This window comes from Gastrolobium bilobum, unplaced genomic scaffold (genome assembly GCF_033153095.1).
Source record: "Gastrolobium bilobum isolate Gb01-03AN ecotype WA unplaced genomic scaffold, APGP_CSIRO_Gbil_v1 utg29501, whole genome shotgun sequence".
Taxonomy (NCBI): Eukaryota; Viridiplantae; Streptophyta; class Magnoliopsida; order Fabales; family Fabaceae; genus Gastrolobium; species Gastrolobium bilobum.
Window position 1 is genome coordinate 1 of NW_026899691.1, and position 72,089 is coordinate 72,089.

The 72,089-nt window shown below is 34.1% G+C and overlaps 2 protein-coding genes, 2 non-coding genes and 2 pseudogenes across 4 annotated transcripts; 3 read left to right on the forward strand and 3 right to left on the reverse strand.

Moving 5' to 3' along the window:
* Nucleotides 1-1,501: 1,501 nt before the first annotated feature.
* On the reverse strand, nucleotides 1,502-4,311 carry LOC133292595 (uncharacterized). Its single transcript, XM_061491023.1, has 4 exons — nucleotides 3,714-4,311; nucleotides 3,487-3,563; nucleotides 2,727-3,435; nucleotides 1,502-1,563 (listed from the first exon to the last, which is right to left on the reverse strand). The coding sequence occupies exons 1-4, from the start codon at nucleotides 4,309-4,311 to the stop codon at nucleotides 1,502-1,504; spliced, it is 1,446 nt and encodes a 481-aa protein (XP_061347007.1).
* A 6-nt stretch (nucleotides 4,312-4,317) lies between these two features.
* On the forward strand, nucleotides 4,318-4,424 carry LOC133292597 (small nucleolar RNA R71). The gene has a single exon (XR_009748943.1). It is a non-coding gene; the product is annotated as a small nucleolar RNA R71 (small nucleolar RNA).
* Nucleotides 4,425-16,936: 12,512 nt separating this feature from the next.
* LOC133292596 (ribulose bisphosphate carboxylase/oxygenase activase 1, chloroplastic-like) lies at nucleotides 16,937-27,222 on the reverse strand (annotated as a pseudogene).
* Nucleotides 23,713-23,819, forward strand: LOC133292598 (small nucleolar RNA R71). The gene has a single exon (XR_009748944.1). It is a non-coding gene; the product is annotated as a small nucleolar RNA R71 (small nucleolar RNA).
* Nucleotides 27,223-51,532: 24,310 nt separating the features above from the next.
* LOC133292594 (cyclin-dependent kinase inhibitor 7-like) lies at nucleotides 51,533-53,181 on the forward strand (annotated as a pseudogene).
* An 8,765-nt stretch (nucleotides 53,182-61,946) lies between these two features.
* LOC133292593 (uncharacterized membrane protein At3g27390) lies at nucleotides 61,947-70,890 on the reverse strand. The gene is made up of 9 exons (XM_061491021.1): nucleotides 70,545-70,890; nucleotides 70,271-70,379; nucleotides 69,995-70,190; nucleotides 69,743-69,876; nucleotides 69,160-69,448; nucleotides 68,970-69,076; nucleotides 68,718-68,889; nucleotides 62,691-63,139; nucleotides 61,947-62,302 (listed from the first exon to the last, which is right to left on the reverse strand). Exons 1-9 carry the CDS (start codon nucleotides 70,633-70,635, stop codon nucleotides 62,059-62,061), a joined length of 1,791 nt encoding a protein of 596 aa, XP_061347005.1. The 5' UTR covers nucleotides 70,636-70,890; the 3' UTR covers nucleotides 61,947-62,058.
* Nucleotides 70,891-72,089: the final 1,199 nt, after the last annotated feature.

Sequence of the window (72,089 nt, forward strand, 5' to 3'; positions counted from 1 at the left end):
CTCTTACTTCACTGAATTAACACTACCATAAGCTTGTTTATATTCTCACTCTCCACAGTCTTACTAGTATACAAAGTCAATCAAGAGGTCTTTGTTAAGGTTGTAACGTGGCTTAGGTAAAAGGAAAGGAATCATCTGGGTAAGTGGCTTAAGATAACTGATCAAAATTCAACTTCAAAGAGGAACTAGTTTAACTGTTCAACATATAGTAAACAGATTTCTCTTATTTTCCTCCTCTTTTCTTCTTCCACTTATTCATATAATATAAGTCTTTTATTTCTTTTCCTTCTTCCTTTTGTTTTTCTTTTTCTGTTTTTGTACAGATAAACAGTTCAACCTTTTTCTTTTCATTTCCTTTTTCCACCACTTTGTGGCAATTTCCCTCTTTTCACCTTTTTCTCCCATACACTTAGAGTTTGATTTTCTCTTTTTGTTTCAATCCTATCCAGTTCCTCATTTAATTTTGAAAATTAATCAGTTCAGGTGAGGATGTGTATGGAATGGCTATTCATAATGTACTGTCAATGAACAAACAGGCCTCGGCTCAAAAGGGCTTAATCTAAGAATAAACCTTCAGGGTGGCTATTTGGCTATCTAGCTTTTAAAAAGAACTGCCTCTATCATTTCAACAATTGTATACTACAGACCATTTCAAAGAGAAACAAAACAAGTTCTAGAGTGATTCAACAGTAAAGTTCACACCACAAAAAAAATTCTGTTTAGGCTCAAAAGCTTACGGCTAAGGATGTGAGACTTATTTTTCCACTCTCTCTTTGATTACTCTAGTTATTCTTCTCTTATTCCAGTGAACTATGAAGCATGCTTGACTGACGCTCATTTATGTACGAAAATAAAATTTATTTACATCATTATACTCTTGATATCAACTATCAACCAATTTCATGTAATTATTCATTATGCATCCATATCAAGCACAATGGAAAATCTCTTAAGATCCACTAATTATTTATTGACTAAGATAGAAGGGGTCTTAAGAATAATTTAAAAAAAAAACTTAAATATTAAACTAACTAATATATATGAAGACCTTAAAATAAACTAATATGTAATCAAAATAATTCTAAAATAAACTAATACTAAATAATATAAAAATAATGAACTATAATATGAAAATAATATTAAGAAACTCCCCTGAAAAACTGCATTTGTAATTTGGATATTTCTGTGTACTCCGTGTAATCATGAGTTTCTCCTTCCGACCATGTGAAGTTTATGGTCTGATAAATTGCGTGGGTACCCATTCCCAGATTTAAATCTTGCTGTCCTCAGCAATAAATTTAAATCTAAAAAGAATCCTAAGCAAGATATCAGAAAAAAATGATACTGTACTCTGCACACATGTCACAGATAAAGAAACTACGTCAGCATGTCATATATCCAAAAAAAAATCAGTCATGTCAGGATCAGTCTCAATATACATCTCATGTCAACATGCACTAAAATCAACAAAAGAAAAAAAATCTAAACATTGAGACAATGGTCAATCCTCATCAATTTCAGTAGTGGGTGCAATATCATTTCTATCAGCATCCTGAGTAGTGTCTGCAACCATATCAGCATTAGTATTCGAGTATCCAGCATGTTTGCAAAGTTAGTGCAATTTCCACATAACAATTCCCAGATTTATATTCAGATGCATCTGAAAATAATAATGAGTATATGGAACTGAAATACTTTAACAGTATGCATAATGTCAAAGATGAGCGCGCTTAAGCGCAGTGATTCGAGCTTAAGCGCGCTGAGGCAGTGAGAAATGGATAAAAATTTATTTAGCGCGCTTAAGCTTCCTCTCTCGCGCTTAAGCGCGGAGAGGCAGTGGGTTATGGTCACTTTTATTGTTTATCGCGCTTAAGCTTCCCCTTGGGGGCTTAAGCGCGCTCTTCGTATGGGTTTTTTCAATCGTGGAGCGCGCTTAAGCGCGATTTGGAGAGCTTAAGCGCGCTAGGGCCGAGAGAAATTTCACTTTTGGGGGCTTAAGCCTCCTTTAAGGGCTTAAGCTCTCAATACTTAAAAAAAATTTTCTCCATATTTTCCTATTCCTTGCATTCATCTCTACTGTGTATTCTTCCACCTCAATAATTCTGCTCAGTATCATACACAAAACATATAAATGAATAAGAGTTGCGTACCTGTGTATGCTTTAATCCCACTTACACCTGAAAGTCCATCTCAACAGAATTTGATCATTAACCTCAATGTTTTTATTTTTTTTGATTTTTATGATATGACTAAAATAAACTATGCTAAGAATAATTAAAATAAGCTAAACTAAAATTAAATTACTAAATACTAAAATGTTGGAAAATAAAAATATAGTTGGGTTGCCTCCCACAAGCGCTTGTTTTACGTCACGAGCCTGACGTACCTCTTTTACGTTCATGGTGGCTCAAAGCATGGGCTTGGTGATGACCAAGCTCCATCATTCAGAAATGGTGTCCTCCCATAGTACTCTTGTGCATATGAGTGAGATGCAGTAGGCTCAATAGCTTTGAATTTGGTGTTTACGTGCTTTCCCTTGCTCCTGAGCTTCTCCATTTTAACCTTTGGCTTACTTTCTTGAGAAGAATTCTCTTTGTGCTCTTCTTCTCCTTTCTTTTCACTAATATAGTAGACTTGATCTTGCGGTTGAATTATAGGTGAAGGGACTTCTTTATCAAAGAACTTGAAAATTGCTTGCTCCCCGTCTACCCGTAAGATCAACTCGCCTTTCGGTACATCAATCAGCGCTCCTAAGGTTGCCAAGAAAGGTCTTCCGAAGATCATAGGAATAGTAGAATTTTCCACTATATCAAGGATGACAAAATCAACAGGAATGATGAATTTGTCAACCTTTACCAGTATGTCCTCAATAATGCCATAAGCTTGCTTTGTAGAGAGGTCAGCCAGTTGCACTATTGTCTTGGTTGGCTTTACTTCAGTGATCCCCAGTTTCTTCAACATAAATAGTGGCATCACGTTGATGCTGGCACTGAGATCACATAGAACATTTTTCACTTCCATATTGCCTATGTTGCATGGAATGCTGAATCTTCCTGGATCTTTAAGCTTTGGAGGCAACTTTTTCTGTATAATGGCACTGCATTCCTCTGTCAGCGTCACCGTCTCACATTCTTGTAGCTTACGCTTTCGTGATAGAAGATCTTTCATGAACTTTGCGTAATTGGGCATGTTCTCCAAGGCTTCAGTAAACGGGATATTGATTTGCAGCTTCTTGAAAATGTCAAGGAACTTGGAATACTGCTGCTTTTTGATTTCCTCTCTGAACCTCTGCGGATATGGAATCTTTGCATAAGGTGAGAGCTCCAATGGCTTTTCTTGCCTTTCTTGAGCTTTCTTTTTCTCCCATTTGAACTCTTTCTTTTCAGGAACAGTTTTCTCTGCAGCAAATTCTTTGGCAACTTCCTTTTCTTTTTCCTTTTCAGTTGCAAGTTCATCATCTTTCTTTTTCTCAACTGAAGGCTTTACCACAGGTTCAATGGCTTTCTCACTCATAGTAGTAATCGCATTGCAGTGTTCCCTACTTGGATTTGGAATAGTGTTACCTGGAAAAGTTCCTTGAACTCTTTCAGTGAACTACTTTGATAGCTGGCCAATCTGAGTTTCAAGATTCCGGATAGAAGCTTCTTGATTCCGGAATGAGGCCCTTGTCTCTTGCATAAAGGTTGAAGTGTCCTCTCTGAAATTATTGAAACTTTGAATGTAGTCTGATGTGGTCTTGGATAGTTGTGCAAAGGCCTTTTCCCATTCTGATTGTTGTGGAGGTTGTTGTTGCACTGGCATAGGAGGATTCAGCTGATGGTTCGAACTGTAACTAAATCCTGGGTGTTGATTTTGATTTTTATTTCTCCACCCTTGATTCTGATTATTGCCGTATTGGTTCCTCCCTGGATTATATGGAGCTTTTTGATCATGCCAAATTCCATTAACATCTGCAGTTTCGGGTGCCTGGAAGTCTTCAGTAGCATGAGTACCTGCACAAATATCACAAATGATAGCAGGAGTATTAACAGAAGAAACTTGAAATTCAGAAAATTGTTTTGCGAGAGCATCTAGCTGTTGTTGCTGTTTCTTATTGGATTGTAAAATCTGCTCATTCTGAGCCAAGATGGCATCACAACCATGAAGCTTCATTATCCCCGCTCTTCTCTGTGGTACTGGAGCATTATCGTACTCTTGAGAGGCTAGAGATTCTAGCAATTCTAAAGCTTCCTCTGGAGTTTTTGTTTTTAAGGACCCTCCTGATGCAGCATTCACCAATGTCCTTGGAAGAAAGTTCTCGCTTGTTCCCATGCTTCAATGCCATGTTGGGGACACTTCCTGAGTAGTCCTTTGAATCTTTCTCATGCTTCATATAGAGATTCACTTCCTTTTTGTTCAAAAGAAGTGATATCCGCCTTGAGCTTTGCCATTTTCGAAGATGAGAAAAATTTGTCCAAAAATTTGGTTGCCAAGTCGTCCCAGTGAGTGATGCTTCCTTGAGGTAACGATTGCAACCATCCTCTTGCTTCATCTTTAAGTGAACATGTGAACAACCTGAGCAAAATAGCATCCCGAGACACCCCATTCATCTTAAAGGTATCACAATATAGCAAGAAGTTTTCCAGATGGATGTAAGGGTCTTCCGTGCTTCCTCCGGCAAATTGGTCTTTCTGAATTAATTGTAAAAGTGCCGGCTTGAGTTCGAAGTTGTTAGCATCCACGTTTGGTCTAACAATACTCGCAGTCTGTGGAACTCGAGCAGGAGTCATGTAACGTTCTCGGAGGTGGTGGAGGTGCATTGTTGTCTCCCATTGCTTCTTCTCTTGGTTCTGTTGAGATTGAAGCTTCTTTCTCTTGCTGTCTTCTTTCTTTAGCAAGTTTTCTGTTTCTTTTTGCTGTTTTCTCTATCTCCGGTTCGAATTGCAAGGAATCGGTGTCAACGGTACCTCGCATAAACCAGAAAAATAGATTATATAAAAATAAGAAAATAAAACTGAATTTAAATAACAGAAAATTAAATAACAGAAAATAAGGTCCAATCTAAAGAATTAATAGCTACTATTAATGTTGAAACAGTAATCCCCGAAAACGGCGCCAAAAACTTGTTGCTACTCACGGCAAGTGCACCGATCGTACAAGTAATATAATGATTAAGTAAGAGATCGTTCCCACGAGGATTACGGTTCAAGCACCAATTCACTATCGCAACTTAAGTTGGACAATCAAAAGTGTATTTGGAAACAGGATTTGGATTGTAAAATTGAAGTTATTAAATATTAAAGCTAACTACTCGCAAGAATTAAAAACAAGAAATTAAGGATTTGAATAAGTTGATAAAATAAAAACGTAGCTAGGGGTTCAATTTCATTTAATCTCCTTATTACGTTTGAATTCCTTCTTAATGTTAATTGTCCTTAGTATCAATCTAATCAATTCTTTCGCATGTTATTAGAGCTCAATCCCTTGTTACTCTAAAACCTTTACAAAATTGGAAGAACCCCAGTTCCCCGGTTATTCCCCAAGCATGCAAGCATTAAATTCAAGAATCTTAAAGATTACGCAAACCCTATGTCTATCCCTAGAATCATAACGTTTACGATGAAGTTATCAGATATGGATCACACACCAACATTCCTATTGTCATGCATTCACCGATGATCATTATATAAGATTCAAGCCTATATAAAGCATTAAAAACAGATAACTTCATTCATGATATAAAGGAAAATTAACACAGCGAATTGTTCAAAACATAATAAATCGACTAAACTCCATCTAACCCTAACTACTTAAAGAACTAGCTGGACATGGCAAAATCAAGAACAAAAGAAAATAGAAAAGCTCCCCCAAACTCTATAAGTGATTGGTGGATCTTCAATATCTCCAGTGAACACTTGACGTTGATCCGTCTCCGCCGCTCACGAACATGAATCTGATGTTCCTCCGCGTTCCTTCAGCCTCCGAGCACCCAAGAGTCGTTTAGCAATGTAAAAGTTATGTATTTATGGTCTCCAATGGTCCTTTTATTGGCCAAGAGTTCGTATCCCAATATAACACATTGAATGGGCCTAAGTTGGATATGACTAGGCGCTTAAGCTTGTTGTAGCGCGCTTAAGCGCCCTAGGACGGTGATTTCTGAATCGCGTTTCGCGCTGAAGCGCTCTGGAGGGCGCTTAAGCGCGCTCCTTGCGACAACATCTTCTTCTTGTGGCGTGCTTAAGCCCTGAGTTGGGGGCTTAAGCGCCCAGAGGCAGTAGCTATTTGCGTTTTTAGGGAGCTTAAGCTTCTGAATGAGGGCTTAAGCTCCCACTTCTAACAACTTGATAAGATCTTCAATCTTATTGTTTTCACCTTGATTCATCTTCTTTTCTGATTTGATCTCTCTTTATCTAAATCTTCATATTTGAATCATTTGTTATCAAATTCCTTTAAAAATAACAAATATATTAATTAGTTCCAACAATCAGATAATGTTCATGATTATCATTTTAAAACCCTGAATTTTGACTTGTTCAACTAGATAATTCATATTATTTTAGTCCATTAAACAAGATAAACTAAAGGTTTATCAGTTGACTTCCCTCGTATTTTCATAAGCTTTGACTCTTTGAGCCAGCTACGAGATTAATCCGAATTGCGACTCGGGAAGTCAAACTGACTTTTTAAAAAATCCATCTTGCGGTTCAAGGTGAAAGTGAATTAAGAATGAATAATATTAAGCACACATTCATAAGCACATCGCATTGTACAATATTTATATAATTTCTTATTTAATTAAATATTTGAGTATTCAATCCACGTTATTTGGATTGGCTTCGGAGTTTGTCTTAAGGAGTGTACCTGCAAAGGATTTGAAAGTACTTTGCCTTTGAAAGTACTTCGATGCTAAAATTAATGAGTCATTCAACGAGGAGGACAATGCCAATAGTGAGAGATAGTCCCCTATTCGAGTACATTTTCGATATATCAGATTTCCTATTCCTTTGTCAAAATGAAAAAACTATGGGATATAAATGAAAATAATTATAAAAGTAAAGATAGAGTAAAAATATTACTTTTTACTATATTTAATAGAGCATCAAAATATTTTTCTCCTGTTCAAAGAAGAAGAGATCCATGAAATTTGTACGTGTGAAACCATCCCAAAGGATGAGACAGGCACAGAGCGGAAAAGAATTAACTAGTTATGAAAACATCGATGTGGTGATTGGTCGGGTGCAGCGAAAGGCCAAATCGAAATGCTTGTGATAGAACATTTTGGTGATAGATTACTTAACTCACTTGCTGGCTGTAAAAAAACTGATTCAGTTGTTTTGTCATTGATCTTGATTTGACCTTAATCTGATTCGTAAATATTTTTTTTTGAACTGGGTTTAAATACGAACCCACTTTTATTTGGGTTAGTTTTATACCTGCCTTGTTTTAATAATGACCCATTGATCCAACTTGACCCACACCCATTATGTGAAAAAAAAAAGAAAATCCCAATTATGTTAAAAAAAAAAAATTCAGTAAAACAATTACGTCAAATTTTTTTACGATTTTTCACAAAATTTTTTGACGAAAATGTTTTTCATCAAAATTTGTGACTAAAAACATTTCTGTAAAAAAAATTGACGGAAATTTTTTTTTGTCACATTTGTTTACGTAATCTAAATTTCGTCAAAATATTTTACAAAAAAACATATTCATCAAAAATTTCGACGAAACATATTTCCATCGAAATTTTTTGATGGAAAAAAATTTCATAATTCAAATTTCGCGAAATTTTTCGACGGAAACATTTTCGTTAAACTTTTTGACAAAAAAATTTTAGTCGAAATTTTTAGCAAAACACATTTCTATCGAAATTTTGTGACTAAATATTTTCCTCAAGTTTTTTGATAAAAAACATTTTCATCAAAATTTTCAACGGAACACATTTTTGTCAAAAATTTTCTTAAAAAGTTTCGACCAAATATTTCGATAAAAAATTTTGACGGAAAAAATATTTTGTCAAAATTCTTTAGAGAATCTAAATTTCGTCGAAGTTTCTAATGAAACATTTTAGTCGAAATTTTCCTCAGAACACATTCCCATCGAAATTTTGAACGAAAAATATTCCATCAAAATTTTTGACGGAATTCTTTTTTCATTTAAAACATTTGATGGTGGAAATCATTTTTGTCAAAACTTTTGAGGGAAACTAAATTTTGTCGAAAATTTATTTTTATAAAAATTTTCATTAGAGAAAAAATTTCGTTGCTTTTCGACAAAAAGTATTCTTACGAAAAAATAATTTTATGACAAAATTTTCGTTGTTTGCAACGTACACTACTAAAAAAAAACAGGTATTAGGGACAGAAAAAATTCGTCCCTACAAGGCATAAATCCGTCCCTAAATATATTAGAGACGGAATTTGAAACGAAAAAATTTTCGTCCCTAAATCGCTCCTCGCTAATGTTTTGGGATGGAACTTTAATTCCGTCTCTATTAGAGACGGAATAAAATCCGTCTCTAATATGTATTTTTCGTCCCTAATATTGTCAATAATTTTGATTTGTAAAAGACTAGATTAACCACCCATAAGATATTTCTCCCCAAATAAATCACATATTGTTGCTTTTTTTTTTATATAGATATATCCAATGTACATATATAATGTAGCAATAACATTTAAATACAATTTTAGTCCCTAAATTTTTCCAATTTGGGACAAATTATTTTTTGTTTTTCTTTTCTATTAGGGACGGAATTTGTTCGGATTTAGGGACAGAACATTTTTCGTCCCTATTAGGGACGAATTTTAGAAATAACATCCTAATTATATCCCGAGTTGGGACGTAATATTGCCTGTCCCTATTAGGAACGAAATTAGAGACGAATTACAGAAATTGAAAATTTTCCGTCCCTAAATCCGTCTCTAATAGGGACAGAATAGTTTTCCTTCTCAAAATCCGTCCCTATTAGAGACAGAATTTATTTCATCACTAATTCCGTCCCAAATAAGAACAAATTGTTTTTCTGTCTCTAAATTCGTCCCAATTAGAGACGAAATATTTTCCGTCTCTAAAATCCGTCTCTAAAATCCGTCCCTAATTCAAACTTTTTTAGTAGTGTTAGAAATTTCATCGAAAATATGATCTTTCTTAGTATTGTGAAAAGTACATAAATTTTTTTTTTAGAAATTTTAAATCTAATTTAATTTGTAAAATATAATAATTATATTAATCTAAAAAAAAGATAGAATGATAAAAATATCTCATTAACCTTCCATTTTTCTCCCTTCAATTTGTAAAAGGATAAGATGGGAAGAGTGTTCTCTCATCCTTTACTCTTCATTAATTTTCACTAATTTTGCTTCATATGTGCAGGGGCTTAAAATTACATTTCTTTATTTATTCAACAAATATCAAATTTATTATAAAATTTATATATTTTAAAACAAATAAATATTTAAATTACATGACATTAAAAAATAAATCAATAACTATAAAAAATCAAATTAAAAACATGTTTTGAAACCAAGTCAAAAACGGGTCAGGTTGGATTTGACTCACTTCAGAAACTAAGTCAGGTCAGATCTGACCCGATTCTGAACTAGTTCAAAAAAATCCAAATCAAGTCAGACCTGACTTGGATCAAATTAAAGCGGATCGAATTAAAATATCTGACCTATATAAAAATCAAGTTGAGTCGAGTCGGCACAAAAATCTGACCCATACACACCCCTACCTAGAACAATAGGTAGTTTCTTATACTGTTTTAAGTTGGTTTGTTTCCAAACTCGAGAGATGAAAGCTAAGGAAGCCTTTCTCGACTCCATTTTAATTCCATATAATTACTATAAAAGTAGGATTAAATAATATTTTTTGTCTAATTTTTATTTATTTACATTTTGATGAAATAATTTCTTTTTTATCATATCATAGACTAATGGTGAAAAAATAAATAAAATCAGAAGAACCAAACTTACAAGGGTTAGAGTTATACGAATCTGCATACCAAAAAAAAAAGTTATACGAATCAAAAATTCTTTTAAAAATAAATACATAATTTTAATTTATTTATTGTCTATATATATCCGATATGTTCGGATCAAACTATTCCGTTCAAGGGAAACAAAGTTACCTCTTCTAGCTAGTGACAGAGCTTCTTAAATTGGGAGAAAACTCCTAAATTTTGGTGCTGAAGTTCTAAACATTGTAATAAGTTGTATTTGGTTCCGTCCTTGAAGTGTTCGCTAGTTCATTTGTATTTATTATGCTTGCTAGATATATATTATTTTTGGTGTTAGAGTTAGAGGGTTTGATGGAGGTTCTAGCCACACAAAAATAATTGTGTTATGTCTCATATTAACCTTCAAACCTGAAACTGACCGATAATTATATAATTTCATATTTAGTCTCACCTTTATTTGTTAGTGCAAGGTTACTCTGTTAGAATTATTAGTGATTATTGTGGGCTGCAATTAATTATAGTTTTCCTTGTTTAAGAAAAGAGCTAAGTCAGGATATATGAGAGTGCACTATAAAACTCGTTTAATTAAGTGACTTTTTATTTGAGCTTGGATTTCTATAACACTGACTAGTATGTATATTAACGAAAACCTGACCTACAAGCCCATGATAGGAAATGAATTATGATTAATAAGTTTAGCCAGGTCCCTTATGTATTTACAGCACAACTCCTCATTTACAATTATGAACAAGAAGTGATGTGAACTATAGAGGAAGATCATAGTCTATATATATCGAAACACGCACGACAATCTTTGAGATATCTACAATCACATCTTCACTAAGTAAAGTTTAAACCTTTTGGTATTCTAATTTCATATAATCCTATTTTTGTGATTTCTTACATATTCACGTAATTTTTATTATAAACAGATCCGTCGTGTCAACCCACATGATAATTAAGTTGTGTTATTGTTGAGAACACATTATCCTTAGATTAGTATGTTATTCGTGCCGCGTAGTATAAACTTGCATAACAAGAGATGGTCAAGTTTTGTATACAAAAAAAAAAGATGGTCAAGTTTGCATTGAAAGTTTTAACACGAATATCTATTTGTATCGTACTTGAATTCAGTGTATTTGTATTCAAACCTGACTCGGCATAAACATGCATGATCCACCACCAATACAAATTACCATCCCTAATCCAAGCCAAAGAACTAATATTGTTTCATTTTCTTGTCAATTAAGAGAGATGACACAATTCACCAAAAAAAGAGAGAGATGACACAACATTCAGTTAACTTGTGTTTAAGATGAAAAATATAATGTTAGGAAATATCACCAATTTTAAGTTAAAAAAATAGTCACTTCATATGTGATAAATGTATAAGGATATAAAATTTTATTAAGCTAAGATGAACAGGTTTCAATCACAAATCCATTGAAAAACAAGTAGGGTAGGATAAATTTTCACGCGTTCATTCAAAATAATAATCCCTCTAAGTCTTTACCAATGAATATGATTAATATCATTAAATTAATATGATATTTATCATAAATTCAATTTATGTATCACATAGTCCTCCACAAGTAATAAATTGATAAGTTACTTTCCTAATCTTAAAAGCAAAGAAACTTACACTCATGTATAGTTATAGAGCAACCAAAGAAATCAAAATACAACACGAGAAAATTCAATAAAGGAAAGATAGAATTAGATTAAACATAGGGTTTTATTTATATCATGTTGTAGGAAATTGATAGTGTCATGTTACTTTCACAAAAAGTGATGGCCCCACCTTGTTTTCTTTTATCTTCTTTCTTTTTGAGTGGGACCCATATCAAATATATTAGAGTAACATGACACTACAAGTTTCCTACAACATGACATATATAAAACCCTTAAACATATTGAGTTCTCTTTATGAGTTGCTCTTAAATTTCCAATGTTGCTCCATCTCTTGTGTTCTTCAATTTTCGCAAGCTAGCCGTCTTCATAATTCCAAATCGTGGGTGTAAATTGAGTTTTATTAAGTATAGGTTTCTACTCCTATTTGTTTAGCTGTATTCTTATATCTTATTGTTTTTCTAGTAATCTTGGTTATCCAATCTTCTACATTATTTTCTGTTGTACTCCTTTAATAAAGAATTCACTCTCAATTTTGTTGCTTCTGTTATTTTCTAATTGGCTCTAACTTGGAAAAAATTATTTCCATGGCATTTTCATTTACATTTGACTCTATTATTTCCAATTCAATTAATCTACACCTAAAATAAAGAAATATATATATATATATATATTAAAGGTGTAGAGAAGGTAAAATATAAAAATCAATAAAATTAACCAAAATAATATTAAAAAAAACCTAAGAAATAATACATAAGATGATTGCAACTTTTGCCTCACATCAATCATATTAATGTATATTTGTAAGTATATAAAATTTTCTCAAAGAGTAGCGACCCCACAGCTGATTTGTGATTTGTCCATGCAATCAAATTGTAGTATGACTTATAAAAAAGAAAGGAGGAAAAGGCCCAAAGCCGCAAAAGTCACACTTTAACAAGTGATAATAGAGAGGGGTCCTTAAGAAACTATAGTACTAACTCTCCTGCCCTTGGAAAGGGACATAGATACTTTTAGAAAATGAGAGGACCATTAGAGCACTATCACAAACACTCGTCTTGGACAAGAAACGAGTCACGATCTCTCTGAAGCCTTAACATTGTAGCTCTTCGTTTAACTCGTGCATGTACTTTAGATTCTTTATCTTGCTTTTCTCCTCCATTTTCCGCCTTCATCTTTTGATCTTTTCCCTCACTCACACACTCTTTCTCTTTCAGCATTTAAATTTTCAACTAACTTGTTACATCTTTCCACCCTCTAGCATAACAAAGAGATGGCAGAACCTAAAGTTCTTTGTTCCTTTTGGATTGCTACCATGTTAAAGTTTATCAATTATGCTTATTTTTTTACAATCTTTTTTGTTTCTTTTGATCCGTGAATTTTCTTTTTCTAGCGCTGGATCCACCACTACCTACCTGCCTGTGGTTGCAGGTTTGACCTAAGATCAAGAGTCATCAACAATTCGTTCGTTGATTTTGGCTTAACTCCTAAAAAGTATAATGCCTCTAATCATATCAAATTATAATTGTTAAAGCAACAAGACACCGAATTCGTAGCTAAGTGATGTAACATGGAACACTCTAATAAATTAGCTATTTTGTTTTACAAATTTTAAAATGTCGTTATGTAATTTGCTTGTATATTTTGCATACAATGATAAAAGTCTATCAATTATGTAAGAACCCGCACCGTTAATTAAGGAAATTAATTAATTAATTATGAGAAACTAGAAAATACTTCCATAATTGACCCTAATAATTATGGAGAAGGCTTAAATAATTATAGAAAGTAATTAATAATGTTGGAAGTCGCTTTTCTGACGAAAAGTGCAGATACCGATTCTGCTACTCGGTATAAATGTGTACCGGTGAAGTATCCCGGAAAATTATGAAAATTGTGTGTATGTCACTAGAATAATATATAGGACTTGTAAAACAAGTTTCAAGTTAAAATAATGAGAACTGGTGCCAGAACTGATATTGGCTATGGAAAAGCGCGTACCGGAAAGATGCTGCGAAAAATAAAATAAAAATATGACAAATCTTAGAAAAATGAGTAGGTTCAGAATCCTAAGTTTGGGATTAAAATGCTAAGCGTAGCTATTAATACTAATACAATGTGTTTAAGGCTTAAGTGGACTATTTAAGGGCATGGCACACACTTCTAGGTCAAATTATTGTGCCTCCTACGTAGAGTTTTTCTGAAGAGCTGCTGCCACCCTTTCTTCCGTGGTCTCCTTGCATGGAAAACCTCCAAGCCACCTCCTTTCTTTGATTTCTTCACCTCTAAACAAGTAAACACTTGGGTGTGAGCAGTGGTGAGGGTGAAAGGTGTCATCTTCTGAGTTGAGGGTGCTGTCTTGTGTGAGGGTGTGGGGCTGAGTTCTTGGGTTGTGTTGTTGGTGCCTTGTCTTGGTTGAGGGAGCTTTAAGTGGTGACCTTTGTGAAGAAAGAATCCACCTTGAAGTGCATTTTCGTGGCTCTTTGGTCGCTGCTCTGTGGAGTGGCATTGGAAGCTTCAAATCACTGCCTTTTTCTGTTTTGAGAGCTTGGTAAACATACTCAACCTTTGATCTTGAGTTTTGAAGGTTAAAAATGGAGTCTTGGCATGTTTAATGAGTTGTTTAAGTAACCAACCTGTATATGAACGTAAAAGAGAGTAAAAATGCATGCTTAGACGTTGGAATGGGTTAAAAACCCAACCTTTGGAATGATATCTCGCGAAATGCAGAAACCGCATTCTGTCGCGAAATATCCGGATATGGGGTTTGTAATATCCGGATATTGATATCCAGATATGGGACTTTGGATATCCGGATACTGATATCCGGATATGTCCTCGACAAATATCCGGATATTCTGGGAATTTCGAGACAGTGTCTGTACTATTCATACAGAACTGTGTATGGGGTTTGTGGACCCTAGATTGATGAAGTGAGACTTCTGTAATAATTAAACTAAGTCAGAATCTAAGTGATTAAGGGCTTGTGGCTTTGTGAGAAGCCTTAATACATGAAACGTAAAGGAAAGACGTTGTCTTTGTATCGCATGCTTGTAGAGTATGAATATTGATGTGATTATTGGTTCAAACAGATTGTGAGTGTTGTGTGTGAACTTTGAGCTTGGTTGGATTCTTGGTTTGGATAGCTAGCTTGAAAGGTAAGTTTTTGTGTCCTCGGTTTAGCCATTGTATGTTCCACCATGTCCCGTGGAGGGATGGTTATATGCATGATGTGTTTTCATGTACTGTTTTATTGAAATGCTATGGAGTTGTTAAGTGCAAAATTCTTATGATATGTATGTGGTGTTTCGCCTAGCCAGGAAGCCATGGGGTGGTCCTAGGGGCGGGTATAGCATAGGCTGGTACTGTGTGGGCAATAGACGTATTTTTGCACTTCTCTGATCAGTAGAATAGTTATAACACACATGACATGATTATCTGCTGCATTGCACTGATTTTGGAACTGATATTGAACTACTGCTTTTAGAACTGATATTGCACATGTAAGTGAACTTGGGGTGGAAGATCCCTTGGACCCCTTGTCTTACTGAGATTTCTGTTTAAAGATCTCACCCTACGTTTGGGGCACCATTTCAGGTTCAGGTAATGCGGGGGTTGAGACCTCTAGCGGCAGGAGGCCGGAGCTGAGTTAGATGTCTGCTGTTATGAGTATATGCTGGATGTTGTTATGTTGTCTTTATGATTATGCTGTTATTGTTGAGACTGTTGTTGAGCCTTGTTGCCTTATTTGGTGAGCATGAGGATTGTCCATGCCACATTTGATTATGTTTGTTGTTTAGATTTGAGTTGTATAAACTATCAGGGCTGTCCGACTTACGTGTTTTGGTGCCGTGACTAGAGACTCAGTTAATGATCTTAATTATGTTATGAGGTTATTCAGTATAGATATCTGTCTTTTGCAATTTACATACAGGCAATGTTTTGGAAATGAATTAAGTAATTCAACTTGGTAAGGATAATGACGTCATAATTGAAAAGAAAAAGAATATTCCGTATTTTTAATTAAGCGTGGCTTAATACGATGGCATGTTAACAATTCGGGTATACACAAGGTGTTACAAATTACACATGTAGAGAAAAATAAAATTCTCTACAAAAATTAAGGTATTTCGCGGGGGTCAGATTTGTAAATTGTGGAGGTTTTTGACCTCCTCGAAATACATTTGTGGCATTTAAACATTTTCTAGAAGTTCCGAACCCCCACAAATGTCACTTATAGACCTTCACCACCACATTTCTAACTTCTTAGAGATCATAGATCGCCACAATTTTTTTTATCATTTTGACAGGTTTAAACCTCCACTATTTATTGCATTTTGTGACAACTTTTGACTGTCAGTATCTAAAAAGTAAAAGATTTATATATCCTAATTTGAAAATTGGGCCCATCACTTGATTTGTTAGCCAATTTATTATTTTCTTGTTAAATCTCTTAAGATTTCCTTAAAAATAATTATTATATACTAGTTATTTAAAAGCAACACTATAGCTCCTGAACAAATATGAGACAAAATTACCTCTAATATAATTAATATAATATAATCCTATAAACTGCATAACCAAATAACCATAGAAAAGAATTTATAAAACAATTGAACATAGAAATTAATTGGTAACAGCAACTCGAACCCATAAATAAATCTTCATTCATTAATTGGTTGAAGAAAAGATTACAACAGAAATTGATAAAATCTTTTCTTCTAGAGGACAAAATACAAAATAAAATCAATAAACAAAGACGTATATCTTTTTCTCCCTTCTTTGCCTATTAATATCTGTATAGGGTATAATTGCCTAAATATAACATAAGGCCCTTGCACATTTATAGTGTCGTTCATCTCCACGATAAAGAAGATTCTATGAATAATAATAGACCCACCCAAAATTTATATAGCAAAGTTTAATTTGGGGAAGAAATTAATTTCGTAACCAACGATAGTTTACCTTTGTCAGCCATTGAGTATTATCATTTGTTCCAAAAACTATAGTCCCTACAATAGCAAAGCTTACACGTCAGAATCCACTTTCAACAAAATTGATTTTCTCAAAGCAAATGTCTACTTGAACATAGACAACAACTCACCTAGTGTTGGCATTAGAAAAGATAGCACAACAATCCCAACAACCTTAAGCGGCACACCAACTTTTAGCATGTCTTGAATTTCAATGCATCTAGTGGCAAATCCAACTACATTTGATGGTGTTGAAGATGGAAGCCAGAAAGCAAAATCAGTTGCTATTGCTCCAAGGATCATAAGAAGAAGGGGATGCAAATGCATAGTCTTGGCTATGTGGTACAAAAGTGGGACAAGAAGTGTAGCAGTGGCATCATTGGAGGTGATGAACTCAGTATGGAGCATTTTCCAAGAAATCTAAGACTTTGGATGGAACATATGCTAGACCACTAGATTGCACTCCATCAGCTAAGGCAAATCCAGCTCCTAGAAGAAAAGTGAGGTTCCATGGGATTATTAACTTCAATTGAGAGAATATATATAAGAATGTAATGAGTAACTGGTTTTAATTAAATGCAAAATAAATAAGCGTAATGTACCATCTCCATCTTTGTCATAAAGACAGAAAGCTTCTATATATAAAGAAACATTATTGAATTATGAAGTGAATCTATGCTCATTGGTGATTGAGATAGGAATATAAACATATAAATACTAACCTCCAAGTTTAAATCTTTCCTAGTAGCATATGCTCTTAGATAACCAAATTGAGAAATCTTTTCCAGGCTCCAGCTCTCCACCTATTGATGCAAGAGAACATTTATACAGTTTGATTATTTAGTTAAAAATTGTAAGCATATAAATACTAACTATATTAACTAATGATGACACAAAATTTGGTCTTCTTACTCTAACAAAACAATCATGGAACTGCAAGCGAACTAAGACTGCTGTTATGGACTTCTCGTGATTGAATCGATTCTCCACCGCTTGCTGTATAATTGTCTCCACTTTCGGACAGGTTGAACCATAGAAACCAACCAGTAGGTTAGCATAGGCTAAGTTGATGTTCCAGAAAGTGTAGTCCATGTGTGTGCAGTTGAAGCACTCACTGCAGCTCAAAAGCTTATAACCATTCTCTCAGCCAGTTTCAACATACTCTTCCTCCCTACTTGGTTTGTTATCGCTATATAACATTATAACTATTTATAAGTTAATGTTAAGATAAGAAAAAGTCACCACTAAAGACTTTATATTAAATTTTTTTTAAAAAAGTGTTTATTAATACCCTCCAACATTTACAATGGGAATGTTTGTTTCCATGGCGCTAGCTAGCCTTTCACATTGTCGATCTAAGGTTCTAACCCAACGTTTTGCACCAAGAATGCTAGAGAGAAACATGAAAAGGAAAAATCCTTATCTGATACATTACTTTATTTTTAACACATTGAGAATGATGAAAATGTTATAAGCAGGGGCCACCAGAACTTCTAGCTGTGGGATCGAAGTTTGAGACATTTGGATCAGTACAACCTTCAGGAAGAGGAATATTTACTTTCTTTGCCTACACATTAAACAACACTAGATTTTAGACCAAATTTTATTTGAATCTAGCATAACTGTTTTAAGTTGGAGGAACAATTAAGGTAGATCCAAACCTCCAATGATGGCCTATTAACGGTAGAAAGTTACACTCTTAATAGTATCTTGGTTAGCATCACCAAGAGCAACCTCATTCAAGTACTTGTCTGCCAATTGTTCTCTTTTCACATTCTCATTTTCTTGGACAAGCATGTTACCATACTGCAAGAGCTTCTCCACAGTCATCTTGGGTTGCTCGAAGGTTGGAGGTCCTTCCTTTGAGTTCACAAGCTTCTTCCCAATGCTATAAACACCAACACCAGAAATCCAGTTCGTTACTTCATCATCATATACTCTGGCCCTGAGAGCACCAAAGAAATCTGCAGTAGTACATTGGATGGTATAACATCAGTATTACAATATAAAAACATTCATGTGCCTTCACTCAACAATTTAAGTTTTTATGTGAGTTGTTGTTGCGACTTCGGCAAGTGTACCGATCGTTAAAGTAATAAAATGTACTGAGTACGAGATCGTTCCCAGGAGAATTGGATTTTCAAGCACTAGTTCGCTAACAATGATTTAGTTGGACAATCAAGAATTGGATTTCAGAGAAATGAATTTGAAACAAGCAATAACATGAAATTTAAAATTCAGAATTAAAAGAAATCAAAAAGATGATGATTGATTACAGATTAAAAACAAGCGTAGTTAGGGTTTTGACTTCCCCCAATCTCCTCTATATGCTATGAATTAAACGGTCAAGAATCTGCTCTTAATATAATGCCAATCAATTCTTTCTAAGTTAATTAGGGCTCAATTCCTTGTTACTCTAAATCTATGTGCTCTTGAAAGAACTCTAGTTCCTCGATTATTCCCCAAGAAAACATGCATTAAGATCAAGAATTTAAAGATTGCACAATTGCCCTATGTCTATCCCTAGATCACAAGGATTATGATGAATTTATCAAGTCAGTGTTCATGCACCAACATCGCTATTGTCATATAATTCCCCTAAATCAATCTATAAGGAGCAAACTCATAGAAAGCATTAAAAACAAATAAATTCATTCAAATATAAAAAGAGAAGAATTCTGAGACAATTTAATTCATAAACATAAAGATTCAATTGTGTTCCATCTACCCCTAACTATATAAAAACTTAGTCTAGCATACTGAATTGAAAAACAATAATAAAGAAAAGAGAACCCCAAGCCTCCATTGTTGTGATGTTGACTTGGTTCCTCAGTGCTCCCACGCTCCGCAACAGGATTCCTCCTAGTGCTGCTTCAGACGTCTCTCCGTTCTTCCCCTTTTTTTTGGTCTCAAGGCCCTTTATTTATAGGGGAGAAACATATCTTTTAATTTCCATTCAAATCTCCTTGAAATCTTCATTCAAATCCTAATTTGGAAATTGATAAAAATTGGGCCTGAATTTTTACGCGTCAGAGCGTTTTAGCGCTCATTAGAACACCAAAACGCTCTCCTAGTGTATTGTTGTCTGCCTTAGGGCGTTTTAGCGCTCATCTGGGCGCTAAAACACTCTCTTCGAAAGGAACTTTGTGTTGTCAAGGCGTTTTAATGCTCTGTTGGGCGCTAAAACGCTCTCCTCCAGTGGATTTTTGCTATTTTGAGTCTTTAGGGCGTTTTAGCGCTCTGTTGAGCGCTAAAACGCTCTCCATCAGCTTGTGAATTGCTTGTAACTTGCTTTCTTTGGACTTCCTTGGGTATTCAAACACTTCTTTTCGTTCCTTTGCTCCATTAAGCATTCTTTTATGTCAAAATACCTTCAAAATAGGCAAGATTACAACATATTAGCTAAAAATTCCAATCTTTATGATTTTATAATGTAAAGCCCTAATTTCCATGCAATTCATTATGTAATTCTTGTATAAATTAGCCTAAAAACATGGTAAACCAAGGGTTTATCAAACATTCCCAGATTTAAATATTGCTGTCCTCAGCAATCAATCAAAATAAACTAAGGGAATTTGGAGCAGGAATTCTCAATTGCATGGAAATTTGATAGGAAAGATTCAATCACAGAATTGATTATAGAGCATTCAGACTTTAAAGAATGATACATCAATCAACAAGATTCATAATTCATCAGTTAAAAGTTGCAATGAAATTCCTTAAGATCAGGAATGAGAAAAAATTTCTGAAACACTCCCTTACTAGGATTTCAATTCACTCACACTCAACTATTTAGGGGGTTGGTGTTTCACTCATCTTCCACTGAATCAACACTACCATAGGCTTGCTTATATTCTTGCTCTCCACAGTTGTTATGATAAATCAAGCAGATCCAGAGGTCTTTCATCAAGGTTGTAATGTGGCTTGGTTAAAGGAAGGGAAAATTTTTGAGAACGAGTTTCAAGATTAAAATTCAGATTCAAAGAGGAATAAGCGTAATTTGTCTAACAATTTGTAAACACTTTTCTTCTGCTTTTCCATTTCATTCTTCTTCTTCTTCTTTTTTGAAATTTTATCTTTCGTCATTCTCTTTCTAAGAACATTTCAGTTCTTTATTTTCACTTCTTTTCCTTTCTTTTTTCTTGAGTAATATTTTTACTCTTCTTTGTTCTAACCAATTTCTCTTCCTTTTGCTTGTATTTCGATACATTAAAACTTGTGTAACCACAACTTACATCCACTCCTTACTTCAAATCTGAAATTTAATCTTCAATTAAGGTGAGGAATTATATGGGAAGTGGCTATTCATATTCAAGGGTTTTCAATGAATAACAAGTCTAGGCTCAAGGGGGCTCAACTAAGGAATATCAGCAAAGGTTAGCTATTTGGCCATCTAGTTAAAGAAAGAATATGCCTCTATCATTTCTACAAAATATATCACAGACCATTTCAAGCAAGAAACAAAGCACGTTCTAGAGTATCTTATACAGTGGAATGCACACTCAATAAAAAATTTCTGTATAGGCTCAAAACCTCACGGCTTATGAATGCACAGTAATTTTCCTGTTCTTTATCTCAATCAATTTCATCCCCAAAGAAAATATTAGATGAATCATGTCACTTATTGCAATGATGCTTATTATCAAAAAAATTATGTACGCACATCATGATGCTCTCAATCAAATCACTGATCAAATTTCCTATCAATCTTCCATTTATTTGCATTGAGTAAGAAAAACTTTAAAACTTTCACAAAAACAATAGATTGGGGGTTTTCAAAACAAACTAAAAATTCAATAAAAAAAAAGCTAAAGCAAAGAAGAAGAGATTTGAGATAGTTTCCTGTTTTAGCCGGATGTTCTGTGTGTAGTCATGAAGTTCCTCCTGCTTACTCAATTGTGCTTCGATGAACCGCGCGTTCCCCATTCCCAGATTTAAATGTTGCTGTCCGCAACAACAGATTTAAATCTAAAAAGAAAACGCGTCAAGAAATAGAACAACTAGTTGCTCTTGTTTGTTGTTTGTTCCCTTTTCTTCACTGTAAAATTCACTCTATGAAAGTCATTAGTCTCAACACCTTCTCCTATATCTTTGTATTTTTCTTTATTTATTTCAAAGTAAAAATAACTAAAATAGTGAAATTAAAATAAAACAGTAAAGTATGGGTTTGCCTACCCATTAGCGCTTGTTTAACGTCACGAGCCTGACGTACCTGATTTACTTTCATGGTGGCTCAAAGCATGAACTTGATGATGACAAGCTCCATCATTTAGAAATTGTGTCCTCCCATAGTGCTCTTCTGCATATGGATGAGGTAAAGTGGTCTTAGGAACTTTGAACTTGACTTTTACATGATTTCCTTTGCTACCAGGTTTCTCCATCTTAACCTTTGGCTTACTTTCTTGAGAAGACTCCTCATTGTGCTCTTCTTCACCTTTCTTTTCACCAATATAGTAGACTTGATCTTCCAGTTGAACTTCAGGTGGAGAATTTTCTTTATCAAAGAACTTGAATATAGCCTGCTCTCCGTCCACTCGTAAGATCAGCTCACCCTTAAGCACATCAATCAGTGCTCCTAAGGTTGCTAAGAAGGGTCTTCTAAAAATCATAGGAATAGTGGCATCTTCTTCAATATCAAGGATGACAAAATTGACAAGAATGATGAATTTGTCTACCTTTACCAATATATCCTCAATGATGCCATAAGCTTGCTTTGAAGAGCGGTCAGCCAGTTGCACTATCGTTCTTGTGGGCTTCACTTCAGTAATCCCCAGCTTCTTCATCATGGAGAGTAGCATGAAATTGATGCTAGCTCCAAGATCACATAAAACGTTGTCCACTTCCACTTTGCCTATAATGCATGGAATGCTGAAGCTCCCTGGATCCTTGACTTTGGCAGGTAACTTCTTTTGGATAATAACATTACATTCTTCTGTCAGATTTACCGTCTCACATTCCCGTAACTTACGCTTCCTTGTTAATAGATCCTTCATAAACCTTGCATAATTGGGCATGTTCTCTAAAGCTTCAGCAAAAGGAATGTTGATCTGCAACCTTATGAATATGTCTAGAAACTTTAAATACTGCTGCTTCTGAATCTCTTTCTTTAATCTCTGCGGATAAGGGATTTGAGCATATGGGGAGAAATCTAAGGGCTTGTCTTGCCTTTCTAAAGTTTTCTTCTTCTCCCACTTAAATAATTTCCTTTCAACCTTTTCAGGATTTCTCTTGTCAACTTCAATAGTATCCTTTGCCTTTTCTTTATTCTCTTCTTCAACTGATGCCTCCACATCTCTCTTCTTTTCTTCAGGTTGCTTATCTATAGGCTGAATCACTGTCCCACTTCTTGTGGTAATTGCATTGCAGTGTTCTCTAGGATTAATGACAGTGTCTCTCGGGAAGGTACCCTTAGATCGCTCAGCAAATTGCCTTGACAACTGGCCAATCTGAGTTTCTAGATTTTGGATATAGGCTTCTTGGTTTCGGATTGTTGATCTAGTCTTTTGAATGAAGGCAGATGTATCCTCTCTGATAGCATTTGCACCTTGTATGTAATCAGAGGTGATCTTTGAGAGTTGAGCAAAAGCTTTCTCCCACTCAGCAGTTTTGCTTTGTGGTGGGGGCTGTGGTTGCACTAGAAGGGTAGGGTTAAGTTGATGATTGGATTTGTAATTAAATCCTAGATGTTGATTATGATTTTTCCACCCTTGATTGTAGTCATTCCCATACTGGCTCTTCCCTGGATCACTCTGGTTCTTCTGATCATACCAGAGTCCGTTTACTTCAGCAGTTTCAGGTGCTCTAATCAAATCACATTCTTCTGTAGCATGAGTACCTGCACAAATACCATAAGTAATTTGAGAATTATTAACAGAAGAAACTTGAGAATTAGCAAATTGCTTTATAAGAGCATCTAATTGTACTTGTTGTTTCTTATTCATTTGCAGTATTTGTTCATTATGGGCTAATATTGCATCATAGCCGTCAAGCTTCATGATCCCCATTCTCCTTTAAGTGACTGGAGCATTGTCGAACTCCTGAGAAGCTAAAGATTCCAGCGCTTCCTCTGGAGTTTTTGTTTTCAATGATCCCCCTGATGAAGCATTCACCAAGGTTCTTGTGTTAGGCGTCATCCCTTGGAAGAAAATTCTCCCTTTTTCCTAAGCTTCAAAACCATGTTGTGGACACTTCCTGAGCAGTCCTTTGAACCTTTCACATGCCTCGTACAAGGATTCACTTTCTTTTTGTTCAAAAGAAGTGATATCTGCTTTAAGTTTTCCCATCTTTGAAGCTGAGAAGAATCTGGCCAAGAACTTGGTCGCCAAATCATCCCAGTTGGTGATGCTTCCTTGAGGCAGTGACCGCAACCACCCTCTTTCTTCTTCCTTCAGTGAGCATGGGAAAAGTCTGAGCAAGATGGCGTCACGTGAGACTTCATTCGTCTTCAAGGTGTCACAGTAGAGCAAGAAATTCTCTAGATGACTGTAGGGGTCTTCGGTGCTTCCTCCAGCGAACTGCTCTTTTTGTATTAATTGCAGCAGTGCTGGCTTGAGTTCAAAGTTGTTAGCGTCCACGTTTGGTCTAACAATGCTTGCCATCTGCGAAACTCGAGCTGGGGTCATGTAATCTCCCAACGTCCTTGGAATAGGTGAGAGTCAATTATTCTCTGCCATAGTTTCTTCCTTTGCTTCTTTTTCTTTTCTTTCTTTTGTGCTCTTTCTGAGTTTTCTTTCTGTCTTTTCTATCTCAGGATCAAACTGCAAGATTCGTGGGTTAACAGTACCTCGCATAAACCAAGATTTAAAAGATGTGCAGAAAACAAAAAATACATAAATGAAAAACAGAAAATAAAAGCAGAAAAAGAATGCAGAATATGCAGAAAATTATGCAGAAACTGTTTTTTGTAAAATTTCAAAATTGTAGAAAATTAAAATGTCCAATCTAAACAGTTCTTAGTTACTTCTAATGTTGAAGGATCCGATCCCCGGCAACGGCGCCAAAAACTTGTTGCAACTTCGGCAAGTGCATCGGTCGTAAAAGTAATAAAGTGTACTGGTACGAGATCGTTCCCACGAGGATTGGGTTTTCAAGCACTAGTTCGCTAACAACAATTTAGTTGGACAATCAAGAATTGGATTTGAGAGAATTGAATTTGAAACAAGCAATAACATGCAATTTAAAATTCAGAATTAAAAGAAATTAAAATGATGATGATTGATTAAAGATTAAAAACAAGCGTAGTTAGGGTTTCGATTTCCCTCAATCTCCTCTAAATGCTATGAATTAAACGGTCAAGAATCTGCTCTTAATATAACGCCAATCAATTCTTTCTAAGTTAATTAGGGCTCAATTCCTTGTTACTCTAAATCTATGTGATCTTGAAAGAACTCTAGTTTTCCGATTATTCCCCAAGAAAACATACATTAAGATTAAGAATTTAAAGATTGCACAATTGTCCTATGTCTATCCCTAGATCACAAGGATTATGATGAATTTATCAATTCAGGGTTCATACATCAACATCCATATTGTCATACAATTCCCCTAAATCAATCTATAAGGAGCAAACTCATATAAAGCATTAAAAATAGATAAATTCTTTCCAATATAAAAAGAGAAGAATTCAAAGTCAATTTAATTCATAAACATAAAGATTCAATTGGTTCCATTTACCCCTATCTACATAAATATGGGTGAAACTGGGCCAGGCCAGCCTACAGAGGCCTACGGCTCGGCCTACGTCAGGCCAGACCTGACCTAGTATATTTCGTAAAATAGGTCGGGCTTGGGCCTTGAAAAAGCTTGTTTAATAAAAAGATCGTAGGCTCATTTTCACAAGGCCTGACCTATAAGCCTACGAGCCGACCTATATTGTACTATTTAGTTTAAATAGAATAAGTATGACTTGAAGAAAAAATAAAAGATATAAATTTAATTAATTGCAATTATTTATAACTTAATTATATTCGATTATATTTTAATAGAAATCTGACTTTATTTCTTATGTAGGAGGAACCAATATCTCAGCATGTTAGATTGTGTATATGAATATATTAAAAGGTTTTTGGGAGATGTTATACTTAGTACAAACATCATGATGTGTTTGTTAGATTCATGTAGTTATTTTAGTTTACATAGTATGGATTTATTTGTTGGATCTGATGAAATATATGTTATTTAGTTTAAGAATTTTATTTTTGAAATTGACTTAAATGCAGATTGTATGAGTTTTATTGTGATTCATGATTCTGTTTGGACGTTGAAATTATAATTTTTGGTATAGCAACAGAATTTGAGTATTTTGTAAAGTTGATTCATGATTATGCTTGGAAGTTAAAAACTAACAGGCTAACGGGTTAGGCCAGGCCATTTGTTTTTTTATAAACGGGCCAAGCCATGCGAATAGTTAGACTCGTATTAGGCTTGGACTAGGCCAAACTGAAATTTTTTAAAGTAGGCTCGGGCTTGTGGGGACAAAGCTTGGCCCAGCCCAGCCCACTTTCACCCCTATACATAAAAACTTAGGCTAGCATACTGAATTGAAAAACAATAATAAAAAAACGAGAACCCCAAGCCTCCATTGGTGTGATGTTGACTTGGTTCCTCAGTGCTCCCACGCTCCGCAAAAGGATTCCTCCTTGTGCTGCTTCATACGCCTCTCCGTTCTTCCCCCATTTTCTGGTCCCAATGCCCTTTATTTATACAGGTGAAACATATCTTTTAATTTTCATTCAAATCTCCTTCAAATCTTCATTCAAATCTTAATTTGGATATTGATAATAATTGGGCCTGAATTTTTACGCGTCAGAGCGCTTTTGCGTTCATTAGAACACCAAAACGCTCTCCTAGTGTATTGTTGTCTGCCTTAGGACGTTGTAGCGCTCATATGGGCGCTAGAACGCTCTCTTAGAAAGGAACTTTGTGCTGTCAGGGCGTTTTAATGCTCTATTGGGCGTTAAAACGCTCTTCTCCAATGGATTTTTGCTATTTTGCTTCTTTAGGGCGTTTTAGCTCTCTGTTGGGCGCTAAAACGTTCTCCATCAGCTTGTGAATTGCTTGTAACTTCTTTCTTTGGACTTCCTTGGGTATTCAAACATCTCTTTTCATTCCTTTGCTACATTAAGCATTCTTTTATGTCAAAATACCTTCAAATTAGGCAAGATTACAACATGTTAGCTAGAAATTCCAATCTTTATGATTTTATAATGTAAAGCCCTAATTTCCATGCAATTCACTATGCAATTCTTGTATAAATTAGCCTAAAAACATGGTAAAACAAGGGTTTATCAGTTGTCTTGTGACATGATATTAGAACCTCTATAATCAAGTGATCTAGAGTCCGATTTTGTGCAATAGTTATACTTCAATTCCTTCCAAAAAGGACTCATACATGAGGAGGCATATTAGAAATACAATTTACTTACCAGCTTAAGCTTTTTGAGGAAGTTAGTTTATTATATTATTTCTTAGTGTTCTAGTACTTGTTGAGATTTTCAATTACTGCTACGGTTACTTACCAATGGATTGGCCAGGGAAGATGTGAAAAATCTTGACATTATGTTCCTCAGGCACACGGTCACTGCGGAAAATTCCCTTGCAAACACCAATGCGGTCTTCCCTTGTAGGTGCCTAGTAAAAATTCTCCATACGCCCATCACTGATGAGAGGAGCATACAATGTTGAGAAACGTTAGTGTGGAGAAATCCTTATCTGATACAGTACTTTATTTTTAATAAATTATTTTAAAAATCAATTTCATATATTTAAAAGCATGTTGAACTGAATACTTCAAAACTATCAAAGAATTCAAAACATGAATCGTAATTATCAAATGTTTATGTTTCTATTCCTTTGAACATCATCAAGTCCAATCAAATAACAACGAAACAGAATCTCAGTAGAAGAATCGATGAAGTGAAACAAAATCAAATGACCTGAAGTTCAAGTTCACAAGGATTATTCCAGATAATGAAGAAGAACAAATTCTAAAAGAGATTCGACGAGAAGATATAAAGAAGGAACCTTGAACTTCATCTAATGGTAACGAGCGACTGTAGAGAACGTTACGCTACGCGATCTGATCTCATCGTCCTCCGATGAATCACCGTCTTCGTTGGTGAGCGAGGCAGAAGAAGGCTTATTCAAATTTAGTCAGTGCTCTCTCTGAAACCCCAACTGCTGCTTCTCTCTAGAACCATATCGTTGGGATCAGAATTGAACCTTCAAAGTAACAAATTAGCAAAAATAGAGTGAAGATCAAAACGAAGATAACAGACGCAAGAACGAATGAGAAAGTGTGTGATTTGAGTTAAGGTTACTTTGGAGTAGAAAGCGATGGAGGAGAAGGCATCGTGTGAAAAACAAGTAGAGACGATGCAATCATTCATTTTTCAGAATTTGGGATTTTTAGTATTTGTTGAAAAAAATTTATAACATATAAATATTGTGGAGGTCAAAACCTGCCACAAAATTATAAAAATTAACAAAAAAAAGAAAATATGATGTGGCGTTTTCTAAAAATGCCATAATATATATAATTATTGGGAGCTTTATAACCTCCTGAAAATAACCTCCACAAATTACTTATTTTTTTTTAGTGAAAGAAGATGATGAAAATATGCCATAGAAGTTAGAATGCACTGCTGGTAGTGCATTTGGTCATATATCACGTGCTATGTTGCACCGACAGTGACACGTGATATGACACGATACGACATTCCGACATGTTAATTCTAAAAAATATTAGATTTTGACACGTTAGGACACGTTTTGATATTAAATAATATTTTTAATTTACCTAGTGTATATTATATTTAATATTCAATAATTTAACAAAAAAACAAAGCTAAACTTATAATATCCATCAATTTTGTAAAGAAACATAAGATATCCAAAATATTTATATTAAACCCAATAAAATGATAATAGTAATCCAACAAATCTAATAGTTGGAACTAAAAATGCAACGGAATGCAACATTTGAACCTTTTTTGAGTCTCTACAAATTGTGCTGCAGTGTCGAACACGACACGTCAGATTTTTTGAAGTGTCGGTGCATCATAAATTGTGTGTAAAACAATGCTCTCATGTATGATTTGACATGATGAGGTTTTGTAAAAGACTCTTAAACATTGATAAATAAATCTAGGGTTACTTTTTTCCCACATTATATTATAATATTTTTTTCTCTTTCATCTTTTATCACTGCTATTTATCTATCAATGGTTAAGAACATTTTATGTGAACTAGTCATGTGAAATCACATATGAGAAGATCTACTCCCTAACACCATTTAAAATTTAAAATTTAGTTTTTTAAGTTCCTCTTTTATCCATAGTAATATGTTATAGGAAACATATTTTTTCTTTTGCTGTTGAAATATTTTTTTTGACGTCTCACTCACATATAAATGAATGGGTCCCATTATAAAGATGAGAGAGAGAAAAAGTTAGAGGAACCTACACTCTTTTATGTGAGTGTGACAGAAAAAATATTTATACAACAAAAGCAGAAATAATAAACCCATATATTATCTAAGAAATAAGTAGTTATTGTTATGCACCCTCATAAAAGAATGTCTGAGAGGTGAAAGATTATCTAAGATCTAAGTATTAAATAGTAATTGTCGCTCACACACATATAAAAATGTTTCAGAGGTGAAATGTCATCTAAGAAATAAGTAATATAGAAGTAATAATTGTCACACACACACTGTTATAATTGTCACACACACACACACACACACACTCATATAAGAGTGTGTGAGAGATAAAAGGAGTTATTCTTAATCATCAATATAAGATTAATTAAATACTTGCTACACCTTGTTTGTGCACGTACACATGCATATGTGTGTGACAGGTGAAAGGAATTAATTTATAATCATTAAATAGTTAAAATTAAGTTCTTTCACACTCATTTGAAAAAAAGCTCTTTCACATTCTTACTTTATATGTCTTGTTTATATGCGCTATGTGTATATACATTCAGTGGTGGAGCCAAGAATTTTCTAAGGGAGCGAATAATCAAATATACAGAAGAATGTACATCGAAGTAAATTGGGTTACTCATTGACCTCATTCCAATTAATTAATTGGTTACTTACTTAATGTAACAATACTAGTATTGTATATGTATCTTGTGTGTGTGCTTTGAATATATTTGAAAGAATAGCTACTGAGTCTGTTAAATAATATAACAGACTTCCACTTATTTAGCTTTATTGTTATGACAGTTAAGTAAGTTATTAGTTGCTCACTGTGTGTGAGTAATCTGTATAAATAGCTTTAGTGTTAACTCATTTAAACACAATGTAATTTTCCTTTTTCAATACAATACACAGATTCTTTCTTTCATCTTATCTTCTTTCGTTTTCTCTGATACCTTTCATGGTATCAGAGCTGTGATCAAAATCCATGGAAACCGAAACCGCTTCCGCACAACAAACACAACCGATGCAACCAATGCAATCCACACTCATACTTTCTCCAATCCTGTTTCATTCAAGCTTGAAGAAGGAAACTTCCTTCCATGGAAGCAACAAGCTTTAGCAACAATAAAAGGATTCAATTTGCAGAGATTCATCACTAATGAAGTTGAAAGTTCTGCAGAGCAGTAAGATCAGCTTTTAATGTCCTGGCTACTTGCTTCGATGTCAGAATCGCTGCACACCAGAATGGTAGGGTGTGAATCCTCTTTCCAGATATGGAGCAAACTTCAAGAATTCCTCACTTCACAAAGTCGAGCCACGATAAAGCAATTGAAGATTCAACTGAAAAATACAAAGAAAGATGCCTCAATTTCCAAATATCTGTTGGAAATCAAGAAGATCGTGGATTCTTTGGCTGCAACAGGTTCATCTATCACTACAGAAGAGCACATTGATGCAATTCTTGATGGTCTTAGTGAAGACTATGATCCTTTCATCACGTCTGTTACATCAAGAACAGATCCATACAAAGTTGGAGAGATTAAAGCACTCCTCATGGCTCAAAAAGAACGTATTGAGAAGCACAAGAAAACTGATCTTGGAATGTTGCAAGCTAATGTAGCTCAGATGAATATCAGAAGGCCTTACGGAAACAACACTGGTAGAGGCTACAATTCTAACAGAGGAAGATTCTTTAATAATAGAGGAAGATTTGGCAGAACTGGTGGACCTAGATACAATCAACAATATGGCAGCAGTAATCAACAACATGGCAAACCACAATGCCAAGTGTGTGGTAAATTTGGGCACATAGGCTTTGAATGCTATAATCGGTTTAATCAAAGCTATGTAAATCCATTTCAGCAGCAACACAAGTCAGAACATGGAGATTCCAGAATTCAAGCCAACTTTACAGCTGCTGGCTCATCATATCAGGATGACATCAATGACCTTCTCACAGCCTTTGATCCAACTTAGTATCCTGACTCAGGTGCCACAAACCACTTTACACCTGATGAATCGAATATGATTTCAAAGTCCATTTACGAAGGTCAAGAAACTGTCAAAGTAGGTAATGGTGCAGGTATGAGAATTCAACATATTGGTCACTCATTACTTCATTCATCGTCAAAGTCTTTATCCTTTCCTTTAAACAACTTACTTCATGTACCTGAATTGTCAAAGAACCTCCTGAGTGTTTTACAATTTGCTAAAGATCATAATGTATTTTTTGAATTTCATGCTAATGATTGCTATGTTAAATCACAGGCTACCAAGGAGATTCTTCTCTAAGGAAAGCTTAAAGGTGGCCCGTATGCTTTTGAAGGAGCAAGAACTCTTCCACATCTCAAGTTTTCTACTTCCAAGCATTCTGTTTTTCAAGCACAAACAGTTCCTCCAAATAAATGCAACACTGTTCTTGATCTATGGCATTCTAGATTAGGACATGCTTCCTTTTCCATTGTAAAATCCATTCTTACTCATTGTAAAATCCCATTTTGAAATGAAAATAAAATTGTTTGTGGTCCTTGTTGTATGGGCAAGATGCACCAATTGCCTTTTTCTTCTTCCACAAACACATATCACAATCCATTAGATCTTGTGTATACTGATGTTAGGGGACCAGCACCAGTTAACAACAGCTATGGTTCTAGATATTACATTTGCTTTATAGATGCTTATAGTAGATACACCTGCCTTTACCCTATGAAAAACAGATCCCAAGTATACTCTCTTTTTGTTCAATTCAAAACCATGATTGAACTTCAACTCAATACCAAAATAAAGTCTCTACAAACCGATAATGCAAAAGAATACCTATCCCTCAAACCTTATCTCCAAACACATGGCATTATTCACATATTATCCTGTCCATATATCCATCAACATAATGGTACCCCTGAGCGCAAGCACAGACATGTAGTTGAGATTGGTTTATCCATGCTTGCTGCCTCTTCCTTGCCCCAAAGATTTTGGGAAGATGCTTTTGTATCAGCATGCATCATCATTAATATCCTTCCTTCACCTAATCTTGGTCATTTATCCCCTCACCAACTACTATTTGCAAAAGAACCAGATTATAGCTTTCTAAGAACCTTTGGATGTGCATGTTATCCATATCTTAGACCTTATAATGCTCATAAACTGGATTACAGATCACTTCAAAGCACATTTCTTGGTTACAGTTATTCTCATAAAGGATACAAATGCCTTACACCAAGTGGTAAAATAGTTTTCACTCCACATGTTATTTTTTATGAACACATCTTTTCTTATCAATAAACTTCACACATACCAGTTACTCAAGTTCCATCATCCACACCAAATCATATACCTTTTATACCTATCATTACTCCTTCATTACCATTGAGTGACTCACATGTTGAAATTTCTACTAACACTATTAACCATATTGTACCTACTTTGCCATCTGTTTCAAATTCTCCTTGCAGGTCTGAAAATAATTCTAGTCCATTCCAATCATCATATCCTACTGCTGATGTTGCTCCAACTGCTGTTGCTATCACTTCAATGGCTCCTGATATTGTTCCTGATCTGGCTCCCTTAACCAATCAACATTCCATGACTACTCGATCAAAGTCTGGTATCTTCAAGCCTCAACTCTACACTGCTTCTTTAGAACCTGCTTATGTAGATCAGGCCTTAGTTGAACCCCATTGGCTCAAAGCCATGAATGAAGAATATGTTGCTCTAATGAAAAACAAAACATGGACATTGATGCCATTGCCTTCTGGTCGAAAACCAATTGGCTGTAAATGGGTTTTTCGTGTGAAGTACAACCCTGATGGATCTATCCAAAAATACAAACCCAGATTAGTTGCAAAAGGCTTCAATCAAAGAGAAGGATTCAACTATGCTGAAACATTCAGTCCAGTTGTTAAACCTGTGACTATTCGAATTGTTCTCACCTTGGCTCTTTCTCATGGATGGTCCATCAGACAAATAGATGTCAACAATGCGTTTCTAAATGGCACTCTTCAAGAAGAAGTTTTCATGACACAGCCGCAAGGCTTTCTCTCCACCAATCCCAATCTTGTTTGCCGGTTGGACAAAGCACTTTATGGTCTCAAACAAGCACCTCGTGCTTGGTTTGAGAAATTGAGCAGCACTCTCATCTAGCTTGGATTTCATGCCACCAAATGTAACTCTTCTCTCTTCGTGTCAATCAACCACTATTCAACAAATTATGTTTTGATTTACGTTGATGATATTTTAATCACAGGCTCTTCTTCAACAGTGATTTCCTCACTCATCAAGTCACTCAATGCTGCATTTGCTCTCAAAGATTTGGGACCTCTTCACTTCTTTCTGGGAATAGAATCGAAGCTTCTGCCTAATGGTTCACTCCACCTCTCTCAGTCCAAATATATTACTGATCTTCTTACTAAAGCAGGGTTAGCAACCAGCAAATCAATGCCAACCCCCATGGTTTCTGGTTTGAAACTGTCAGCTCGTAATGGCAGTGAATTTGATAATCCCTCTCTTTATCGGTCAATTGTAGGTGCCCTTCAGTATGCAACTATCACACGCCCAGATATTACTTTCTCTGTTAATGAGGTATGCCAATTCATGCATACTCCACTGGACTCTCACTGGAAAGCGGTAAAGCGTATTTTGCGATAACTTCAAGGAACTTCTCACATGGGCTTAACAATTGCTCCTTCCTTGAAACCTCAGCTCCTGGCATATTGTGATTCTGATTGGGGGTCTGATGTCGATGACAGGCGCTCTACCTCTGGGTTCTGCATCTTCTTAGGAGGGAACCAAGTATCTTGGTCTTCAAAGAAGCAAGGAGTAGTGAGTCGTTCAAGCACCGAAGCTGAATATAGGTGCTTGGCTGCTACTGTAGCTGAGCTAACTTGGATCAAATCCTTGATGTCAAAACTCAGAATTACTCACTTGACCACATCTCAAATTTTCTGTGATAATCTCAGTGCTGTTCTACTTACAGCAAATCCCCTTTTTCATTCACGCACGAAGCACTTTGAACTTGACTTACACTTTGTTCGAGAGAAGATACTCAGCGGCTTTATTATTGTGAGTCATATTCCTTCTGCCAATCAACTTGCAGATGGATTAACCAAAGCCATTTCCAGCTCACAGTTTTTGGATTTCAGAGACAAACTCACCCTCTCCATTCCTTCGATGCTGAGTTCGCGGGGGAATGAAAGAATAGCTACTGAGTCTGTTAAATAATACAACAGACTTCCACTTATTTAGCTTTATTGTTATGACAGTTAAGTTAGTTATTAGTTGCTCACTGTGTGTGAGTAATCTGTATAAATAGCTTTAGTGTTAACTCACTTAAACACAATGTAATTTTCCTTTTTCAATACAATACACAGATTCTTTCTTTCACCTTATCTTCTTCCTTTTTCTCTGATACCTTTCAATATTAAAATCTCACACACATCCTAATTATAACATTGTACATGGATCATCATCCAATCATTTTAATAACCTGCTTGGATGGGTAATTAAGTATAAAAAATATATTAATCACGTGATATGGTGATTTGGCTTGATTGCATTTCTTTTTATTCGTTATTGATATTTTGTTTTAAGAATTATGGCATTTTGTGTCCGTCAGGTGTCAGCTATGAGCAATTGGGTTTTGAATTGTGAAAAAAGTAAAATAAAATACCAAAATCACAACTGAATCGGAATAGGCTTCCCATAATACATGTTAAGTTATGGGTTGAAAGCCAAGCTGGCCTAAACCGTGTTTTGAATTTGTTAAGGGCAACAACGAGCAATGAGTGCATCAGAGTAGGAGGCTAAAAGGGAGAACACATAACACAAAAAAGAAGAAAATAATGGGGATTGAGAAAGGAAAGCGATAGGGAAAAGGAATGATGATGAAGATTGTAACACCTCGTGCATGCCCGGTTTGTTAACATGTCATCGTATTAAGCCACGCTTAATAAAATAATGCGGAATAACTTTTTACTTTCAATTATGATGTCATTATACTTAGCCAAGTTGATTAATTAATCATTTTCCTAAAAACATCGCCTGTATGTGAATTGCAAAAGACAGCTAACTGAAATACCTCAATAGAAAGATAAGTATGAGTATCTAAGTCACAGAACTACAACACGTATACCAGATATAATCCTGATACAATTATACAACTTTGAATCTAAAAGCATAAAGTCAAGTCAATATGGCACGGACAATCCCCATGCTCACCCAATAAGGCAACAAAGCTCAACAACAGTCTCAACAATAACAACATGAAGCTAAAAGCATAAAAGCAACAGTCAATATCCAGCATCCAACTTAAGTAGCATAACAGCATATAAATCAGCTAAGCTCCGGCCTCCTGCCGCTAGAGGTCTCAACCCCCGCATTACTTGAACCTGAAATATGTGCCCCTAACGTGGGGTGAGATCTTTAAACAGAAATCTCAGTAAGACAAGGGGTCCTCAAGGATCTTCCACCCCAAGCTCACTTACATGTGTAATATAAGTTCTAAAAGCAGTAATTCAATATCAGTTCCAAAATCAGTGCAATGCAGCAGATAATCATGTCATGTGTGTTATAACTATTCTACTGATCAAAGAAGTGCATGAATACATCTATTACCCACACAATACACACTCATGTTGTACCCGCCCACAGGACAACCCCATGGCTTCCTGTCTCGGTGAAACACCACATACATATCATAAGCATTTTGCACTTAACAGCTCAATAGCATTTCAATAAAACAGTACATGAAAACACATCATGCATATAAACCATCCCCCCATGGGATATGGTGGAACAAACAATGGCTAAACCGAGGACACGAAAGCTTACCTTGCAAGCTAACTATCCAAACCAAGAGTCCAACCAAGCACAAATCCCAAACACAGCAGAACCACAATCTGTTTTGGACCAGCAATCATATCAACAACCATAGCTCATAAGCATATAACAAAAGACAACACTTCTCTTTTACGTTTCATGTCTTTAGGCTTCTTACAAAGCCATCAGCCCTAAATCACTTAGATTCTGACTTAACAAGTCATTATAGAAGTCCAACTTCATCAATCTAGGGTCCACAAACCCCTAACTCAGTTCTGTATGAACAGTACCGTTACTGTTCACGCAAACCCAGAATATCTGGATATTTGTCGGGGACATATCCGGATATGCATATCCGGATATCCATTTCGGATATCAACAGACCCCATATCCGGATACCAATATCCGGATATCATATCCGGATATTTTCTGACAGAATGCAGTTTCTGCATTTCGCGAGATATCACTCCAAAGGTTCGGTTTTTAACACTTTAAAACGTTAAAGCATGCATCTTTATTCTCTTTTAGGTTCATAAACAGGTTGTTTACTTGTTTAACTCATTAACATGCCAAGACTCAACCTTTACACAATTAAAACTCGTGATTAAGGTTCAACACTTACCCCAAGCACCAAACAGAGGAAGGAGTGCTCTTGGAGCTCATCAAACAGCTCCTCAAGGTTCTGATTTCAATGTGCACGAAAATGGCACACCAAGGAGGGTTATTTCTCTTCAAAGGTCACACCTTGAAGCACAAAATTCCATAACAATGGCTCCCTAGACTCCCACCAAGAAGTTAGCCCCCAAAGACCTCACACACCAGATGTTAAACTCAGAAAAGAGGCACTTTGCACTCTAACAAGACCAAAGCACACTCACCCCAAGAGATTTGGTGAAGAAACCAAGAGAAAAAATGATCCTTTGGCTCACAAAGTGGAGAGGAAGGGTGGCAAGGGTGACTGGTTTGGAGCTTCAGCAAAAGACTCACTTAAAGGTGCAAAAATCTGACCTAGGATCATGTGCCAAGGCTATTTATAGGCCACTTAAGTTTTAATCGCACTGTATTAGCGCTAATTGCTACGCTTAGCATTTTATTCCTAAACTTAGGATTCTGAACCTACTCATTTTCTAAGATTTATCATTTTTTTTATTTTATTTTTCGCAGCACCTTTCCGGTACGTGCTTTTCCATAGCCAGTATCAGTTCTGGCACCAGTTCTCATTATTTTAACTTGAAACTTGTTTTACAAGTCCTATATATTATTCTTGAAATATTCCCACACTTATTATAATTTTCTGGGATACTTCATCGGTACGCATTTATACCGAGTAGCAGAACCGGTATCTGCGCTTTTTGTCAGAAAAGCGACTTTCAGTATTATTAATCACTTACCATATTTATTTAAGCCTTAACATAATTATTAGGGTCAATTATGAAATTATTTCCTAATTCTCATATTTATTTGATTAATTTCCTGAATTAACGATGAGGGTCCTTACAAAGATGATGTTGCATCATTGTACACCCACCATTAAGAATTTTTTCTTCAAATTTTATGGGGGTGGCCACCCACCCTATCACCTCTTGCCTCCGCCACTAATACATTGGTTAGGTGAAATAAAAGGACAAAAAATACAAATATTTTTTGTATATATATAATTAAGAATATCCTATTTTAGTCTTAAAAATATTTGAAGCACTAAAATAATCCGTAAATTTCAAGAACAAATTGAGAATTAAAAAACAATGTGTGGAACTTTTACAAAAATATAAAATCTGTGTTTTTTGTATGTGTGGAGAAATCAGGGAAAAAAAGTAGAACAACAAAGAAACCTAACTAAAGATCATACGTGCATTAAGATCAAGAACCCTACTTCCCTGGTTATTCCCCAAGAAAACATGCATTAAGATCAAGAATTCAAGGATTGCACAATTACCCTATGTCTATCCCTAGATCACAAGGATTGTGATAAATCTATCAAGTCAGGGTTCATGCACCAACATCTCTATTGTCATACAATTTCCCTAAATCATTCTATAAGGAGCAAACTCATAGAAAGCATTAAAGACAGATAAATTTATTCAAATAAAAAAAGAAAAGAATTCAGAGACAGTTTAATTCAAAACATACGATTCAATTGGGTTCCATCTACCCCTAACTACATAAAAGACTAGTCTAGCATAATGAATTCAAAAGCAATAAAAAAGAAAATAGTTCCCCAAGCCTCCATTGGTGTGATGTTGACTTGGTTCCTCAGTGCTCCAATGCTCTGCAACAGGATTCCTCCTTGTGCTTCCTCAGACGCCTCTCTGTTGTTGAATGAATTATCCCTCAATTGGTCCCAAGGCCCTCTATTTATAAAGGAGAATTTATCTTTTTAATTTCTCTTCTAATCTCCATGAAATCTGGTTCAAATCTTGATTAAGATATAATATCTCCCATGGGCCCAAATTTGATCGAATCAACACGTTTTAGCGCCCATTAGGACGCTAAAACGCTCTTTTTGCCTATTTTTGTCTGCCTTAGGGCATTTTAGCGCGCTGTTGGGCGCTAAAACACCCTGTTCGAAGGGAAAATTGTTGTTGTTAGCGCATTTTAGCACGCTGTTGAGTGCTAAAACGCGCTCCTCCAGTGGGTTTCTTCTATTTTTCTTCATTAGAGCGTTTTAACACTCTGTTGGGAGCTAAAACACTCTCATTCAGCTTGCAAATACTTGTAACTTGCTTTCTTTGAGGCTTTCTTCGGTATCCAATCATCTCCTTGAATTCCTTTTGCTCCATAAAGCCTTAATTGGTGTCAAAATACCTTGAAATAAAAAATATTACAAGATGTTAGCTAAAGATTCAATCTTTATGACTTTATGGTGTAAAACCCTAATTTTCATGCAATCCATGATCTATTTCTTGTATAATTTAGCCTAAAATCATGGTAAACCAAGAGTTTATCATGCGTCATGACCTACAAATGAGCTTCACTCAAAGGATCCAAATGAGTCTCTTTTCCTACGAAGCAAATTATAACCACCGAAAAAATAAGTTGCATTCATAAAAGATAACTCTAATCGAAGCACTATTTATCAAAGTTATCTTGAATCCATGCATTTTTGTTCATATTGAATGTGATATAACCCACCTAACTAACAAAAAAAAATTGTTTAAATTATTCATTCCAAATAGTTTCAAACAAGATAGAAAAACACCAACAATAATGTATTTACTTTTTTCAAATATTTATCTTGAAAGCTTTCAATCAAAACGAAGGTTTCAAATCAAATAATAATAAAAACAATTAAAACATTTATAGATAAACAATTTATGTCATCCATGAATAAACTTGCAATGATGGTGAATATCCATCACCTTTGATCAATTGCAAATGCAGTATGGAATATACTTTCGGTCTTGCAACTTTTAAGATCTTGTAAAAAATTTTAATTTAGAATAACAAATTCGTTTATTTGTCGTTTCCTTTCTTTTTTTGTTTAAAGATCTTTTCAAATACCGTGTATACCAAATGAAAAAACAAGTCAAATCCATGACTAGAGGGATTTGGCATGAATTTAAAGCCTTGAAATTGAATCTATGAAAACCGCAAGCAAGGTCATCGACTTTGTTTTTTTGGAAAAAAACATTGATTTAAAAAATTAAATATTCAAGGTCAAAGGAGAGCAACAATTTCAATGATCTCCAATACTAAAGAATTGGATTCTAAATCATATAATGTTGCTCTAATACCAAATGTACAAAATCATAATAGAATTATATAAAATTAGAACATGGAAAGGTTTAGGCTTATATGTTGAAAACATGATTCTTCATTTTTATCTTGCTTTTTTCTTGCTTTGATATTCTTGCAAGATTTGAAAGACCATGATCTTCCTCTACAATTCACATTATTTTCTGATCACAACTATCGATGAGGCAAGTTGTGGAGCGATTGTTTTTTAACATACTGTGAAGGCAGAGGAGACCTAGCTAAATTTAATAACCTTATTCCCTTTTTCATCATGATCTTATGAGTTAAGTCTATATTGTTACCTACACTAATCAGTTTATAGATATCCAAATCCAAATAAAAGGATCACTTAATTAAGCGAGCTTTATATTGCACCATCAATATAGATCATGACTTAGTCTATTTTTATAAAAATAAGAAAATATATAAAATTGATTGCTCCCCACAATAATTATAAAAAATGTAAGAGTCATGACACAAGCCTCATTGTTACCATATGTTTGATATGTTGAGATATTTAAATGTGATGACATGTCGTATTGGTTAATAATAGATTAAGTGAGTTATATTAAAAAAGTGAAAAACTTTAAATTCATTGTCTTAAGATTTGTAGGTTGATATCAGATTCAGTTATTATCGTTGATACGACTCATCTCATATTTCCATTAGGGGGCGTTTGGTAGAGGAGAATTTTTTTTATCCGAGAATCTCGATTTTCAAAAATATGATTTTTACATTCAGTTTACGATAATATTCGAAAATACAAAATTTTAAAAAATTCAATTTTCCAGAAATCTTAGAGAATCCGGCGCTAACCAGCCAACAGTTTGACTAGAGGAAGAAAAATCCTCCAGGTGGTAATTGAAATGTATGAAGAATTTCATGCAATGTAGTTACGAAATTTTGTGCAATTAACCAGCAAACAAAAAATGTAAATTAGTGTTATCAAAAAAAAAAAAAAATGTAAATTAGATTCTAATTTTTTTTTTTTTTTTTTTGGGTACATAATTAGATTCTAATTTAGAATGATTTACTGGGATTGGCTCCTAGAGCTTGTAGTAGTTAGTTTCTTTTTTTCTTTTTTGTCTAAAAAAAAACGTAAATTAGGTGAGCCTAGATCCATGTTTTATATATGTAAATTTTTATATCATATTTACTTCTGGTTAAAATATAACATGCACTCATATGCAACTTATCTCTATATATAAGTATATTTTGTATGCATATGATACAGATTCTCTCTCCATCCATCAATTTTATTTTTAACTAAAAATAGTTTAAAATAACAATAATTTGAGTTTTGTTTTAAAACTACTCAATCACAAGTACTTCTGATCTCTAAAGCACATAAATACTACAATTATAACCCACTGAGTGATTTAAAAAATGTAATTACCTTCGTTATCTATCCAATTTCACAAAAGTTTTTTTTTTCTTTGCAGAAATATTCTTGCTCACATTAACTAGTTCAGAGCAGTAACAAGCTAGTCTAGGACTTCTCGCCTTAATTTTTGTCGATTTACTCATTTACTTATTTATTGTGTATTTGTCGCCTTATACTTTGTTGCAGAGTGCAGATCCTGCATGGATACCATGGTACTTTAATTTCTGTCCGTCCAAACTGAATGGAATAGATCCTCTGAATAGAACAATATTTCAGCGAAAATACGAAGAGGGACAAGGAAATCAACAAAAATAGTAGACAAGTTTTAAAACAACAAAAATGGAAGAACCCTCTTGTCAGCGGGCCAGGGGAAGTTGGATTATCACTGTGTCACAACCCAACATTTTAACACTTTGTGTTCATAAGTCTATTCACTTATATCCACTTCACTTAGTGCATTATCAATTAATATGAGACTCGTCATATTTGAATAATTAACAATCCCCCCTCAAGTGTGAAACGCATTATTGATATGATCTCCCTCAATCGAAGAATACCTTAGACCCAAGTAATTAACTCGCCTCTAATAAATGGCGGACACACATTGTTGTCATTGTCTGCACTTGCAGACACAAAAGTTTGAAAAAAAAAATTTCAAAGGTGTGGGTGATTTAGGTCAAGTAAAAAAAAAAGATTTAGGAAGATTGAAACGAAAAAAGTAAACATAGGCCTAACCCAACCAATCCCTATAATTAAAAGCTTAAAATTTAAACCCTACCACATTGCTTTGTCTCTTCTTCTTTTTTTGAAACATAAACCTTATTAGCTCCAAACCTTAATAGACATCAATGATTCCTGAAATTCAATCTTCATCAAGTGGAGGAGAATCGCACGAGATTTTTCACTTTTTTGTGAAGCAAAAGTGGTCAACTTTGGATCAAATAGACATCGACAGATGTGAGTTTTTGATCAATTAACCCCTACAATTATACTATATTTTACAAATATCTTTTTGTGGTGTTTATTTATTTTTTAATTATCATTATCGATTATCTCTTTAAAAATTTTCATTCTCCAAAGCTTTACTTTTGAAGTGGAAGCAAAAATTGGATCATGACGTTGAAACATTAAGAGCACAAAAAATTGTGGGTTTGTAGTAATTCGACAAGTCTCAATGAAAGGTAACTTTCTATATTTATTTATTTGTTATAACTGTTTTAATAGCAACAAACAGTATAATTGATATTTACTTTTGGAGTTTTAGGTTGTAATTGTTTCAATAACATAATTAGTATAATTGATTTAAGGTAGATTATAATTTTAAAATTTTCTTTAAAAAAAAAGTCTTCAGAGGCGCTGCCCCCGAACTCCCGCCTAAGTGTGCAGACATAAACACATTTTTCTGGGCCCGCAAGTGCCTCTAGTCAAACACTCGGCTCTAATATCACTTGTCAATGGATCTAAGGGGGAGCCCGTGGTGGGAGACTAGCACTAATGGACTAAGTTAAATCATCCACACCAAATAGGTTCGACACTATGTGGATGAGAATAAATAGTTCCCGGAAAAAATTGAAAAACATATTTGGAATGAGCATAAATATACGTGCAAATAAATATAGGAAATACATTTCTCGTATTGAATAAAATAATTCTTATACGTATAAAAAAAAATATGTGTGATTTATTTTTTTTAATGAATTTTATCCACTTCTTTATATGTGGGTAATATATAATTTTATTTCATGTAAAGTGAAAAATATATTTTCATAAAATATATATATAAATAAAATAAATGATTTGCATGAAAGATGGAGATAAGTGTTGGGAAAGTGCATACGTGAGCATATTGAGAGCGGATCGATAATCGAGAAACAACCTAGATTTTTAAGGGAGTGGTCCATATTGTCTGCCAATTTATATTTAATCCATCAGACCCACGTGTACGTAATGCTATTTCAATGGTATTCAATATTCATTAAACTCCGACCAACGGTATCATACTTGGTATAATTTTTATTGGAAAATTATTGTTTTATTTTATATGAGATAACTATCTCATATTACTTTCACATAAAAAGATGTTATAATTTTTTTTAATGAGTGATGGACTCCACCACATCATGTGTCTATAGTAATAAATACTTATCTTAAATAATATGAGAGAAATAGAACCATTTCTTTTTAGGGAGAAAGAAAAATAATATTGTAAGAAAATGTTTAGGTTATGTTATAGAGATAAAAATTGTAGGACCCACGCTTGTTTTCAAAAATAAAAAAAAATAAAAAAATATAGGTCTCATAATTTCTATCTCTATTACATAACCTAAACACTTTCCTACGATATTATACTTCTATTTCTCTTTATTTTAATACTAACTATATAAAATGTCTTACCAATCAATTATGATAATCAATAAAGTGCGAGAATATATGTGTGTATGAATAAAAAATTGTGTTGGGAAAAAAACCCACATCGAACAAAGAGAAAGCGGAATAAGAGGATTTATGAACCATTCTGCACTCTTGAGTTCAAGGGACACAATTTCAGCTCATTTCTCTCACCCAGATATAAATATTTATAGAGTAAATACATTTTTTTAGTCCTCAGTAAATTTCACGATACCCGTTTTAGTCCCTAGCAAATAAAAAGGTCAACCGTGGTCCCTAAAAAATTCAAATTGGACTCAATTTAGTCCTTTTAGGGACTAATATGGATCTTTGTTGAATTTGTGAGGGACCACGATTTCAACTAAATGGGTCCATTTTGAATTTCTTAGGGATCACGGTGGGTCTTTTTATTTGCTAGGGACTAAAACGGACATCGTGAAATTTGTTGAGGACCAAAAATGATATTTACTCATATTTATAATTACTTTTTTAAAAGCAACTCTAGTTTTTATTTATTCCCAAAATGCCCCTTATGATCCAAATTCCCGACAACTACGAGTGGCAATATGGGTTAAACCGGACGGGTCAACCCGCCAACCTGCCAAAATGAGGCGAGTTGGGTTACATATTCTAACCCATCAACTCGACTCAACCCGCCCCATTGGGTTGTGGTCAAAACGGGTTGGCGGCGGGTCGGGGCGGGTTGGCCTGCCGGGTCAATTTTTTTTTTTTTTTACTATTTGGTAGTGTTTTATTTGTTTTTAAGCTTTTGTAATATCCAATTTTTTGTTATCTTAGTAATCTCTAGAAAAATATAGAAGAAAATTTTTATTTATGGCAAAGGTAATTTATGTATGGAGATAAAAACAAGTTTGTAAAGAATATCTGACTAAATATTAGCAAACATTTAGACATAAGATTGAAAAAAAATTAAGGGAAATGTGATATGAAAATAATTAATATTATAATATTAATAAAATATAATTTATTTTTTATTTTTAATTATTTTTTATTTTTTAAACGGGTTGACTCGCCAACCCACCATAAAACGAGGCGGGTTGGGGTTTTCAACCCAAATTCAAGAGGCGGGGCGGGGCGGGGCGGGCCAACCCACTTATGGCGGGTTGGAGGCGGGTCGGGGCGGGCCGACCCGTTTTGCCACCCCTACCGACAACCGTCATTGAACATATGTTTGTTATTGTCATCTTATTAATCTCGGTTGATTTTGCTCCTTCAAATATATATATGTATATGTATATATATATATATATATATATATATATATATATATATATGAAAGCATTAAATATGAGAAATCATAACCATACACTTGTCACTACTGTACGTAAAGTAGCTGTAGAAATAATTTTCTCATATTTAATGCTTTCATATATATATATATACATATATATATATATATATATATATATATATATATATATATATATCAAAGAAAAATATTTCTCAAGTAGCTTGAGATATATTTATCTCCTTCCTCCTATAAACTAAGGGCCCGTTTGGTGTAGCAGATGAAGTGGATCAGATAGGATAGGATAATTTATCATATCCTATTCTTATCTGATGTTTGATGAGCTCAAGGGATAATAAAAGCTTATTAGGTTTACTCATTTTATCTTAATGGAGACCTGATAACTTATCTTGTGGGGGACCCTGGGTTAGAATCGAATCGAATAGGATAGAAAAAATAAATTATTTTATTCCAAGACAGCCCCTCTTTTCTCTCCTACACTAGTTAACTCCCAGCCAAACTTGTCACCGGACAATCCCATCACCGTCGAAGAGCTCTGCCATCGGTTAGCCTTGGCCACCAGAACACCTCATCGGTTAGCTTGGTTCGGTCTGACTCAGGTTGTCTCCTTCCATCGCTCCCAGTTTCCAACCTTGTTGTCGCGTTCGACCTGGCATTGAAGCTCTTGGCGGAGCGGGTCATGATGGTGTCGCCGACGATTTGGAAGATGAAGCGACTATTCAACGCAGGGTCAGAGAAGAAGCTGAAATAAGTATGATGTTTGACCGTTTACTTTGGAAGGCTTATGTTTCTGCGAATAAAATATTTGCAGATAAAATAAAATAAAAACATTTGCAGATAAGGTTATGGAAATAATCGATCCTGATGATGATTTTGTTTGGGTTTATGACTATCACTTGATGGTTTTGCCTACATTCTTGAGGAAGAGGTATAATCGAGTTAAACTTGGATTCTTTCTTCAATGTAGAGAACAACTTAGCAGAAAAGATGATAAAGCAGAGAAGGGAAATGCAAATGGGGTTCCCTTAACACAATGGGTCCAGTAAACGAAAAAATATTATCTGGATAGAAATCGGTTCATAGGTTCAACCATAAATCTGTTCATAAATCTGGGTAGAATGTTTCTCGTTAGCAAAATTCCCAAATCAAAAGAAGGACAACAAAAGAATAATAGACCATACAGGGTATTTTTGTAAGGGGTACTTTTGTCAATATTTATCATATCTTAATATTATCTGGTAACCTCAAACACATGATAGGATAATATAATTTTATCAGACTCTTAATCCAGTGCACATCAAACACAGGATATGATATGTGCTTATCTGGTCCATATCCTTTCCTATCCTTATCCAACCCTCTTATCCTATATGTCCTTATCCTATCCTGTCCACCAAATGGGCCCTAAGTTTTTTTATTTATTTATTTTCTTATATTAATTTATTCACCCATAAATGGTTATAATATCATTTTTCTCTCTCTTTCTTTATCACCATTGATTCATCTTTATACGGTTATGATTTAGTAGCCGAAGATAAAGTTATCTCAAGCAACTTGAGAAACAATAAACCGTATATATATATATATGTGTGTGTGTGTGTGTGTGTGTGTGTGTGTGTGTGTGTGTGTGTTATCGTTTCTCAAGTTACCGGACGTCCAACTAATCATAACTATACATGGGTGGGTAAAAGCATTAAATATGGGAAATAAATAAGAATCAACGATCAAGATTATTAGCTGAACATCCAGCAATTTGAGAAATGATTTCAATCGCTTTATATATATATATTTATAGGGTTTTATTAATCTCATGTTAAAGGAGATAAGTTATCTCATGTCATAGAGATAAACTTGTGGGCTCCACTACCTGAAAAATAAAAAAGAAAAGAAAAAAAGGTTGCACAGTTATCGAAGGGTGTGTAGAAGAGAAATTTATCACATATAGCATAAGAGTACTTTTTCCCACATATATATATATATATATATATATATATATATATATATATATATATAAAGGGATTGATCTTTCTCATATTGTAGGAGATAAAATTATCTCCTACACACACATAAAGTATGCGGTGACCCATATTTATTTTTTCTCTTTCTTCTCTTCACATGGTCTTACACACTTTTATATGTCTAAAAAATAATATTATCTCCTACAACATAAGAAACATTAATCTCATATATATATATGGGTTTACACCCCTCATGTGACATAAGAAAGAAAAGTGAGATTAAGTGGTGGGATTTATAACATGAGAAACATAAATCCTATAACATGATAAACATTTTTTTTTTATTAAGTGGTGGGGCCCACTTTAAAAACTATGTCTATAGGAGAAGAAGTGATATTTCCTGTTACATGAGGAAAACAAAACAAAAGATGACAAATTATCTTAAAGAATTTCTTTAAGAATTCATTTTGGTTATGAGTCATTTTGTTCATTATATTTGATAATTTGTAAATTCTATTACTTTTAATACAATTTATAAAATTGTAATATTATATTTTGGTTAAGGTAAATTTTTTATCCATCTGACCCGTGTGTATGTAATTGCACATTTGCAACATGGGTATCTGATCAGACCAGTACAATATGGTCAGGCCAATATGTATTGGACCTAATCTCACACGGTTGAAGAGTGAATGCTTTCAGTTGGGTTGTATGTTTCTTGGGCTAGAGATGAAGGTAGTGAGATAGATCAACGATGGTCTCCCTTAGCACGATGATTCTGACTGGGGGGTACCTGCAAAGATACTCCAACGCTCAAGTCAGCATCGAAGTTATGCTTATATTGTATTCTTACTGAATTAGATTGATGTACCTGGATGTGTTCCCGTTGTTTATATAGCAAGTCTGATGCAGCCTTTGGTAGGCAGTATGTCCTCTAATTGGCCGTTTATGGGTTGTAGGCTTGTCTGTTCTCAGTTGATGCCTTTCTGGCTATACCTTTACATATCAAGCTACCTTTGTAGAGAGGTGGCAAACTGGAGCTGTCTCTAGTGTATTGGCTTATGGTGCGGTGATCTCATGCCGTGTTATAGACTTCTTTCTTAGTTTTGAAGTCATGTCTTAGGCGGTTTAGGCGTGTTGAAGCCATCGCGCCCCTGATTTTTATGCACGATGGAGATATCGCGTATTCTATGGGCCTGTTGTTTGGGCCTTGATCTTTGGGTTTTCACCCTTGGTGGACCTATTATATTTTATCAAGATCAGTATCTCAATCATATTTGATATTAGTTTTTTTTTTATTGTTTTTGGAAAGTATTTTTGATATTAGTTAAACTCTGAACAATAATATTTGGCATCGAAGATCTTACAAAATCTTTTTTTTTAAGGAAAAATATCTATCTAGTCACTAGAAATAAAGTTATTTCCAATGAGTTCAAAATGACGTTATTTTGATATTATAAGATTAAAAGATTATAATGATAAAGATAATACAACTCTGCAATATATTATAATTATAAAAATACCTTGATTTTCGTCCTAAAACGACGTCGTTTTGGGCTCACCGGAGATAACTTATTTTAATTGACTGGAGAAATCTTTTATTTTTTTAAATAAAAAAGTTTTAAAAGTCAATTATGATAAGAAAAAGAAGTAAACAAAAAATTACATTAGTTTTTGTTTTATAAAACTAAAGTCATGCTATTTTCTGTTTTTTGTTTAATTTTATACTTACCTCGTATTTAAACTGTTACGGCCCTAAATTAAATGGATATGTGCGCATGTCCCCTCTCCCACCATCTAAGTTTTTGTTCCGTCACCTGAAAAATCATTGTCTTCAATTGAAGAGCCTAAACAGCGAAGGAAATATGAGCTGTATAAAAAAGAAATGCCAACCCCCAAAAGGAAAACAAAACAAAGGATGACAAAAGTTTAAGAGTTATATTTGTGAATCATTTTGGTTGTGAATCATTTTTACCGTTGTATTTGATGTTTTGTCAATTCTATCACTCTTATATAATTTGTAAATTTAATTATGACATTATATTTTGATTTAAGGAATTTGGTTCATAGTTCTTAGGTATAGGTTCACATAATTAATTTTATATTATTAAGATTTTAATTTCTTATAAACCGTAGCTTGATAAATTAAATTATAGGGACCAATCGTTCTTGAAAAATAAAAATAATCTTCTTTTAATGAATAGAAATTATGGAGACTAAAACCCAAATAAGTAAATAAAATATATGGACCAACACTTATTAATAAGAATTAAAAGTTAAATAAATCCACACCAAAAAAAAAGTTAAATAAATGAAAATCTAAGAACCAACACACTCCATATATATATATATATATATATATATATATATATATATATATATATATATGATAATATTTACTTTAAAAACTGATATCTACTTAAAAATTATATTTTTTATTTTACAATTTAATCTTTTTTATAGAAAAATTTATAATTAAAATGTTCTGAACAGAATAAGAGAATGATTGAAAGTATAATTTATGAATAATGACGAGTGCTCTTTAACTTGCAAATTATAGGTTGAACGGGTACAATGTAATCATGCTATATAAAAGTGAATATTGTGTCTTTAGTACTTCAATTTGTACACCTCTATTTTTTATCATTACAAAGAACATTTTTTCCTTTTCTTAATCTCTAAAAATTTTATTTTTACACCCTTTTTATTACTAGTAATGTTGAAATAAAATCCTAATAATAATCCTTATAATTCACAATAATATTAAAAGAAGAAACAGATACATTGATTAACTTGAGTAGAGCATAAAAATTATTCATGTTACGAAAAAAATAAATAAATTATTCTGTCCTTTCTTCAATTAGTAATTAGAAGGATTATTAAAATTATTTGTGACTAAAATATACAATTATTCTTTCATTGCATCGTCATCACACATAGAGACTAAATCAATTTTTTTTTGTAAAGAAATGTTTATTAAAGGCCAAATATTAGGGGTGAAAATTCAGGTCTACACAAATATGGGGTGTTTGGTAGGATTTTTGTTGTAGATACGCAGGCAACTTCCATTGGTATTTCAGCTTGATCATATTTGATACAAGACTCAAAAAAAATTTAACTAGAAAAATCCTTTGCCCCAACTATTTTGATTTGTTTGTAGAATTTCATGGAAAATACTATTCCAAAAACCCACATGAGAGGTGGTATTTTGGGGTTTACTGGGAAAAGAAAAAAAGGAGGTTGAATTGGAGACCAAATTGACCCACATCATTGTTATTCATAGATTTTTATTTTCACTAGCTTTTTATTTACCCGCCTCATGTACTATTGAGTCTCTGACTGGTGGAGTACGTTTGCTCAGTCTCTTTCTTCTATTGAGATTCAAAAATTAAAAGTGGTTATTTTTGTAATTTTAATCTATTTTTTCATCAATATTTTACCTTCAACCAAACATAGACTTAGAAAATTTTAACCAATTTTTCTGATAATATTTTGCCCTACCAAACAATTTTTTTTCAACTTTACCATTAAACTTACTTTTCCACCATTTTCCCGGTAATTGTATTTACCCGATAAAATTTTTTTTCTCTTCTACCAAACACCCCATAAGTGAATCAATACAAATATGATACTAATTTAAAATCGGGTTAAAATATTCAATACGAACACAACATGCTTATTTTGTGGGTTGATACAAATAACTCGTCGACTCTAACATGCTTATTAGGTTAACACAAATAACCTGTCAACCCGAAACCAAAGTGCGTTACTAATTATACGAGTTGACACGAGTCATTGACGAGTTGATACACGATCATGTTTACAGATCGTGTTGAAAATGGTCACCCTTAATTAAGAGTCTGTTTGGATCCTCTTATTTTTAAGCTAAAAGCTACTTATAAGCTAAAGCTAAAAAAAGAAAGCTTAAAAGCTGTTTGGTAATTACATAAAAAATTTAGCTTAAAAATTACTTAAAATCACATGTTTCAAGAAAATTTTTCTCTCTCTATCTTTATAACTCTTCATTTTAAAAAAAAAAACACACAATTCAAAAAAAAGAGATAAGAGCTTAAAAAAAAGCTCCTCCTAGGAGCTTTTAGTGCCTGTTTGGATCCTCTCTTTTTTAAGCTAGAAGCTACTTATAAGCATAAGCTAAGCCAAACAAGTTTTGGAAAAAGCTCTTATAATAAAAAGCTCTTTTTTCTATAATGAAGAAAAAAGCTGAAAATTAAAAGCTCCTATGAGGAGCTTTTTTTTAAGCTCTTATATGTTTTTATTGAATTGTGTGTTTTTTTTTTAAATGAAGAGTGATAAAGATAGAGAGAGAGATAATTTTCTTGAAATATGTGCTTTTAAGTAAATTTTAAGCTAAAATTTTTCATGTAATTTCCAAACAGCTTTTAGCTTCTTTTTTTAAGCTCTTTTTTTTAGCTTTAGCTTATAAGTAGCTTCTAGCTTAAAAATAAGAGGATCCAAACAGGCTCTTAGTTTTCAATTTTTTTCTTTATTATAAAAAAAGAGCTTTTCATTATAAGAAACCTGTTTGGCCTAACTTATGTTATAAGTAACTTATAGCTTAAAAAAAGGATCCAAATAGACACTAAAGTAAGAGATTGGTTTATTTTACAAAGTCCATTAACAAAAAAAATATATGAATATTCACCAATTATTATTAATTCAAATGAATATAACAATATTTTAATCGGACAATATTCAAACTGAGAGAAGGGACACGATTTTTGAAATGAGAGAAAAGGAGATAACTACCTCACGTAAAATGAGAGTAGTATTTTTCAAAAATAAATACACATGATATGACAATATTTGGAATAGGAATGAATGTCAAATTAGAGGTTGAAAGCTGAGACGGAGGATATAACTGTAATTTCATCAGAAACACAATTATTTTCCAACAGCCATACGCTAACAATCTATATATGATTCTTTCTTTTCCTTACGGCATGATTCTCATTTTACTCTTCATCTCACCTCTTCCAAACGACAACATCATTTTCCGTTTCCGATACCCTGCAACCGTCACCTCGCGCCACGTGTCACTTCTCCATTCGCCCATCCTTCGGCGACTGGGATCACCGCCAAAAGCCCCATCCCAACGCTTGAACCTTTTCCTCACTCTCCACCACGATTTCCTCGTCGTAACAAACACTACAACACACCACAGTTCCCTCTCTCTCTCTCTCTCTAACGAAGATTGAGATTGCAGTGTTGATGGAGATAGCTCAGGTAGGAGTGAGGACAAGAGCACGAGCTGCATTGGCCATGGGAACAACTGCTCCTGCAGCTTCAACTTCACCCAAGAGAAGGAAGAGCATCATCGAAAATAACAACACTACTCAAGACCTCAAGTTCTCAGCATCCTCGTTCGTTCAGATTAAGAGCATGACTAGTAGTAGCGACTCACCGGCGCCGGAGGAACGCTGCTCCGGAGATGAATCCCCGACGTCTTGTTGTTCGAGCAAAGGATCCTTCGAGCTCGATGAAAAGAGAATAATCAAATTCTCAGATCTAGAGGTGATAAAAACGTAAAAACAAAAGTTGTTCTTATTAATGTCCGCACTGAGATTTTATTGAACTTGCGTTTTGTCTCTCCTTAACCTTAATTGCTTCGATCGTTAATTTGTTTTTTTTTTTATTTTTTCTTGTCTTTCGATGAATTTAATGTAACGCATTTTTCAGGTTGAGAGCGCCCAAGTTGAAACGTCGACGTGCAATTGCGGTGACCAAATAAGGTTTTGAATTTTTCGAATTATTCAATTTTTTTTTCTTTCAATTATTGAGTTCATTTGAATTCGAAATAAATGGTGTTATGTATCGTATGAGTTATAATAATTTCTTCCGTTCAAAATTCCAATTTCTAACTCATACAAATTCTATAACTCTCTCTGATATTAGAATAAATGATGCACATATACATGCACATTCTAAAATTAAACCGAAGCATTGTGTCCGCACAGTAAAGAAATGAGTCTCTCGAGCGAGCTTCGAACAAATTCTCAAGAGGTGGATTCAGTGGAGAAGTGCGTTGTTCTATCAACCCCGCAAAAGATGCCAACGGAGTCGGAGCTCGAAGAATTCTTTGCTGCCGCCGAGAAAAACATTCAGAAACATTTTTCAGACAAGTAAGATAAGAGTACCATTTCCACCGTATATATAATTAATTCTTCCATCTTTTGACATTAAAACTATATAATATAATAATAATATATTTATATTCTCAGCAATTAATCCGTGGGTGACACGGTGTCAGCATATATTATATATTCTTTGTTAATATGCAGGTATAATTATGATATTGTGAAGGACGTGCCTTTGGAAGGACATTACGACTGGGTTCAATTAAAGCCATAAAAGTACCCCTTTTGGCTCTTCTCGCTAGCCAACCCTTGAAGGAAGAAGACGGTGAAATTTGGAGTTAAATATGCCACTTGCTGACATTATTCTTACGTTAATTTACTTTAGCTATTTGATTTCAATTTTTCCAATTTATCCTATCTTTCACGCTAGGAGTACACTTTTGCTCGGTGTACAGCTTTATTTTTCGTTTATTGTTGAAAAGATGGTGAAAGAGCTATAACTCAGTTCCGTTTGTTATTTGTGTACGGGTTATATAATTTATACGGAGAAGCTATTCACAAAGATTTCTGTAAATTCTCTGGGTGGTGATGGCCGAAGAACAAACGGTTCCAATAACAAATTTCTAGTCTTTTTTTTTTCTTTCGTCCTTTAGTCCCCCCTAAAATTCGTGTCTGTTTCTATGTTTTTAACTTTGCAGGGTACACAGCAAAGTCGGTGACTGTTATCCACTTTTTCTTTTTTCTGTTCTTTCTTTCTTCTTTTCCCCTTTTCCCCTTTTCCATGACGTTAATTTCACCCTTTCTTTATCTTTCTTTCCTGTCTTATCATTGCTTTTATTTTTTTTAGCGCTGATTTGTCTTTTCCTTATTTTTAACTGTTGAAAAACTTTGCCTTTTCTCTTGAACCTTTCTGCCATAACTTGGATGGACATATGTGGGTGTGGATAGCGAGGTCTTTTATTATCGTCATATTATATAGTATATAAATTATAAAGAAACAAAAGATCAAAGGGAAAGAATATTAGCAAAGCATAGTGAAAATGTGGAAGTGAATGAGCTAGCTAGCAAGTGGCAAGAGGATGTGATGGTTTGTTTAATTGTATGGTGTGGGCGTGTGAGTTACTGAGATGGTACAGCGGATCTTATTCACCCCATGTGAGAAGAGTATTCCAGTTTTGGAACCAAATTCACCCCCACTATCACAAGTACAAGAAATTGGTACATAGTAAAACTAGAGTATTCATTGTTATTTCTACGCTTACCTCTTTCTCGCTTCTTCTTACATAATTCAAATAATAATATACGTACCATCTTGTATGTAAATCAATTGGCATGAAGTTATTTCGAGTTTAATTCAATGATGAATAAATTTGTAGTTAATAATTAACGTGTACGAATTAATGAGCAAATAGTATTGGTATATTTTGAATTGTGTTCTATATAGGGTGGAAATGGAAAGAACGTGTTAATCCCCTACTAGGTAGGGGGGCAAATGAAGGCAGTGGGTTGGTGCAGCACATGGTATGAGATTCCGTGATGCGCGTGAAATTCATGATGTTGTTATGGGTCGTGTAGGTAGGTGTCGGAGTGAGGAAGGGAGAGACGAAGGGGCACTTTTTCATAGATAAAAGCAGCAAGCAATGTACCTTAGCAATTCCTGCTTTCCGTTATGCATTAATCATTGCATTCATAAAACATTATCATTATTGGTTTAATTCGGGTGAGGTATCGGATATTCGTCGTCAGAACCAGGATATTCTTATTCTCGGAAACATTTAAATTAACTTCAAGGAGATCTTTCCCTCTTCTCACTTTCCCCAAATATATATAAGCTACTGCCACTCACCCTCCGAACAACAGCTAATGGTTCCCCTAACATATATATCTGGTTTCAAATTAGAAGTCCCTTTTTTTTTTCCGAATTATCCGATGCTATTCTTTGAAGTGAGTTAGCTCTCTCGAGTATCCCCACAAATTTTGACTCTTGAGCCGAATATGAGATTAATCCGAAATACGAGACGAATCAGAGATGGATATATTTAAGCTTCTCCTAAAAGTGATATATAGGAATCGAATATAAGCCTTTTTCTTTCCATTACTCAACTTTCTTATTACAAAATGAACTACCACCTTTTGGTCATTAGAAGTCCCTTTTTGTCCCACTTGTACACATGGATATATGGGTTTCAGCGAGGTATACATAAACATTATATTGGGATTCCATCGAATACTAAGGCTATGGTTCTAGTCAAAATTATATATTATGCATATTTTAGGAGAATAATAATAGATTATGTATATTTTAGGGGAGTAAATCCTTTCATGTTTAAAACTTATATGACTCTCATATGAAATTTGTCAACATGCATTAAATTGTTTGTCAACATGAAATAGATAAATACAAAAATTTCACATGACCAACTCATATAAATTTTTAACATAAAAGATGATTCATTCCCATATTTTAGATATTTATAAGAGAGGAAAATTGTTTCCTTACCTCCTGTAAAAATTTCTTCCTTCTCATAATTACTATTAGTCATGCTAGTTTATGCCCACGTAATTATATCATAATGTTTGTCTTTATTTGCTTGCATTAGATTCGACTAAACTCAGGGTTAGAAGGTTTCTAAAGATGGTATTTGTGGCGGTGATTTTCAAGTGTAAAACAAGTGGTGTTTAGCCTCGGGAAATATATCTACGTTGTCGTAAAAAAAAAAATACTATCGAGTAGTACATAATTATTAAAAAAAAAATTCTCTTTTGAAAAATTATCAGTTAACGTGAAGAGAAAAAAAATTATATCATAATTATGTATTTTTCAGAATATATAATTATATTCGATAGCAGGAGAAGATTCTTTTTACAGTAACATCCTAAAAATGAACCTTTTTTTATATTGAAAGATTTTGTTAGGAATATAGAATATAGTTTTTGAATATTTTATTTTTGCTTTCACATTTTGTTTGGTCATATGTTGTCTCGTTCGTGACTTTTATGAGTGAAGCTTTTATAGAGGAGTTAAAGCCTGGAATTCAAGATTAGAAGGCGTTTACCTGCCAATTACTTGTCCTTAACTCATTTGTCCTTTGTTAACAAATACTCCGCCGGGTGACAGCCCAAGGTGCAAGCATGACCGGATTTCTCATTAAAAGCAAAAAAAGTTGGTATTTTTCTTGGTGAAGATTTCAGTGCCTTTACTTGTTTTCTTTTTGTCTAGCCGTTTTTAATGTGGCCAATAGCAGGCATAAGTATAATAGTTTGGTGCCAACTACCTAAGTGGGCAGGGCATAACACAGTGGAGAGCACAGCAGGTAAGAGTGAGAGATAGTGATAGTGATGTTATTAATTAGTGCAAAAGGAGGCATGATAGCATCCCATGTGGGTAATATATATATATATATATATATATATATATATATATATATATATATATATATATATATATATGAGGCAGGATCCTTTGACACCGGTGTCAAAAAAAAGTTTGACACCTCATCTTAGAGCCGTTAGATTACAAAAAATCAACGATTCTGATTTGTAAGCATGTGACACCATTGATTTTTTGTAATCTAACGGCTCTAAGATGAGGTGTCAAACTTTTTTTTTGACACCGGTGTCAAATGATCCTGCCTCTATATATATATATATATATCTTTGTACGGCTAATAAATCATAACCGTACAAAGATGGAATCAAATGTTAAGATTTAGTATCAAAAAACCCTATTGCACAGACACACACACACATATATCTTTGTGTGTGTCTTCACGGTAGGGGGAGATCTGTTATCATATGGGCTAAGCTACTCTATATCATAAATGAGTTCAGACATTACATTTTAACTCTAAATTTTAAGGCATTAGATTTATACCATTTCACTTTTATAGTCATCACTTGATACATTTTTAATTAATGTGAGACTTCACTACTTACATTTGGATTCTCATGTCAACAAAATATATATATATATATATATATATATATATATATATATATATATATATATATATATATATACACGAGTGTGTGAGGGGCACGATATTCTTCTATTGGTATATTAATAAGCATCTTAACATTCATCTTCGTCACTAATTTACTTATATCCAATGATTCATATGACTACAAAATTAGAGTTATTAAATATAAAAAAATTAATTATCAAAATTAAGAGTGTAACTTACTAAAAAATAATCTTCATCATATAAAGTGAGAATAATATCTTATTATGAGAAGCAAGAGGTTAGGGTGAGTAATCGCCTCCTAAACTTTGTCGATTTTAAATAAGATACGGAAGTCATTGACCTAATTGCGTGAGATTCCATATTAGAGGAATAAGTTTTTACCATCAAATCATGTATGTAGGCGAAAATTAAAAGTTAAAAGTCATGTGACTTTTTTAAATAATCCTATTACTTCTAAGTAAGTTTCAATCCTAACTGTCCTCTCATCTCTTGCTATAATTCAATACTCTCACTTGATATGTGATATGTCCCATGTATGGAAGCATATCTAATAAGATGAACGATGTTTTAAGGGGAAAGAATGTATCATTTTGAAAGATACAAAGTTGTATCATTTTAAGTGAGAGAAAGAGATAAATCATGGAAGAGAGAATGGGTGAGAAATTTTTTAAAAGTGTGGGTCTCACCTCTTTATAAGAGTGAAAAGATATAAGGTGTGTCATTTCAAATGTCACACCTTTTTTTCCATGTTTTAAACCTAACTATTGATGCAAAATTTAAAAATTTAAATTTGTTCTTCTCACTCATATATATGAGGCAGGATCCTTTGACACCGATGTCAAATTTGAAAATTGACACCTCATCTGAGAGCTGTTAGATAAAAAAAGATCAATGACTCTGATTTGTAAGCATGTGACACCATTGATCTTTTTTGATCTAACGGCTCTTAGATGAGGTGTCAAACTTCAAATTTAACACCGATATCAAATGATCATACCTCCATATATATATATATATATATATATATATATATATATATATAGCGCTTATCGTTTCTCAAGCTGTCGGAGATAATTTTATATCCGGCTAATAAATCATAACCGTACAAAGATGAATCAATGGTAATGAAGGAAGAGAGAGAAAAAGGGAATCATAATCATTCAAAGGTAAATCAATTAATATAAAGAAATAAATAAACAAAACGAGGTAGTTTTAGGGTGGCCGGAAATATACTTATTTCAAGTTGCCGGAGAAATATTTTTTCCTTATATATATATATATATATATATGTATGTATGTATGTATATACATATATGTATATATATTTAGGTAGGATATTCTTACACCGGTGTAAGAGTTAGAAGTCTTACACTCAATCTTGATCATTGATCCACTTGTATCCAATGGCTTACATTACTAAAAAATTAGAGCCCTTAGATATAAGTGAGATCAATGGATAAGATTGAGAGTGTAACTTACACTGGTGTAAAATGATCCTGACCCATATATACATATAGGGGCAAAATATTCTTACACCAGTGTAAGAGTTAGAAGTCTTACACTCAATCTTGACCATTGATCCACTTGTATCCAATGACTCACTTTACTAAAAAATTAGAGCCCTTAGATATAAATGGAATCAATAGACAAGATTAAAAGTGTAATTTATACTAGTGTAAAATGATCCTGACTCTCTCTCTATATATATATATATATATATATATATATATATATATATATATATATATGACCCCGGGATACATAAATCAACTAATAAGCCAAAATTATAAAAGTCAAGAATTCAATAAGGAAGTTTTTTAAACAAAAAGTGTAACTCATATTTGAGTCTCTTTTTCCCGTTTAGTTTACTAGCTTCATGCTTCTAATTAGGGTTAACTAAAATGAGCAAACCCGTCGAGTTGGTTTGTAACCCGCCAAAAATAAGTCGAGTTGGGTTGACAAAAATGAGCTACCAATTCGAGCCAATTCGACCCCAGCCAGTTCAGGAAAAAATGAGCCAACCCGCGGGTCAAACGGTCCAGCTCGCGGGTTGAGTTTTTTATTTTTTTATTTTTTTTAAAAAATACAAAATATAATATACAAAAATGGACAAAACTCACACATGTTGTCATCATCTTTCTTCCTTTTCTAAACCTAAATCATTAATCTTCTTACATCCTTACCATTTTTATATTGTTAGGCTGTGTTGGCTCTGTTTGTTTCAAATATCTTACTCACTTGGTAGCAAGTGATTCTGATTGTTTCTTGATGTTGGTGCAAATTTGTTGTGAAGAAAATACAAAACTAGAATATTTTGTTTTTATTTCTCATTTTGTAACCCTTTGTTTAAGCTGATGGAAGCCATATAGCTGGTGCATTAATACTATAGATTCATTTAAATAAGCTGAAAACGAGCCAACCCGCGAGCAATTTTTTCAAGTCAACTCACGAGCCATATTTTTTAGCCAACCCTAACCCGACTTATTTTTTTTCGGGTTGCATGCGGGTTGGGACGGATCGAGCCGGATTCACCCGTTGTGCCAACCCTACTTCTAATAACTACGAATAAAATATTTCTTTGAAGAGGAGTGAAGAATTTTAATTATATCCCGATTCGAGCTTAGTCTCATAACTGACTCAAAAAATTAAAATTTATGGGAATATCGGGAGCCAACTTATCTCAAAGAGATAATTATGATTGGTATAAAAAAAAGTATCAAAGATTCAAAACCAAGCTTGTTTCAACATATATATATATATATATATATATATATATATATATATATATATATATATATATATATATATTTATATATATGAGGCAGGATATCCTTACACCTGTGTAAGAGTTAGAAGTCTTACACTCAATCTTGACCATTGATCCACTTGTATCTAATGGCTCACATTACTAAAAAATTAGAGCCCTTAGATATAAATGGGATAAACGAACAAGATTAAGAGTGTAACCTACACTGATGTAAAATGATCCTGACCCTATATATATATATATATATATATATATATATATATATATATATATATATATATATATATATATATATATATATATATAATACCTTCCCAATTAAATCATGCATGTATGCTTCCATAATATATTCGCTAGTTCTGTATATATATATGGAATACTTTTTTCTGCAGCGACTACAAAGAGCTGCTATCTACAGCTGACACAAAAAAATGGACCCCACTGCTTTTCTTAAAAAGAAAAAAAGGCCAGGATGCGAAATTGTATCCTAACTTGCTGTATGTGCAGTGGTTATAAAAATGATTTTGTATACGAAATCGTATCCTAGCTTGTTGTATGTGCAGTGGTTATAAAAATGATTTTGTCATACACACACATATATATATATATATATATATATATATATATATATATATATATATATATATATATATATATATATATATATATATATATATATATATATATATATATATATATATATATATATATATATATATATATATATATATATATATAGAGAGATAGAGAGAGAGAGGTGGAATTCACTTACTTCAGCGTAGGGATGTGAATGGGCTAGGCCGGCCTACAGGGACCTATGGCTTAGCTTATATTAAGCCAGATTTGGCCTATTACAAATAGTCAAATAGAACATATCTAGACTTTTAAAAAAACTATTTAGAAAGCAGACCATAGATTTTTTTGTACGTGTCGGGTCTATCAGCCTACAAGCGACCTATATCATATTATTTATTTTAAATAAAATAAATAAAATCAGTATTTTAATAATTTTGAAAGTAAAGTAATATTATTTTAGTTATTTTTAATTATAAAATATTTAATATGCTTAAACAGACTAATAGATCAAGGCTTTTATTTTCTAAATATAGGTCATGCCAGACTTGTAATCTGGGCCTACACAGGCTAATAGGTCAGATTAGATCCAAATTTTTTATATAGGTCTGGCCTATTTAAGTTAAAGTCTAACCTAGTCTATTTACACCCTTATTTCAGAGTATGTTTTGGACAATTACACTGTTTAATAAATTTTTACAAAAGATAGATTTAACAAACATAACTGTTATATTGCGTAATATTATCTCCACGGTCTATGTAAATTAAATTTTAACTAAATTGAACATTCATAAATATATAATATTATAAGAGAAAGGTTATATTTACAACTTATTTTTGTTTATAACTTTTCATAACTATATCTTAACTGTTGATCTTCGACAATCAATGGTGCACATTAATAATTAATTAATTAATTTAATTTGAGAAAATAATAATCGTTTATTGACGGAAATCAACGGTTAAGATATAATTCTAAGAAGTTGTAAATGAAAATAGGTTGTAAGTATAACCTTTATAATATTATAGTCGGGACGAAGCCCCGGAAACCACTGGAGCAATTCAAAAAAAAAAATTAATATACATTAAAATGAAATTGTGTAACGTAATATCATCCTTATATTTATTAATCCAATTTAATTTTTTTCCTCAAAACTGATCTAATCCAATTTATTATTGATGAAAGATATCTAACCCTTTTTTTAGTAATAATGGGCTTGCGCTCCTAAGATCCACCCAAAAAGAGGGCCAGGTGGGCTTTGTGTTCCCAAGTGCCCTCTGCGCAAAAAAAAAAGAAAAAAAGAACTGAAAAACCCTGCAGAACGAAAATTTCATTAGATCCTCCATGACTCGCTGGCGGATCTGTACAAATTTTTAGAATCTTAAGATCTACCTACGCATCTTAGGATAAATTGCAGTAAAATTTCGTTCAGAACGTGGAAGCAGATCAATGTTGAACGTTGTAAACTTTGGTTGGGGGTATTACGAACGTAAATGAATTGGTCATAACAAATAAATAACTCAACCGATGCCGTGATTTATTGTCAATAAATTAGAGTTTAAGGTTGTGAACTTTGATGGACAACTGCCAATCATATAAATTAGAGTTTAATTTTAATGCGTTCAATAATGTATCGAATCATTCATGTTATTAAACTCATAATATAGTAGACTAATAATCCATATAAATTAAATTTATTAAATTTTATTATATGAATTAACAATAGTCATAACAAGCACTTTCCAATGTTTAACAAACAATAAAAACAATACCATCATACTATTTTACTTTCGCTTTGTTGCAACAAACTAATTTTGCTTGATAATGATCTCAAACTTGATTCTTTGAAAGTTTTGTTCATTAATCACACAACTAGAGACTGAGCTTGAGAGGTAAAATTGAAGGTCCCTCTGTTTAAAGTCACTCAAACAAGCATTTTGAATTGCAAACTGTTGTACATTTTGAAGCCAAATTGTTTATCCAAAATAAAAAAGGACGAGGAAAGAAAAAAAGGAGAATGCCTTCAATCAGACTATAATGAACTTCAATGTGCTCTTTTACAGAAATCAATAACAATCTAAAGGAATTTACAATGATTTATTGACAACAATAAAGAAAAAAACTAGTTTAGTTTATCTTAAACAATGTCATCTGAGGCAAATGATATTATAGACCCAGTGGATCTTCCAGAAACATCTTTCTCCACATAATGAGAAACTAAAGCCTTTTCAGAAACATCTTTAGCCATACACTGAGTAATTAATGCCTTTCCTGCTGAAACATCTTTCTCCAGAGAATGAGTAACTAAAGCTTTAACAACCTGGCGAAACTTCCTTCTGTAAGTTGGAAGCTTTGACACACTTCTTATCATTCCAATCATCCTAACAATGTATACATCATTGCATACACATAAGTCAAATTCTCTAATACAATAAGTACTAAGAAGTAAGTAAAAAACAAAAGTCACATGCATAGCTTATTGATATTCTAGAGCACACACACACACACCCTCACAATGTAAAGTCACTGAACATTTTAGTCTCGCAATAAAATACATAAGAGATTGAGGGCAAGCCTTGAAACGGCAATAAGATTGCTTCTTCTGACTTGAAGTTAATGGGTTTGAGTTTGTAAACAGCCTCTTTGCAAAAAAAATGAAAGGATAAAATTGTATACAATCGACTCTCGTCTCTACGCTTGTAACCGCAGGGCATAAAATACATAAATATTGATTCTCTAATTTATGGAGTCAAGATATAGGTCACATACCTTCTGGAAATTCCCTCGATTTGAGCAGCTCTAAGGGCATCAGGAATTAGTAAACCACCATTATCCCAAGCCTCAAACCGTTGCTTATTGCTTCCAAAGAGAATTACTTTTTCCAAGTATCTCACTTCACCTTCCACCAATTTAATGACCCTTATCTGTTCCTTCAGAACCATTACAGGACTGAAGAACCAATCCAACAACTTATCCTTTGGTCTGTTAAAATAGGTTATCTCAAAATCATCAAGTAGCAATACACCACTTGAGTTGGCTTTGATGGAGAAGAGAAGTGTTTGTAGAAGTGAATAACAAGGTAAACCAACACCAATTACGGAAGCTTCATTATTATTCTTTCCCCTCACCCACTCACAAACATCAGCAGCTGTTAGTACATCAGCATCCAATAATTCCTTGCCTCTCATCTCACAATACCTCATCATATTTCCCCAGATCTGCACATTACGTTTTAAGTATGAAATTAGAGGTTTTTAAATAAACTAACAAGAGGCAAGAGCCACAGCAGCAACAAAATAAAATCAGAAAATTGTTTTCAGGGTACAGATAAGATCTCACATTTGATGTTGCAATGAAAGAAATTAACAAAAAGCTTTGGGAAAAAAATTTCCCCCTAGATATCTGACGCCTCAAATAGCAGTATACATTTTTTTTTTAACAATTTTATTGGTTAGCGATTCTGCAAAGTTCTTTAATGTATGTTATTCAAGACAGCAACTAATACAAAACGATCTGCGGATATTGAATTTAGACATCAAAATCTTGAAACATTTTTTTCCTTTTGGTCGTTAAAACAAAAGATTGATTAAACCAGAATACAAATCCTTAAAATATGTCTAATCATCTGACTTGCTCAGAAGATAATATTTAGCAATTAACACCTGTTTTGTTTAATTCTGTTTTATATATGTTTTTTCTTCATGGAGCAAACTTACTCGGTTATTTCTATCATCTACCAAAGAGTCTATTTCTTGGTTTGACTTGGGAATAGATAACATCCTTGCAACTAATAGTGTAATCTAAGCACAACATTTGATCTTAGAATTTTTTTTTGATTGAAAATGGCAATGCAATATAACACAAATATCAGTAGAGGGCCAAGTTTTCCCTATGTTGAGAAATGCTTATAACTAGGACAAGTACAGAGATTTTTGTTGTAAATATTTGTTATTTTATTATTATTAGTATTTGTTGTATTGGGCCAAGCCCATTAGGTCAAGTATTAGGGTTTTCATTCTCTATAAATAGAGACCTCTTTGAACAGATTATTTACACAATTCAATAATATTTCAAATACCCTTTTCTTTCAAGTTGGTATCAGAGCTCTCGATCCTGAGGGCTCTGCTTCCGCGCCTACGAAACCTTTTTTTTCTTTTTTACGTCTCTCCCTGCCATCAGCCGCCACCGGAAATTTTTTTCCGAGGACCTCTTGGACCGAGAAGACCATTGCTTCACTGTTCCTCTTTCTTTTTCTTGTCTATTACACAACAAGAAACAAACGTTCACAGAATCAACGTACAGAACTTAGAACCACCGTACAGAACCTGTTCATCGCGATTGGACCCTTTTTCCGGTGGATTCTTCACTCCGAACAGCCACAGAAACCATCGCGCTCGCCGGACGACCTTTGCCTGAAAAACCCAGCACCATCGGAGGTCAGACGCGCCTCCACGCGCCGCCCTTGTCTCTGCGCGTGAATCCCATGCGCCGCCAGCTTCACCGGCGCGTGACGGTGGTTCTCGGCCGCGGATTACCATGGTTCTGATCGTCTCTCCAAGACGGCTCTGGATCTGTGCTCTCCACTTTGATTGGACATCGTTTGGTATTTTTTTCGAATTTCTTGGCTTCTTGGAGTTTGTTCTTTCACCAATTTCTTGCCTCCGACCAGATCTGACGTTGTTTGGTATTTGTTCCGGCCACTGTGTTACTGTTTCGGCCGCTGTGTTACTGTTTCGGTCAGATCTGACGTTGTTTAGTATTTGTTTGTGATTTTTTGGCTTCTTGGTGCTATTCTTTGCCAAGTTTTGTGCAGTATGGCCTCTTCTCAAAGGAGTTCCTTTACAAAGTTTTCTGATGGTGCAACTTCTGAACCTAAGAGAGATGATCGATGGTGTTCTTATTGTAAAAGAACAGGTCATATCAAGGATCTATGCTTTCGCCTCCATGGAAAGCAAACTGTCTTAGAAAAGATGAATAGGATGCATAGTCAACAGCATTTTACTTCCTCTAAAATAAATTCTGCATTTCGTCCAGATGAGTTGGAACGGCTCCGAACCCTCCTTGATTCTTTGAGTAAGCCATCTGATACTAGTACTTTGACTATGACTGGTATGAGCTCCAAAACTTATTCTTTCATTTCTTCATGTAATGATTTTAAACATTCTTGGGTTGTTGATTCTGGTGCTACTGATCATATGGCTTGTTGTGCTGACTCTTTTACTTCTTATCATCCTACCATTGGAACTCATACAATAGCCGTAGCTGATGGCTCTCATACACAGTTGCGGGTTCTGGTGACATAAACTTACAACAGTCCTTACATCTTAAGGATGTTTTTCATGTTCCTAAACTCTCCACGAATCTTCTTTCGATTCATAAAATTACAAAAGATTTGAATTGTACTGTAACCTTCTATCCTACCCATTGTGTTTTTCAGGATCTCGCCACGGAGAAGACGATTGGTAGTGCTAAAGAGGAAGGTGGGCTGTACTATGTGGTGTCACAATCTTCTGCAAATAAAGTAACAGATCACATCTTGATGTCTCATGGTCAATCAACTGCTGATTCTTTGATTTGGCTTCATCATAAGCGCTTAGGTCATCCTCCATTTAGTTTACTCAAATCTTTATTCCCGTCATTGTTTTTGTCTAAGTCTGTTGAGTCTTTTCATTGTGATGTTTGTCAATTTGCTAAGCATCATCGTGTGTCTTTTCCTTCTAGTATTACTAAGAGTGTTGAACCTTTTGATCTTATTCATTCTGATGTTTGGGGTCCCTCTAAAGTCCCTCATGCTTCTGGAAATAGATGGTTTGTTTCTTTTATTGATGATTGCACTCGTGTAACTTGGGTGTACTTAATGCATGAAAAGTCTGAGGTACCACAACTGTTCTTTCAATTTTATAAAATGGTTGAGACCCAGTTTGGTAAAAAAATCAAGAGACTAAGAACAGATAATGGTACTGAATATGTTAATCACAGTTTTTCCCAATTTATAAGAAATAACGGTATGATTCATGAACTTACTTGTGTTAATATCCCCCAACAGAATGGGGTTGCTGAAAGAAAAAATCGTCACCTTCTTGAAGTGGCTCGTGCATTAATGTTTCAGACACATGTACCCAAATACTATTGGAGAGATGCTATTCTTACTGCAGCATTCTTGATCAACCGTTTACCCACTCGGGTACTTGACCATGTAAGTCCTATTCACTCTATGACTTCTTTTTTCCCTTCTATTCCAATTATGAGTCTTCCTCCACGTGTGTTTGGGTGTGTTGCTTTTGTTCATGTTCATAAACATCATCGCAGTAAGTTGGACCCTAGGGCTATTAAATGTGTTTTTCTTGGTTATGCTCTTGATAAGAAGGGCTACAAGTGCTATCACCCTAGTAGTAGGAAATTTTTTTGTTTCTATGGATGTTACATTTCAGGAATCTGAGTCTTTTTTCCAAGGTCCTCATCTTCAGGGGGAGAATCCTTCACCAGAAATCTCATCACCTCCCTTTTTTGAGTTTGAAACTTCAGTGTCTACTCCTTTACCTGTGTCAGTGTATCCTCCTCTTGGTCCTGTTCCTCCTGTGTCTGATCCTCCTGTGAGTAATCCTCCTGTGACTGATTCTCCTGTGATTGATACATCAAGTACACCAGAGATACGGAAGATTATGACACCTGAGTTGGTATATCAAAGAAGGAAATAGCCCACATTGCCTCAGCAGCAACCTCAATCGTCTGAACCACTGGTAAGTCCTGAATCTCATATTTCTGATCATGATGTTAATACTTCTGATGACTTACCCATTACTACTGATTCTGATGATTTACCCATTGCTCTTAGAAAAGGAAAAAGAGCTTGTCCCAAGAAATCTTGTCCCTCCTGTCCCTCTTGTACTCAATACCCTATCTCCCATTTTGTTTCCTCTGCTAATCTTTCTGTGCAGCACAAAAGCTTTGTTTCAGCACTAGACTCTATTGCAATCCCAAAATCAGTACATGAAGCCTTGAAAGATGGGAATTGTGCTCAAGCCATGCAAGAGGAAATGAATGCGTTGGAGAAAAATAAAATATGGGAGGTTATTGATAGACCTAATGGAAAGAAAGCAGTAGGGTGCAGATGGGTTTATGCCCTGAAATATAATTCTGATGGAACTCTTGAGAGATACAAGGCTCGTTTAGTTGCCAAAGGTTACACTCAAACCTATGGCATTGATTATGAAGAGACATTTGCTCCAGTTGCAAAGATGAATACGGTGAGAGTCTTGTTATCCCTTGCTGCCCATTACAATTGGGATATAAATCAATTTGATGTGAAAAATGCTTTCCTCAATGGTGAGTTAGAAGAAGAAGTCTACATGAAAATCCCTCCTGGTTTTGATTCTGTGAAGGGAGAAAATAAAGTTTGTAGATCAAAAAAGGCCTTGTATGGATTGAAGCAGTCACCTCGTGCCTGGTTTGGAAGGTTTACTAAGGTTATGATGACCTTAGGATACAGACAGAGTCAAGGAGATCACACTCTTTTCTTCAAGCACTCCCATAATGGGAAGCTTACTGTGCTCCTTGTATATGTTGATGATATTATTATCACGGGTGATGATTTTGTAGAAAAACAGATTCTGCAAACACGGCTTGCCTCTGAGTTTGAAGTCAAAGACCTTGGGAAACTGAGATATTTCCTAGGGATAGAAGTAGCTCATTCAAGGAAATGAATTTTTATTAGCCAGAGGAAATATGTTCTTGATCTTCTCAAAGAAGCAGGAAAGCTCGGGTGTAAACCCTCTAATACTCCTATTGAGCAGAATCACAAGATAGGCTATGAAGAAGAGAGTCCTCCAGTTGATAAAGGACAATATCAACGGCTAGTTGGGAAATTGATATATCTGGCTCATACTAGACCAGATCTAGCTTATGCTGTTAGTGTTGTCAGTCAGTTTATGCACGATCCAAAGGAGAAACACATGCAGGCAATAGAGAGAATTCTGCAGTATCTTAAAGCTACTCCTGGTAAAGGATTGTTATTCCGACGTGATGGCAATCTCTCTTTAGAAGTTTACACTGATGTTGATTATGCTGGATCCGTGACTGACCGTCATTCTACCACTGGTTACTGCATGTTTCTTTGCGGTAACTTGGTGACATGGAGAAGTAAGAAACAAGATGTGGTCGCCAGATCAAGTGCAGAAAATTATACTTGATGATCTCAAAATGAAATGTGAGGGACCTAAGAAGCTGCTATGTGACAATAAGTCCGCTATTTGTATAGCTCATGATCCGGTTCAACATGATCGGACTAAACATATTGAGGTCGACCGTCATTTCATCAAAGAGAAACTTGATAGCGGGTTGATTACCACTCCATACATTCCCACTGGGCGTCAATTAGCTGATCTATTGACAAAGGGACTTCCTTCAGACAGATTTCAAGAACTTACTAGCAAGCTGGGAATGATAAATATCTATTCCTCAGCTTGAGGGGGAATGTTGTAAATATTTGTTATGTTGTAAATATTTGTTATTTTATTATTATTAGTATTTGTTGTATTGGGCCAAGCCCATTAAGTCAAGTATTAGGTCAAGTATTAGGGTTTTCATTCTCTATAAATAGAGACCTCTTTGTACAGATTATTTACACAATTCAATAATATTTCAAATACCCTTTTCTTTCCAGTCTTTTCCGAAATAACTTTATCAGTGATAAGGTTGGTGAGATTATTTACCTATACTAACCTAATTTAAAAGACAAATAATTGCTTAGACCCTTGGTGCTTGAAAGCTGAAAGCAAAAGAAGAAAAACCTCATACCTGCACCATTTTCACTTCTTGAATGGTCTCTCTTACTGATCTTGAAGGAGCTAAGTTAGGCATAAACATTGCAGGTGGCTCCATAGGAGTACTTAATTTGCTTCCAGCCACACTATTTCCTCTAGTAGAAAACTCCGATGATTGAGAATTCATTTTCTTTCGATACTGGGGCCTGGCTGCAACCAAATTGAATGGTGATGTTAACGAAATAAATGGCAGATAGGAGAGGAAAGTAATTGGGAAAATGTGTACTTTGGAAAGAATGTCCCCTCTCTAAGATAGAGCCAGTCATTTGTATATTCATCAAACTCAGCAACCATTGCAATCAAGAAGGCTAAACCTCTACGAAAAGATTTTTCCTGCACTCACATGAAGGTTTAAAGGTAAGGTCAATGATTCAGTCAAGGTAATTATGAATGAAGGACAAAAAGAGTGATCAAACCTGATACACTATAACTGATGCATAAAGTCCAACAAATATGCTTGAGAAAATAGCCAATAAAATGCTGGCAATGACAACAAGTGGCCACACGAATATTGTCAAACCAGCAATGGGAACACAAGCTGTTTCAAGGAATGGACCTTCTCTGCTGATTAAATCATGCAAAAGTCTGAACCAACCCTTGAACAACAGGTAGGGGCTCTTTACTATAGCAATTGCAGTGAAAAGTGGAATCTCGATAATTAGCCCCATTATCCCAACTGTGATACATGCAGGAACATGAATTAACCTGCAAAACAAGTTTCCAAGGTGAAAGTTGAGGAACAAAAAAAAAATGTATGTTTACTAGTGTTAAAAAAGGAAGGGAAACACAGGGTCACATAAATAAAGCAAAGGAAAAATGTTTCTTTTATTATAGAAAAAATTTCCCTACCACACTGTCATACTCACATAAGAGTGAATGGATCCCATTGTAAGGAGAAAAGAGAGAAAATATTAATATGATTCACTCACTTTTATACAGTGTGGCTGCAGCAAAAATAAAAATATTAAACCCAGAAAGAAATGACCTCGGGACCATTACCTTAGCCTCTGAGGCTCATCTGAACCATGTGATTCACGCAGTTCCTTCAAGTAACTTGGGTATGAATGGTAGCACATATCTAGAAAATCCCTTACTACGGTGCAACTTCCCTTGATAGTTCCCAAGGTTCCATCCTGAGTTCAGTGACAGCACATAAAATTAACTAATAACCTTTACCATAAGAAAACAATGTGCTAATAAATTAAACAGGCAAGTGTTGCTGTTAAGGCAAGAATATCTTAAGAACCTCACCACGACACAGTGAGAAAATTTCTTGGATTCATTATCATATCTGAAGGCCTCAAAAGTTGAAACCCATGGGGTAAAAAAGCCATAGCCCACACCAACAAGAACGCTTCCAGCTATGCCTAGACCCAACCATAAACCAAACAAAGCAGGCAAAGCAATCAAAATAGCAACTTTCAAGGGTGCATCAAATATTTGAATCCTGCAAACACAAAACCATCCACACGTATCAGGTAATGAAATTCCAGAGAAGAAAATGGGTAGTTGTAGAAAGTATATTACTTCAAATGGGTATAAACAGTCCAAGCTACATGTGCAGGAAACAGCCCCAGAATCACCCCAACGTTCCCTATAATCAGTAACAAAGCAGCAACAGGACCCACAACTAAGCCTGCATAATTAAAAGAAAATTTCAAGAACCCATCATCCAAATTCACTTTAGATTTTAGAACATGAAAAGAAAGAAAGAAAGAAAGAAAGAATAAATGAATCTTTAGTAGTCAAGATACAATCATGAACTACAAAGCATGGAAAAAGGGTAAAAGAAAAAGAGAACCTTTTATGGCTCCGAGGAATAAAGCACAGCAGAACGCAAAGACCACATAAGAAGCCTTCATCCAATCTTCCATAAAACCAGGAAAAGCCATACTATCATACTAATAAAGGATCAGAATCATGTAACGTTAACAACAGAGAGAAGTTGTAAAGCTGTAACTGAAATTGGAATGAAGCTTTGAATGCAAATGAAGAAAATGAATTGGCAAGTCTGAGAAAAACAGGGGTAATGGGTCAAAGTCAAATAGCAAAAGAGAAGAAGGAGGCGTGTGCTGCAAGAAGATGACAAAACAATAGAACGAAAACCGGAACTCAACTAAAATCAATCATTTATGGTGTTGGGAACCAAAAAGTAACATGGGTATGGAAAAAACAAGGAAAAAAAAAATAAAAAAAATAGAGGCTGCTGATAGTGATGATGGAATATATAATGACATAGTTGATATTATGCAACAATAATATAAAAACGCATTTGTTTGAATTGTTTCATTCATTTATTGACCAGTACTCTGTGTTTCTATCCCTATGAGAGGGGCTAAAAAAAATAATTGCCTGTGATGAATCATCTATTTCAGCTTTTTCACTCAGAGCATTGTGTCCTTTTCGATTCAGTTCCACAGTATCCAAACACCTCAATAACATGTGACGTTATTTTTTGTTTCATTTTCTTTGCACAAGATGAGTTTTTGTGCAGGTCCAATGGTCTTTCCACCTGTAAAATACTTACCTTATATGTCATGATGAATCATGATTTAGCATTAAAAATGGCATAGTAGTGGTATGTAAATATCCTCGAGGGGATTAGTCTCACCTTGTGCAATAGTCCGATACATAATTTATTTCTTTAAGAAGTTAGTTCTTACGGGCTGTATTCCGAAAATAAATTAATCGGATAAGATTGTGTTGAAATACCTTATTTATCAAAAAATATATTATAATTATTCATTTATTTGAAAAATCAATAATTTGTGATATATGAGAAGTGTTTGTCATTTTAAATGCCATAAAATTATGTTATTTTAATATAGAAATAGACATAAAATTATATTTTTTATTTAAAATTTAAATTAAAAAAAATCACTCATTTTCTTCCCTATGATCTTTATTTCCTATGCCTATCTCTCTATTAACATAATATAACTTATGTTATTTAACACTAAATCCGTGATATATATGTATTAAATAAAATCTGTTTTATACGCAACTTGGAGAGAAGATAAAAGAGAGTAGTTATATATCCTATATGACAAGGGAAAAATTATAATATTAAAGGAAAAAGATTTCTCATCTAGTGAGAAAAATTTCTTTTCCAATCATTTTTACTTAGGAAAAGTGTTTGTTTTTTTAAATGGCATAACTATATCTTTTTACTTTCATAAAGAGGTGGGGCCCCACATCTTTATATTTTTTTGTCAACTATCTCTTCTTTTTATCTACTCTTTCTCTTACTTAAAATGACACAACTTTACATCGTTTAAAATGATATATACTTTTCCTTTTTACTTTTATGTTCATATGAATTATTAAATTTTTTTTAAGGTGGCCC

Bases quoted from the DNA above. Each gene is read 5' to 3' on its own strand.
- LOC133292595 (XM_061491023.1), bottom strand. From the start codon at position 4,311: ATGGGAACAAGCGAGAACTTTCTTCCAAGGACATTGGTGAATGCTGCA. The intron at 3,564-3,713 runs GTTTCAATAATT...GAACTTTTCCAG, and splicing joins CACATCAGACTACATTCAAA to GTAACACTATTCCAAATCCA. The intron at 3,436-3,486 runs GTAAAGCCTTCA...GCAACTGAAAAG, and splicing joins AGAAAGCCATTGAACCTGTG to GAAAAAGAAAAGGAAGTTGC.
- LOC133292593 (XM_061491021.1), bottom strand. From the start codon at position 70,635: ATGGCTTTTCCTGGTTTTATGGAAGATTGGATGAAGGCTTCTTATGTG. The intron at 69,877-69,994 runs GTGAGGTTCTTA...CACTGAACTCAG, and splicing joins AATTTTCTCACTGTGTCGTG to GATGGAACCTTGGGAACTAT. The intron at 69,449-69,742 runs GTAATGGTCCCG...CTTGTTTTGCAG, and splicing joins GATGAGCCTCAGAGGCTAAG to GTTAATTCATGTTCCTGCAT.